Here is a 70,783-nt window from a genome sequence, read left to right as displayed (position 1 = left end):
AGCCATTTATATATCAGGCAATAAATTGCCTTCTAGAAGTGAGCTACGCTCACTGAGGGATGTACTTTTCCTTCCGCAGGTAACCCTTTACCATGATAGCCCCGCCTACGGCAGCGGTCATCTTAGCAAAATTAGCGAAGCTCTTGCTTGGGTCTTCGGTAAAGTCTTCTTTGAGCACCGTTTTACCTACCCAAGCAATACCCGCAACGATGGAAGTAATGATAGCTGCCTCTTCAACAGTTTTCAGTAACGCGGTTGACATTATATTACAGAGCGAGAAGGTTATTCCATCACGGGTATTTTGCTTCTAGGCTCCTGCGTCACATGCACGGGTTCTACTTTTGGCTTCGTTGCCCGCCATTGTAAGTAGAGGCTGCCTGCTGCTATAGCAACTCCCAACGCACCGATGACGTACCCAGGATTGATAAAGGATTCCTCTTCTCTTTCCTCCACCTTTTCCTCCTTCTTTGCTTTGTTCTTCCTGTTCATCTCCGCGAGCTTCTTCCCCGCGGCAACTCTGCCTGGAGATTTAGCCTTGGTAATCTTTTGCTCCTCTTGGGGCTGCTCTACTTTCGACTCTGGTTCACTCATTTATACTAAGGACTTGAAGGACTTGATAAGTAACTTATGGATGACTTGGGTAAGGACTTGATAAGTACTTAAGATGACCTGGGTAAGTACTTATGAATGACTTAACTAAGTACTTGAGGCGACCTGAGTAACTCCCGTGGATGACTTAACTAGGTACTTGATCAGGTACCTCGGCAAGTGCCGCCTCGAATACCCTTTCGACTTCTCTGTCCTTCTTAAAGTCCTTCCAAGTTGTTCCAAAGGAACCTAGTACCTCCTTCAAGTCGACATGCTGAGCTACGTGAAGTGCCGCAGAGGCGACTGCCATTAACTTACCACACTTCAAAGACAACCACCCGCAGGTTATCGTAAGTTCTTGGGCGATGACATAGTCATCTCTTATGTCCTTCTGTAGTTGCTCCACGTCGTCTATGCGCAGCGCAAGTCCGAGAAGCTTGGTGGCAAGTCGGATGGCGGAGTCTGCTACGGCGTCCGTGGTCTTACTCGCAAGGGCGGCCTCGTACCTCTTATGGAACTTCTTAACTTCCTCGTCGGACAGCTTATTAACCTGCTCATGGGTAAGTTCCTTGCCTATCATTTCTTTGCACTTCCCAGATGACACAAGGATGTTAAGTTGTTCCTTAAGGTTACTTTCGTCTAGCTGTGTGGGAACTTCATCTATCAACTGCTCAATCTCCATATACATTAGGAGTTAAAGATCGCAGATCTTTATGGAATACGGAAACCTCAAAGAGAAGATCATCTTGGAATGTTGGTGCGTCTTTAGATGCCGCATGTATTCGTGCAGCTGTTCCTTGGATATCTCACCGCCATAGTCGCTTAAGATGGTTTCCAGGTCAGACTTGCTCGGAGTATAAAATACGACCAGGGAGCCTATGTTTTCCCTAAAAGGCTTGGAGACGCTGGTAAGCTGCTGGGAGAGCAACCAAACGCTAATATTGTCGTGTCTACCGCTAAAGGCGAGTTTAACGAGCTCTGAAGTGCGTCTTTTAACGTCGTCCCCGCAGGCACTGTCATCTAGTATGAGCAAGGTTTGCGTATCTTTAGGGAATTGTTTGTGCCAGAACTTAAGGTGGCTGGATAACTCGTTAGGGTCTAAGATATCCACAAAGAAGTCATCATCTTTCGCGCCTACGCCCGTCCAGGTGCGGTTGTTCACGTAGGTGGGACACAGCAGCACAATATAGTCGAAACGGTATCTAAAGGGTCCTAATAGCTGCTCTACTACGAATTGGGTCTTTCCGCAGCCGGTGGGTCCTACTATCAGAGCGTTACAAGGCATGTGATTCGGGTTCATATATTTCAGGCAACAAGTTGCCTTCTAGAAGCAAATTTATTTGCTGGTATATATGGAGCCTACGGAAGCAGTGCAGAGAATCGTTAAAGACGTCAAAGATACGAGAGACACCATTGAAATGCAAAGGGAGGAGATCAATCGATTAAAAGAGCGCGTGCAGGAGTTGTATGATGAAATGTGTGGTCTGAAGCGCGCGGAAAGGTTTGGTGCGCTGTTAACGATGGCCTCATGGGCTAAGGAGTCCGTTAAGGACTTTATGAGATATCCCATATGAGGCTTATTAAATTCTTATTATATATGGAGTGCGTGCGATGTAATAAGGAGTTTAGTTCTAAGCAAATGCTCGAATATCACGTCAAAAATAAGGTCTGTAGAAAGTCGCGGGAGAAGCGCTGTGAACAGTGTGCCTAAAGAACGTGTGCGAGCGCTGCGACGAAGACAAAGACGACGAGTGGCATCGTTTCCGCTGCCTTGCGCGGTATGAATTGGACGGCGTAGCCTGCGAGATACACGGCGATATCGCAGCGCGCTGTTGCCCCAAGGAAACGAGGGCAAAGTTGACGCGATTAAAAAAGGAGATAGACATGAGCTTTGCAATGTTCGACCGCGTTGAAGGTGTGCGCTGGGAAGACAGGGAGTATTGGGAGGCGGACTGCCCCCGTTGCGGCTGTAATAGGAGCGATCAACATATCTGGCAGTGTTTGTACGTGCAGGCTGATGGCCCGATTACCTTCAAAGAGTACGTGGATCGATTTAACGAAGAGTGATTAAAGGGAGTTACTAGGGACGTTCTGGAAACTATTTCAGGACGTCCCTTATTTTTATTAAGGTCTTATTAAATGCCCTGGAAACTATTTTAAGGATATCCTTATTTTTATTTATTATTTATTGAAATGATTATCCAGGGTACCCTGATACATAGGTACGAAGCGATTTGGAAAGTTTTTTGAGAAAATTCTTTATTATTATTAAATATTTATTAAGGGCATCTTTTAAGTAAACGAGGATATTTAATAAGACCTCAATAAGAATAAGGGATTTCCTAAAATAGTTTCCAACCAACCTTAATAAATAATAAATAAAAATAAGACTCCTTTCAAAATAGTTTCCGGGGCATTTAATAAGATCTTAATAAGAATAAGGCCATCCTTAAAATAGTTTCCGAGATATATGATAGCCTACGCAGCAGCATTCCTAGGAGGATTCCTAATAACCCTTTCAATATATGGACTGTATTACATGCGAACCCCCTACTCTCATTGTCGACGACCCTACTTTAAACGCGCCTAACCACATAGAGGAGACGGGGCAACCCTTCTTTCAATGTCAAACACCCACCGCCCATCCTGCTTACCATATGAACGCAGGTGGGTAAATTCTTCGCCTTGTATTACATACCGAACCCTGTCAGGCGCCCACAGGGAGTATTCTACATTGTCGTATTTGAGGAGTAACCGCATTCGGTTTAAATCCTCGAAGACAACGTAATTTTTTATTTCATATGCGATACCCTCAATTAAATCGCGCCAATGCACTTGCTCGATCATATATTCTATGAAATATCTTTAAATGCGTTGTCAAAGTCTCGCTGCTTTTAAAGCTCTTACAGCACCACTTACAAGGAATGCGTAAGTGTTCGGCGTATGCGGCAATCGCACGGCAGATGTCGTCGTAGTCGTTGCTAATTAACGCTTTGTATCCATTTTCTTCATACCTTTTCAGGAGTAGTTGTTGATCTGGCGACAATCTACCGTCGCCCTTAGGGGTTTTTAACTCAATGCAGAAGCCGCGGTAGTGCACGTGTGCGTTTAACAGTAGTAAGTCAGGTTGACCTCGTTGGTAACCTTTTTGCCAACACTTTATACGCTTACCGTCGCTGTCCTGCAGTTCTCCTAAACCCGGTGCTATGAGCATCTGAGGGCAAAACCGGCGGATGTAGTTAACCACCTTCTTATGTAGGTCAAATTCGTTTTCGATCTTGAAAACCAACTTATTTGGGGTGTCAAAGCGCTTTTCTATTTCGTATTTACCGGTCTTTCTTAGTGCGGGTAGCACTTCCTCGAATACCCAATCTTGTAATTCCACGGCTTTAGGTAGCTTGGAGCTAAATATTAGTTGATACAGACCAGGCTCTGACATAAATAAGGAACGTGGATGCATAGTAGAAGCATAACGATTCGTTATGTTCATCTCGCCCAGCCTTTTCTTGTTTTTCTCAGATACGTGGTCGCTAATAGCCTTAGCCGTGTTCTCGTAATCTAACGCAGCAGCCACTTCCTTCGCTTTAAAGTACAAAGTTTCGCCTTGCACTATGCATTGCAGTTTGGTGTTTTTGTTTTCGAAGACGCGTAACATGGTATATCTGAGAAATATTTTAACTTTTTTTAGGATGAATCAATATGCAACGCTCTTTAGCTCATTCATTTCTACGCTCAGTTGCGCGTCAGACACGACGAAGACGTAGCAGTTTATCTTGTCGCCGTCGCCCGCGGAGGCATTCTTTGTGCGCTTGATCTCCAATGTTATGCCATCTTGGGTGTTGACCAGCCGCAGACCCTGACCGTGCATAGATTCATCGTTGGTCGTGCGCATGTCAATCCATAACGCATACTTATCCTTAAAGAATTCCTCAGGGCTAATTTGGTCGCCAAACTTACGCATTGCCTCCCTGTACACGTCTGCGGGCTTTATTCCCTGGGAGTAGACCTTGTTTGGAACGCCGTTGACATTTATCCCCACGTTAGTAATGTTGGGGTTAAAGAACGCCTCGGAGTTGCGCTTACCAGCCTCGTAGGGTTTGGCAAACACCAACATCAACCCCGTGAGACTTCTTCGGGGGATGTTAATGCTCTGGTTGATAACCTCGTCCGTCTTATCCAGGAAGCTGAACGTCTTGTACATCACTACGTGGTCGTAAAGGAATGCCTTGCCGGAGCTGTATTCCATGCCAGCGCTACGGGCCAGCTCTTCGCTGTATACCGTCTCATACTGCAGCTCTAAGTTGGTAACGGAATAGGGATGAATACTTCCGGTAAGTGCTGCCCCAGCTGCGTCCATCTCTAGGATATTAGTAGTGTCCGCTAAGGTTACTTCAAACTGTAACTCGAATAACTGCCTGGGATAATACGCGCCGTGGTTCGTAATCACTTCAAAGTCCAGCGGGATAACATACTTAATACCATAGGCGGTCTTTATCCTCGTTGCGTCACCAGAATCCGTAGGTTGTGTCTTAGTATCGCTGCGAACCTTACGTAAGATAACGCTGCCAATTCCCTGCTCTATTCTTTGTGCGCGGTCAAAGGCCGTTAACCATAGGTCCTTATAGGTGGTGTATAAGTCGTACCTATTTAAGTCCAAAAGGGATTCCCCGGCAAACTTGATCCTCATCTTAGAGACGAGGTTTCTGCCTGCGTTATTGACGACGTAAGTTTCTAATTTTGTGCTTGGTTGTATTGCTAGGTCAAACCTTAAAGCCAAGGTACCAGGAACCAATACTAGGTTATCCGTTAGACGGGGTACGCCTACATACAGCGTCTCACCTGGCTTTGCGCTACTGGGCGTGAATGTTACCCGGTGAAAGGTGCGTTCTGCTTTCAGCCCGCCAACCTGCTTAGGTAATACGTTGGGGTTTAACTTTGTGCTTATCATATATAATGGAAGTAGAAGGAACGGACTTTGACCCCCTTACCGAAGAAGGCAGAGTCGATATTAACGACGATGAATATGAGTCCTTGCTTTCCGATGACAAGATAAGCAGACAGGGCCTTTTTGAAAAGCTAAGGCGTAGGTATGGTAAAAGGGCCCGCAATGCCATGGATTCCTTAAGAAAGAAATGGCGCAATAGAAACCCTGGTAAGACAATGCCAGAATACTTAAGGCTTAATATCTTGAAACCAACGCAAAATGTCGTCGTAAATATCCCTAAAATCGATGCAAGCTCCTACATGGATCGCTTATTGCGCTCAACAGTCCCACAACCACCCAGTTCAACATGGATCTCAGAACTCCAAAAGCAAATGGAAGCCGAGTTGGAGGCTAATAAAGAGCCAGACGATTTCGAGAGAATCAAGGAAGAATTCCCAAACTGGGATGCAACGAAGGTCCAAGTAATGTACGATACTGAAAACGAATGGGATCGCGAAGTCGTAATAGCTAGGCTAGCAAGAGCCGGCTCAAAGCCATACGTAATTAGGGATATCAATGGTAAATACTATGCAAACAAAAACATCCCTAAAACGCTTAAGGACGCATTAGGAAAGCCTACCTTACGAAGTCGGTTGGAGGAAAGCGCGGCAGACACTGCAAAAGTGGTCCAAGCATTTAGCTCCTACGTAGATGAAGTCGCCCAAGAACGACAGCAAGTAAATGAACAACGATGGGGCTGCGAGTGCTAACCTGGTCCACTAGAATGCAGTAGACAAAGGCTTCGATGCTTCGATTAATCCTTGCTAAATTCTTTAGTCCAATGCCCTTCGCGGCAAAGAAAGGCGCCCATGGATATCTCTGCTTGCTTTCTATGAAGTAGATCAGATTCCCTTTCGTTCCGCTGCCTCCTAAGTCGGAGAATTCGTAGGAACTGGGATACCCCATACCCGGCGTTTCTATGCTGGCACCGACGTAGGAGGCATACGTATATGTTTCTCCTAAACCATGGGCGGCGCCCTCCTTATTGCGGAAGTCGGGGTCGTGGAGATGGAACTCGTTCTTTAGACGCTCCCATGCTACTTTATCATATTTGTTATCCATTGCGTCGAATATCTCATCACCGGGCAGCGGCGCACCCAACTCCTTTAAAATACGTCGCATGATAAAGGCAACGTGAAATCGTAGGAAAGGAATATGGAACATATCCGCGGCTATACCACATCTTTTAGTAGCAGCCCAGACTGCAAAGTTTAACTGCTGCGGCCAATACCGCATGTTGGGACCTGATAACCATTCTCTGGATTCTTTCCCTGAGGTATGTTTCATGGCAGTTTCTCTAAAGATGTCTCTGACCTTTGTCTGGAAAGTCGTAGGACCCACGGGGATTTCTAAGGAGGTAACCATCTTAGCAAAGTCATCCGCTCCACCTTTGTTGTCGTAAAATGGGTAATCCTCTGTTGTCGGTAATAAATTCTCCGGGAAATTAGGTTGCCTTTCTTTATGCTTAACGGTCGCCTTTGGCTCGAAGTCCGCATTACTGTACATTCTTTCGCCGTTGAAGTAAATTCCATCTGGTCTTCTTTCGAACTTACTAGGGTCTGCATGTGGAAACATCTTCCTAAATGCTCTCCAGTTGGCATAATCCCTGTTGTCATGATGTGGCTGCTCCTCAATATCATTCCCAAAAGCGTCGTACATTAGTATATATAATGGATGTTATACCATCAGCACCTCCACTTTATCCTGAACTTCCTAAGGAACCTAACGAAATGAATGCCGAAAACTTCAGACTTAACAAAGCAAACTTAATCCTGGCTTACTTGGAAGGGCAAACAAAACACTACGAAAAAGTTAGGAAGAAATACGTCAGAGCCCGGAGTACGCTACATAAGATTGCAATAACTTCAGTGTCCATATCCGTAGTGTTAACAGGCTCCGGCGTTGCTACTTCGCTTACTGGACCGGGAATAATTGTTGGAGTTCCTTTGGCCGGCGTTGGGGCAGCCTGTGGTATTATTTCGGCTGTTGCTACGGGCATTATGAAACAGTTGTCAAGCAAAATATCAAAACACGACACGACAATAGCTCTGTCAAGGGCTAAAGTAAATACGATCACTGACCTTGTCTCAAAGGCTTTGCGTGACAGAAAGATAGACGACGTAGAATTCTCGCTTATTCTGGCCGAAGAGGAAAAGTACGAGAAATTAAAGTCGGACATAAGAAACAAAAAAACAGTCGTAAAAGATCTTTCCGAGGAATCTCGCAAAAAGATCTACCAAGAAGCGAAAGAAAAGCTTCAAAGAAAACTCGCTCAGTAAATATTTGCTTTGAAAAGAGCGTGACAGGATTCTATTTACATATCGAACGACAGTCTGGAAATTACGCGTAATATTTATGCTAATTTCTCATCTTATGCCATAAGATTCACTATCTTCTCGGAATCCATCCTAACAGTGGGTGGTTGGGGTCTATTTTGTAAAATATTTCATAGATTACGTCAGGGTAATAAGGAATATCCTTATCCAGCCGACAAAACATCCACTCGGCTTTTGTCATATCAGAAACCTCAGGAATAGAATTACCGGTAATTTCAGTCAAAAGATAGGGAATAGTTTTGTAATATTTCCCTAGCTTTAATTTTTTTCAATGTCTTCCGTAGACTTTGCGGGATTGGCTCTTCTAAATGGTCTATAATTTTCTTCTTTACTTGCTCGTCAAGATATACCGGTCGATAACCTTGGATATGACTCATCCAGTCCCTAAAGTATTTTATTCTCTTATAAGGTGTTTTCTTACGACCTCCATTGGCGTAATATTGCTCTCTGGTAGCATTTGGTACGGCATTGCGAATGTTCTTACCACACTCGTAACACTGTGCTGACGTGTCATCTTCTATTTGCATTTTTTTTGCCACAACACCAGAAACCCTTGGGCTTGGGTATATTAGCTTTGGGTCTTAGACAAATTATACAGAAGTCATAAGCAAACTCTTTACATTCATGCATATATAGAGCAAATATCTTCGCAAACACAGCAGCAGTAAGGCGCTCCTCGCCGCTGTCGCCGGATCGCGCAAGGGGGTCCCAGGCCCCAGTAATACCCGCATAATTCCAGGTGCGTTGCCGACGCTCCGCGAGTCCGCCTTACTGCTGCTCACGAAGATACGGTGCGACAGAGGAACCAATTTTATTGTAGGAAAGTCGGAGGTAGAGCACGCTCTGAAAGAGCTAGACCAACGGAAAGTACAGAAGTATGTAACGGAGCAAGGAAGCCAATGGGTCTTCAACCCCCCGCATGCATCTCATTTTGGTGGGGTCTGGGAACGTCAAATCCGGACCGTACGCAACATCCTTGATGCCATGCTGACACGGGTAGGAAGTTCCCAACTCACCCATGAGTTACTCTCCACGCTGATGGCTGAGGTGACCGGAATTGTCAACTCCCGACCTATTACGGCGGTCCCATCGGATACATCTGATTTCCAACCCCTGTCCCCGTCTATGATACTTACTGCGAAGACACGCCCACTTGCCCCTCCACCTGGTAGGTTCGTCCAAGAAGACCTATATGCCCGCAGATGGTGGAAAAGAGCCCAATACCTAGCGGACCAGTTTTGGTGTAGGTGGCGACGTGAGTACCTGCAGAACCTACGAAGAAGAACAAAATGGACAGAAAGACAGCCCAACTTGGCCGATGGCGATATAGTGCTAGTGAAACAACAGGATAGCTGCCGAAACAGTTGGCCACTAGGCAGAATTCTCAAAGCTATTAAAAGTGACGACGGTCTTGTCAGAAAAGCCCAAGTCCTGATGTCCCATGGGGAAGGCGCCAAAATGTTACTGAGACCTATCAGCCAACTAATATATATGCGCCATATATTGCAAGACTACGTGGAAAAACACAGGCCAAAGTTAGTCAATGAGAAGAGCAAAAATTTCTTCCTTTTGGTAAGTTTTCAGCTTGACTGTGTTAATAATTGTCTTTCACGAATCTTCTCAAGGAGGGTGGTGATTTCTAAATATATACCCTATATGGGGTAGTGGTTTTCAGCACGACCAACTGTGAGAGACTGGAAGCGAGAGCGAGTGTGGACTGGGCGCAAGTGAGAGAAACAACGTTGTAAAAACGTTTTCAGGATGGAAAAAAGGGAACCTTTTCATTATCGCACAAGCTTCATCTTGAACTGGGAAGATGCCGGCATGCAATATCGGATGTGAGACGCCGTTGACATTATACCTCTAGCCACGAGTGGAACGAAGCCTTCTTGTTGAGGAAACGTCCGCGTATGGCCTATTCAATTATATCGTAAACAACCAGAAAGGCGGAAACCAAGTCCACGTACCGATCCTTGGTATTGAGGAAGGATATACCTTTACCAACAAGTTGGTTTCGACGTCCATATCCGCATTCCAAACATCACTAACCATGGAACAAATGTGCAAACTGTACGACGGTGAATACTCTAGAAATTTTAAAAACAAAAGAAAATTATTTGATATATTCGTTACAATATGAATCAAGATGCTCAATTTTGCATTGACATAATAATTATATATATGTAAGAGTTAATTACCGAGGACACAGGCAATAAGCCATATACATCTCGCAGGCCGCTGGCCGCATTGCCGACGTGCGAGGTAATTAAGTATTTTATTTATCAATTGAGAAGGTTTTCTATCAAATGTTGCTCATTATAAATGCGAACGGTCTATATATAGTTATTAACCGGGTATATATATAAATTAGAAGAATGTGTACGTGCCATTGATACGTGGATGCTGGAAAATTATCTCAAACTCAATGACGACAAGACTGAAATACTTCTCTTCCACGCCAAGCACCGTCCTGCTTCATCACTGGACTATCTGCAAGTAGCAAATGCATCCGTACAATGTGCAAACAAATTGTTGTCTTTATCAATCAAGAGGAATTTTTTTTTCAATAATGAGCAATAATGGCAAAAAGCGCCAAAAACTAGACTTTCGTATGAGTTTTGATCCCGATTTTCGTTTTGGGTTAACACTCAAAAAAAAAAAAAAAAAAACCGGTTAGAAATAAGCAAATGAAGGCATAAACCTCATTTTCGAATAAAATTTTTGCTTTGCGTTAACACTTTGATTCCACTTTCATCGGTAATCTCCACTTCCTGGTCCAATAAAAAGAGCATAAAGTAAACCAAGAATACTCACAATATGCTGCTGGTTACAAGTTATTTAGAAGTGATCGAAAATCCAAAATGGCTTCCTCTACAAACAACGTGCGTGGATTCTTCCAGTGACGTCACTTGGCGAATACTATGGATTCCATGGTTACGGGAATTACCCAAAACGATTGGCTGAGAAGCGTTATCCGAAAAATGTGAACTCTAGCCACTCCAATAGCTCTTCACGAGCTAAAAAAACTACTCTGGTTGCCAATTGAAAAGCGAGTTCAATTTAAAGTTCTACTTTATACATACAAAGCAGTAAATGGCTTAGCTCCAGTGTACCTGAAAGAATTGCTACATCAATACACACCAAGACGCAACCTTAGATCTACCGACAAGTGTCTACTCACAACACCAAGTTATAATCTCAAATCATATGGCTTCCGTGCTCAGTCTGTGCACCAAGACTATGGAACGCTATACCTATTCATATTAGACAGTCAGAGACAATCACTATCTTTAAGAAACAAATAAAGACTTTTTTATTTAAAGAAGCTTTATGCTGATTTCTTTGAATCTTTTATTCTTAAAAAATACGTTGCCATGTGATTATATTTATTGTGAGGGTTTCACAGTGCGAAATCCTAAATTTCAGTCAACGGAAAGCTGATGGAATCGTAAGGATAAGTTAACGTTTCCGTTGCTTATTCATTTGTATAAGTTGACGTAAACGTGTCGTAATGTCATGTTTCCGTTTTACCGTAAACTACGGAAACGCACTAAAAACCGCACTCTGTTTCCGTTGAGTTTAAGTCATCTGAAACTCAAGTATACGAGTAACGTATACTCGTGTTTTGGTAGCTTATACTCATGAATAAGAGACTTATACTCATAATAAGAAAGGCTTATATACGCATCAATAAGAGCCGTATTGCTTTTTTATCAAGCCGCTACTTTTCATGATTGTGTGGTTTATATACTTCAATTCACTATTCACTTTACTATTCACTTCATTCATATCCTCACGCAACTGCTGCAATCCGTATTTAGACATTTATCCACGACGGGATTTTAAAAAAAATATTTTATTACATTTCATTTTATATATAAATATTACAATTGTATAAATTAATAGTCAATCAATAATGCAATAACTACTTTAGATTTAGCGATAACTACAAATCAAGCTTACAAATTATAGAAATCAAAATTGAAAACGAAAGAAATAATAAACAAATACGCGATATAAGTACAAATTGCATTAAAGAAAAAATGAACAAAAAAAAAAAAGGACTCACAAAAGCAAAGTATGCGAGGAGAAAAACGGACAATTCAATGCTGATGAATGGGCTGAGTTTAGCTTCTCTTATATAGTGTATGTCTTCTTAATTATGACAACATACTCTGACATATTTAAAGTATAAACATCAAAAGCGTGGATCATAAACAGTAATGTATAGTTATATTTTATGCCAATTATTTGACTAAACCATTTAATTATTTGACTGTGGACATCTAGTAATTTGAAGATCCCGTCCGGCTGTCGAATGTTTTTTCACTTCGTAATTATTTTGTTTTCTATATTTTAATTTGTACCATTTGTACTAAATAGTGAAAAAATTTGCAAGCTTTTAGGGTTTGTACATGTACTCTAATACAATAGAAACAATACAATAGAGCGATATCACATAAGCAATGTTTACATGCAAATGAGCTGCCCTGTGAAATAGCATGCTAATGAAGTGTGCACATGCTGTTTGCACTACTGAGCTTGTGGCTTTTATGGCCGAGAGACGTGTTGAACTTTTCTAACAAAAATGATAATGAACAAAAAACGGCTTTACACTGCTATATTCAATTTTGATTAAGTCCTTGAAGCACAGCAATATTTTTTGGATGTCGTGAATAATAAAAATTGCACCATGCATAGTATAGGTGGGAAAACAGTCCGATATTCGCTACTGTTTAAAAATGAGATATGCGTGAATCATACAATTTTCACAGTATTAGAAAACAGTTCAAGTCCTATCGATTTTTAGTTTGTCAAAAATAATATTTCCAATACAAGGCAATTGTTGTAACGTTTTAGCTTACAAAACTCATCTGGTTCACTTCATTATCATGCTATTTCACTGGGCAGCTCATTTGCATGTAAAACATTGCTTATGTGATATCCCTCTTATACAATCGTAAAGGAGAAGACAAATCTGCCTTCATTCATTGCCTTCTCTGGCTGCCCAAGAAGGTATTTCCTTAGGCTTTGTGCGATTCGATTTCTCAGTTGCAATGATGGTCCTGGAACTAAGCCGTTTTTGCGCCGCTGTTTGATTCTTTTTGATATGATCATCAATCGCTTTTTTGATGTTATGCAATCGCGATCTTTCCCAGGACAGCCTACGAATCTTTCGAGGCTTGGGACCTGGGCCAGCTTCCACTTCCTCATCGTCACAGCTCTCCTCGCTTGACATGCACTCAAGTGCGAATGGCCCCTCTATTATCTCTTTTGCTTTTTCCCTGTCGCCGGTAGACAGCTCAACGGAAGCAAGAGCTTTTCTTCGTCTTTCAAGTTTCTGTCAAAGGAAGTATAGAACTATGTATTAATAAATATCAGCGGTGTTTTCAGGCAAGACGAAGGGAAAACATCTGATGGCACTCATTTACCCGTTTTTTTCGTTGTTGTTGTCGTAGGTTATTCCTATGCTCCATAACCTTCTGGTTTTTCCGTCTTGTTTGATCGTCCCTCAGGGATTTCCAGTACCGGTGAATAGAATCTGAACATATTATGAACAGCAACTGTAAGATTTACAATTGAAACACATATATATCGATAATTGTTAAAAATTCGCTGGATCCAATGCATTATACTGTAAATTAAATTGGCATTGACCCTCAGTGCATTGCAGTTGAATAGGATTCTATTGGAGTTTGAAATGGACAATGTTTCGGCAGATATAAACACTTTCAAAAGTTGTGAATTTTTAGATCATAATGATAAAAGTAATTTAGGTTCGCGCGGAGTTAAAAATAGGGATTTCTTATCTGAGGGCAAGGAGATGTGCTTTTTAATTCATAGCGTCTTGTTTGCACTGCATATTTTCAAGTACCTTGAACAGAATTGTACAACTCGATACAAATATAAACATTAAATTAACCTTTTAAAGCGGATTTCTTCCAAGTACCATCTCCGTACAGACCTCTCACTTCTCTTCTAAGTTTTCGCGAGGTGTCCCTGTTGCTATCAGAGAAACATCTAGGGGGAAAAGTACACGGAAAGACAAGAGAACAGAATTCAGCACAAAACATGCAGGCAACGTAAAGAATGAAAATGCACAGATGACTTACCGGAATCGTCGATGCTGTTCTGCCATTCAAAGACGGCTAAACTGCACCGACTAGCTTTCCGCTCCAAGACGGATGGCCTGTCGAATGAGACGAACTATGCAATCTATTAATGCCTACATACACATGCTCTTCAATTAAAATGTCTCAATGCTGTTCTGCCATTCAAAGACGGCTAAACTGCACCGAGTAGCTTTCCGCTCAAAGACGGATGGCCTGTCGAATGAGACGAACTATGCAATCTATTAATGCCTACATACACATGCTCTTCAATTAAAATGTCTCAATACTGTTCTGCCATTCAAAGACGGCTAAACTGCATCGACTAGCTTTCCGCTCAAAGACGGATGGCCTGTCGAATGAGACGAACTAACTTATTTCATATGATTTGTTGAAAACGGTACTATACCCTTCTTGAAAGCTCCATTCACTAAAGTCAGCATTCTTTAAGAGCTGACGGTACACTTTGTGTACTGCTTTCTAAAAAATAAAATAAAAAAAACAAATAATTGAATGACATAATATAGGAATAAACACCTTTTTTTGTTTTGGGACAAAACTCGCTTAGTTTTACGCTGAAAAATGTACGAGATGGTATACACTCTAGCGTGATATGCAATATTTTATTTTCAAGAAAAGCGTTCGTACTGTCAAATATATGTTACATCCATGATAGTGACTTTGCAAAGATGCAAAAATTATTATTATGTTTTTGGTAAGCGTCTTGGCAAAGAAATATATTTTAATTTCCTTTCATCGCATATCCGACGAGACTAAAACCTCATTTCATTCCAAATATTCGACATAAAAAATCATATTTTCGTTAAGTTAGTAACAACAATCAGTGTGATTTTAAACTTTGCAGTCTTTTTGATGTCAAAAATTTGATATCAAACTGATTTTCTCGAAGACAAAAGAAAATTAACGTGATATAGAAATTATGACATTAATCTTGTTGAAGTGATGAAAGACCGTGTAACAGTCGTCCGTAGGTAATTGACCACAGGAAACCCAAGTATAAATACTCTATTCTCTAGGTTGACATGATTATATTTGTACGCCAGTCATAAGAACTATGGTTTTTACTGTACTGTTTGATTGTAATGATTTCTATAGCCTTTCGAGATTTTATAGGCCCGAATTGATGTCAAACATTGATTACTATTGACTTTAGTATGTTCATAATGTATGCGCAATTGAAACGGCTACTGATTAATGCACTGCATAAATTATAGATCTTAAAAAGCGCGCGAAATTTACCCAAGTAAGCACATTTTAATTGTAATCTAAAATAAACTCACTTTCCTCCTTAGCATATGTATCAATCGCAGAAATATAGACTGCATACAAGATAACCAATAAATTAGTCCTTCCACTAAGTATTGCAACGATTTAATTTACTTACAGAGCAGTCATGGTCGATGTTTTGCTTCTTGCTTGTTGTTTGCCTTCGCGATCGTTGATCTTCTATTCTCGATTCTTTGAGGGCTTTCATCTCTCCTTTTAGCAATTCCACCTCTCTCCGTAGTTCTTCAACAGTTGTTTCATCCTCAAGACCAATCATTTTGACGAAAGATAGTTTTAGTACAGAGAAATATATTTAGAAGCACGAATAAGATATTACCGGTACGTTGGTCTGAAACAACTGCATTTCCCGCCTTTTCTCGACCTTTGACGTCATCGGTTGTTAGAGGGTGGTACACAATTCCGGATTGAAATAATGCCCAATTACCCTATGCGTTCTCAGATGATTTACTAGTGTTATCATGAAACCAGTCAAGAAATACACGCGTTCAAAGGAGAAACGGTCACTGCGCCGAAAAAATTTAAGGAAAAAGCAGGCGTTGCGACGTGTACAGGAGAAGACAGCTGTCGTACAAAAGAAATCTTCAGAAAACATCAGTACACATCAAAGCGCACTGGATACAGTACAAGAGAGTGAAGACAGCGTGGTATCCACAGCAAATAGTACTACACATCAAACAGATTAAAAAATCAAGCCCGACAAAGGTTTTGTTCTCAATCCGAACAATAGCCGTTTATTGGGTTCTACTTACGCAGGAAAGGTTTTGTTGGCAGCTAGACCAGAAATTGGACAATCATCGGCAAAGCTGAAGCGAAACTTCCGTTTGAATGAACCTCATCCTACTCAGCCAAACCCCACAAAGCCAACATCTTCGCTGATCAGCCCACGTCCGACAGACTCATTGAACCCCACATTGTTACAAGAATGTGACGAGAATATTATTTTAGGAGAAGGAAGATTTGGTATCGTTCGACTGATGAGGTACAGAACTAATTTAGTAGCAGTCAAGACAATAAAGCAACAAAAGTACTGCTATTTGATTGAGAAAGAAGCGCAGTTACTTTCCAACTTAGATGATCATCCAGGCTTCCCGTACTTCTATGGCATTTGTGAAAAGAATGGAAATATACTGCTGGTCATGGAGTTTTGTGGAGAGAATGGCAAAGTGTTAACTTTGAATGGGGCTTTGCTAACAAGATTAATAACAGATGACAGTTGTTGGCCTACAATTATTTACTCGTTAGCAATGTCAATAGCTCATATGCACTCGAAAGGGTTTATCCATTGCGATATCCATGGCAGTAACGTATTAATGTTTCGAAGAAATAATGTGTGGTGCCCAGTTGTTGTAGATTTTGGAAAAAGTATTCACACACATTCAATGCAACCACGTTCCCGTAACACAGATAGGGATCCGGAAGATAAACAAAGATATCCTCATATTGCCCCGGAATTGTTAGATGGCACAGCAATAGCAACTGCTATAACTGATGCTTACAGTTTTGGACGGTTAGCTAGTCGTATATGCCGTAAGGTTAGATCATGTAAAGTGTATGAAAAAATTGCTAACGAATGTTATACCGATGATGCTGTAAAGAGGTTATCAATCCAGGGTTTTATTAACAAATTCGATTCATTGCAAGAGAAGTAAACAGAACATTCAGACAGTTCTTTACACAGAACTTTGAACTACTGCATGAACTATATTAGATTTTCTACAAAAAAAAATATTTTCTTTATTGTAAACAGTCATTGCTATATGAAATAAAAGTAATATATTTTTTTAAAAATTAAACGCGGGTGTGTTTATCTGGCAAATATCAAAATACTACACCTTTTGCTGTTCCTTAACCGCAAAGGAATATTCATTGGAGCGAAGAAGCATTGTCATTAGAGCGAACAGGCATACAATAAGGCGAACGGAGGTGGGATGGAACTTTCATTAAGAAATTTAGCATTGAATTTGACAATCATGAATATGTTTGCGTAAGTTCATTAACGTTTTCAAACTTTCATTAGCGTTTTGGTGCAGACAATAAACCACAACACACATTTAATACAGTGTTTTGGACATTTATTTACGCAATACAATATAAGTATATTTTCCACTAGGAATTTTAGGATTTTAACTGTCCTTTCATTTTATTTTTTTTACAAGCCGTGAATATTATTTCGTACAAACAAAGCGCCCTTAGGTATAAATATCAGTCAGTTTTGAGTTTTTTAATCCCTCTTTTTTGGATATTGCAATGGTTCAACAAATAAACCAAATTCCAAATGAGTCAGACTAGCGTCTTTTGAGTGCCTATGAAGATCCACAGAAATGCATACAATGGTACAACCACATGTAAACATATCGTCCAAGATGTTTAAATAGAGAGCAAATTCACTTTTTTGTCTTTGAAAATCTACAATCGTAAAAGCACAATATACTTATTTGTATTGCGTAAATAAATGTCCAAAACACTGTATTGAATATGTGTTGTGGTTTATTGTCTGCACCAAAACGCTAATGAAAGTTCAAAAACGTTGATGAACCCACGCTAACATATTCATGATTGTCAAATTCAATGCTAAATTTCTTAATGAACGTTCAATCGCACTATTAAGACTCCGTTCGCCTTATTGTGGCTGTGTTTTCACTAGGACAATTTAAACTAGCTTAATTACGACACCGGAAATAAGGCAAAGTTAAACTACCTAGCAAGATGGTTTAAGTTGTCCTACCAAATAAATGGGCCAATCACAGTGTTATTCTTGAAAGGTGGGAGTCGGATTAAAACACCTCCAGGAATTTTACGCAAGTTAACATTTCTAGTGAAAACGCAGCCTGTATGCCTGTTCGCTCTAATGACAATGCTTCTTCGCTTCAATGAATATTCCTTTGCGGTTAAGGAACAGCAAAAGGTGTACAGTGACATTTCTGTCATCACCTATGGGTCAATAGAACATGTATTTAAAAGTCTTTATTGTATTTTTGGCGTGTTGTGAGAAATTTTAAATCGAGCTCTGTACTAGCTTTTGATTGAGATTCGCTAAGAGTTTTTGACTTCTAGCTTTAAGTTCCATTACGTATACACATAAACCGAGCACTAGTTTAACCGATGTCCAGTAGAGCTTCAAAACGCCCTTCCTCTAGAGGTGGCCACGTGCAAAATTCAATTGATTCCAAGAGACGCAAATGTGGACATTGTCAAAAAATTCTCAGCAAAAGACAGTTTTTTGAACATAAGCGAAGATTCTACGACTATGCGAAAAACATTTGGACGACGGACGTTGAAGAGTCAGCAGTAGATAATGAGGGATCTTCTGGGGCATCTAAAAACAGCGAAGGCTTTGAATGTCCTCATTGTGGACAACGGCTCGGTAAGAGTCAGTATTATGAACACAAAAGGCGTTTTTACGATGCCAGTAAGAATATGTGGAATTTACAAAAGCAAGCAGTCACTAGTGGAGTTATTGAAGATTTGCCTGGTAGCTCAAGTGAAGGTAATGATTTTGAAAGATTGCGAGATCGATTTGCGCGGAGCTGGCCGAGCGAGTTAATACTTAATCTATCAAATGTATCGTTGTCAGTAGTATATCATTAGGCCGGTATTGGGGAAGAAAAGAGAGGAGAATGATTTTGGATTGTAATCAGGAATTCCGATTGAATGATGTTTCTTTTGAAAAGCGGGGGTACGGACTCTGTGTACTTTGAGAAATCGTGTTATGTTCAATGCTGGTATAAAAATGCCAACTAAAAAGTAATTCAATAACAGCAGTTCATGACTGTCAGTGTTGGACTACCCGTGGAGTACGTAGAATTAACTATTTGAGGAGACTTTTCCTAAGTTTTACCAACTAACAAATTCTGGGGGGGAAAGATGCGGAAGAAATTTTAAAGAGTAACTATATCTAAAATCTTTAATATTCGTCTCTCTCAATCCTTCTTTCAATTATGTTTGTTTCCGATGAGAACTTTGTACACTCCCTAACAGAAATGAATGCTTCTAATTACGACCGGACACTAACTTCAGGTATTAGTAGTCTATCTATTCTATCTATTCCATCCTATCCTATCCTATCCTATCCTACCTATCCTATCCTATCCGTATCCAGCCTAGCCTACCCAGCGAGCCGAGCCGAGCCGACCGAGCCGACGCCGAGCCTAGCGAGCCGAGACGAGCCGAGCCAGCGAGCCGAGCCGAGCCGAGCGATCCGACCTATCCGACCGAGCCGGCCGAGCCGAGCCGAGAGAGCCTGAGATCCGAGCCAGCCGAGGAGCCGATCCTAGCCTGAGCCGGCCAGCCGAGCGAGCTGAGCCTACCGAGAGATCCGAGCCAGCCGACCGAGCCTAGCCGACCTACCAGAGCGAGCCTAGGCCGAACGAGATCCGGCCTATCCGAGCCGATCCTACCGAGCCAGCCGAGCATAGCCGAGCCACCGACCTATCCTAGAGCCATCCAGAGACTACCGATCCTAGCCATCCTATCCATCCTACCTATCCATTCCGAGCCTATCCTACCTATCCTATCCGATCCGATCCGACCTATCCTATCGAGCCATCCTATCCAACACCGTATCCTATCCTATCCATCCTATCCTATCCTATCCTATCCATCCTTCCTATCCTATCCATCCTAGCCATCCTATCCGATCCTATCCTATCATCCTATCCTATCCTATCCTATCCTATGCCTATCCTATCCTATCCTATCCTATCCTATCCTATCCTATCCTATCCTATCCTATCCTATCCTATCCTATCCTATCCTATCCTATCCTATCCTATCCTATCCTATCCTATCCTATCCCTATCCTATCCTACCTATCCTATCCTATCCTATCCTATCCTATCTGTTGAGGCATTTCTCAACAGTTTTGAGTTAGTGCGTATATCCGTCGTTTCAGTAGGTCCAGTGTCCGTGTGGCTCCCTAACCGATTAACCCCGCGCGCCGTGTTGTCTGCCATGTGCTTATTGTGAGTCGTTCATCGTTTGGTAAGTGTTTGTTCTCTCTTACTTTTCATCTTGTTTTTTGTCTTCTATTCGCATTGTTTGTGAGCTAAATGTGCCTCGTTTGTTCGTGGTGTTATAAGTGTTTAACTTAATGTCTTTTTTCTAGGATTTTACTTTTCTGTGTGTAAAACCAATCGATTTGAACGCCGTAAACATTGTTGTGTAATAAACCTTCCACATCGCCGTAAAATCCAAACGTGATCACCTATGAGTGAAATGTCAAGCTATGGACATGCAAGGAGTGTTAATTGAGAAGATCCGTAGTCTTGATAAATCCCGAAGTGGATATATTGCCTTTTTGACTCGGTTGTACAAGAAAATTGACGAGAGTTTGAATGGTTATGCAAATATCGAAGACATTCAAGACCTCCAAGGCCGCCTTAGCGGCGCCTTTGATCGCTACAAGGAATGTTGTGAAAAATATGGAGAATTGTTAAACAAATCGTGTGAGAAATACCGCAGTGTTGAAGAACAGTTTCAGTCCCAGCGATTTAGAGTGCAAGAATACTACAAGAAAATAAATTCTTATATCTCAAACACAGTTGAGCTCGAGATGACAAGGTTGGAAATAGAAATCAAACAGAAGGAAGAAGAACTACAACAGGCCTTAGAGCTGTCCAGAGTGCAATGTGGCAGTGGTAAATCAGTGGATTTCTCTCCTGAGAGATCAGTTAACGTGCAAACTACCCAGAATCAGGAACCTGTGCAAACTGACCAGTCCGACCAGCCCCGTGAAATGTTTGAAAACTCGCTTGAAGGAGGAAACTTTAGCAGCTTTGAGGCACCTATAATTCCACCTCCACCCATGTTCTCGGACTACCAAACACCAAGCCCATCTGTCTTACCCAAAATGATCAAGACGTCCACACCCAAAGACCTACCTTACTATCGAGAAGAGGATATTCTACCCCCGAAAAACCGTGAATACCAGTGTCCGAACACGGACCAGACAAGTACGCACAACAACATGGAGAGCAAGGACTGGCTTAACATTGCGACAGCCGGAATAGAGCCCATGCGACCTATGATGATTCAGGAGACAGTGATGAAGGACGATGAAAAACCCGACAAGATCAAGCCCATGTTAACCGTCCCACAGACGGGCCTACCAGTAGACACACCCTCAACTACCAACGCCTTAGCGGGGGAAACCCTTCTCACCACAATCGTATCAACCATGGACAGGATTAGTGCAGCCAACGACCTACCAAATGTTCAAGTGTTAAAGTTCGACGGCTCGCCCAACAAATATCATGGTTTTCGCCAGAGGTTCAAGCAGCTAGTAGAATCGAGACCCCTGGATGACGCTGTAAAAATGACTCGACTACTTCAATTCCTTGAGGGACCAGCCTTAGCTGCAGTGCAGAGATACGAAACCATACCTGGGGGGCTCGACAAGGCTTTTAAGGTGCTAGAAGAGCGCTTCGGAAAGCCGTATCAAGTTGTGAAGGCATGTATTGAAACAATGACAAAGGGACCAGTCATCCAAGCGAACGACAGTCAGGCGCTGCGGAACTTCGCCGATCTGGTACAGTCGAACTACGATACCCTAGATGCGATGGGTTATCTATCCGAGATGAACACAGATAACCTAGAGAAAATAATGGCTCGTCTACCAAGACAGATACAGTCCAGATTTGTAGAGCTGTTGAACAAGCGTGAAAGGCAAGGTCAGACCATGCCAAACTTCAAGGACGTTGCCGAGTTTTTAAGAGAGAGAGCAGATGTCGTCAACCACCCCTTCCTCGCTAAGCCGCCGGCCGAAGGACTGACAAGCCTAAAACCAAGAATAAAGACAACAACACAGAGGGTCTCAACCTTTACAACCAGTACCGATGTTAAAGGTCCAGCAGAGTCATGTTTCCTGTGTTCCAAGTCGCATAGACTGTATCACTGTGATGTCTTTAAAGCCAAATCACCGAAAGAGAGAAACGACTTTGTCAAGTCCAGGCATATATGCTTCAACTGCCTCAGTTCAACTAAACACCGCTCCAGATCGTGCGGGTCATCTACGAGATGTCGTGCGCCAAGCTGCGACAAACCGCATCACACATTGCTGCATTTCAATGACAAGAAAGAGACTGAAGGAGCAAATGCTGCAACTTTCTCACAAGAAACCGGCAAGGCCGAACCCACTGTGAATTCCGATGTTGGTGGATCACACGCAGTCTCCTCAAGTGTTGACTCCTGTGAAGTTCTGTTACAAGTCATACCACTTAAAGTGATAAGTAAGAAAGGAGACTCAGTCACAACCTACGGTCTACTAGACACGGGTTCAGACATAAGCATGATAGACCCATCACTAGCAAACGAACTCGGCATGCAAGGGACTCCGAGCCGAATCTCGTTGTCTACCGTCAGCAATACTGGAGTTCCAGAAAACGGTACGAAAGTAGAGTTCAACATTTCATCATTAGAGAACACTAATGACAGACGATCCGTTAATGTCAGCTCAGCGTGGGCTATTAAGGAGCTGGAGATCCCTCTTAAACACGCCAAGATCCTCAAGGCCGTTGATCGTTGGCCACACCTGAAAGAAGTACCATTTCCAGAAGTGCAGAGAAAGAAGATATCACTCCTCATCGGAACGGGTGTCCAAGAAGCCTTCCTACCCCTTGAAGTTAGACAGGGAAAATCCGACGAACCCTTTGCCATCAGAACAATCTTAGGCTGGCGCGTCCTCGGCGGAGCCTCCAAGGAGAGACCATGCAAAGGGTCGTGTTCCAATCACGTATGCGGAACAGACACTACTCTGAGCCATCAAGTAGAGGAGTTTTGGAAAGTAGAGTCTTATGGTATTGAGAGACCGGAGAGCGAACCAATGTCGGTGGAGGATAAAAGAGCAATGAAGGTGATAGAAGATACCATCTCGAAGCAAGATGGACACTACCAAATGGGTTTGCTATGGAAGAGAGAGAAACCCCAATTACCTTACAACCGCCCGCTTGCTGAAGCTAGACTACGAAGTCTCAAGGGACGTCTCGTTAGAGATCCGGAGTTGTTGCTTAGATACAAATCAGCAATCGAGGGCCACTTAGACAAGGGACACGCTCGGAAGCTAACGAAGGACGAAGTCGAGACAGTGAGCGACAAGACCTGGTTCTTACCCCACCACCCTGTAAGCAACCCCAACAAGCCGGGAAAGACACGTGTCGTCTTCGACGCGGCCGCTAGGTTCGGCGGCACATCACTCAACGATCAGCTGTTACAAGGCCCAAGTATTATCAACGACCTGACAGGTGTGCTCATCCGCTTCCGCCAAGAAAGGGTCGCCTTCACAGCAGACATTGAATCAATGTTTTATCAGACTAGAGTCATCGAGAGCGATACAGATGCATTAAGATTTTTATGGTGGTCCGACAGCCTAGAAGACTCACCAGACGAGTACAAAATGTTAGTGCACATATTCGGAGCCAAGTCTTCGCCATGCTGTGCGAACAGGGCCCTACGAATGAACGCTGAGGACAACGCAAGTGATTTCGATCCAGAAGTCATCCAGTCAGTCTACCGTAACTTCTACGTAGATGACCTACTGAAGTCCGCTCCAACGACGGAAGAGGCTACTCGTCTTGCAACCGACCTAGTTAAATTGCTGAAGGTAGGCGGTTTCAAGCTTACCAAGTTCACAAGTAACTGCCGCGAAGTGCTGACGTCCATCCCTCCAAAAGACAGAGCTAGTCCAACGCTAAATTTGGATCTCGACAAGTTACCAATGGAAAGAGCATTAGGAGTGACCTGGGACGCAGAGTCAGATACCTTCAGATTCAAGGTTATACCAACGAACAAGCCTCCAACGAAAAGAGGAGTACTTTCGGTGGTCAGTTCGTTGTTCGACCCCTTGGGATTTCTGGCCCCCCTCACGTTATCAGTAAAGATCCTCCTGCAAGATTTATGGAGAGCGGGAGTGTCATGGGATCAAGAAATCCCAGAACCATATCTGTCGATATGGCGAGAGTGGTCTCGAGGGATACCACACGTCGTGCATGTCCAGATCCCAAGATGTTTCCAGAGCCCAGAGCTAAGTGTAATCGTGAACATTCAACTACACACCTTCAGCGACGCATCCAGACGAGGTTTGGCTGCTGTTTCTTATCTACGAATGACTGATGAGACTGGGAAGGCGCACTGCGCATTTGTAATGGGCAAAGCGCGGAACGCACCGTTAAGAGAGTGGACAATTCCCCGCCTCGAACTCCAGGCGGCAGTGGTGGCTACACGCCTTTGCAAGACTGTTCTGAAAGAACTGGACCTGTCCGTAAGTTCGACCATTTTCTGGACGGATTCTATGACCACCCTGCAGTACATCAGGAACAAGACAAGACGTTTCCCAGTGTTCGTCGCTAATCGGGTGCCCGAAATACACGAGGCCTCGTTACCAGAACAATGGAAACACGTGCCGGGCCTCCAGAACCCTGCAGACGAAGGCTCTCGAGGAGCAAACATTCATTATTTTAAACGAGATTGTAGATGGTGGCGTGGACCAGAATTCTTGCTGCTGCCGGAAGAACAGTGGCCGACAGAAGAGCCAGAGATTACAGAAGAACCCGACGAGCAGTCAGACGCAGCGACAACTGCAATGGTGATAACCTCAGGGTCACAGATTGACCTCCTGTAGAAACGTTACTCTTCCTGGCCTCTTCTAACCAGAGTGATGTCATGGCTACTCAGATTTGTGAGGGGCGTAAAGAAAGAAACTTACCGTTGCCAACAACCTTATCTTTCATCTGCTGAAATTCGAGATGCGAGCAGAGAAATCGTGAGGCTAGCGCAGAGCTGTTTCCACGAAGAGTGCCTCGCCCTACAAGAGGGACGTCAAGTCAAGCGTCAGAGCAAGTTAGCCAATCTGAGCCCAGTACTAAATGAAGGTGTCATACTCGTCGGAGGAAGAGTACACCGCGCACCGATTCCCTACAGTACGGCTCATCCCATGATCCTACCCAGAGACCATCCAATATCTGAGCTGATCGTAAGGCACTATCACAAGATTCTTGGTCATGCTGGAAGAGAACACGTGCTATCTACTATGCGCCAACGATACTGGAATCCTGCAAGCAAGAACTCTAGTAAGGCGCGTGCTACACAAGTGTGTTCAATGTCGCAGACGAAACGCTTCAACCATGCAGCAGATAATGGGAAACCTACCCAAGGAAAGGCTAACACCGTACCAACCGCCCTTTACATACACGGGAGTCGATTTTTTCGGCCCGTTTCATGTTAAACGAGGTCGCAGTAGCGTTAAGGTCTACGGATGCATTTTCGTATGCTTTAACTCCAGAGCTATACACATTGAGGACGTGAGTTCACTAGAGACAGACACCTTTATCCAAGCCCTAAGGAGATTCATCTCTGTCAGAGGCACCCCGAAAGAGATATGGTCAGACAATGGGACGAACTTTGCCGGAGCTGAGAAGGAGCTTCGACTCGAAATCCAGGAGCTAAACCAGAAGGAAATAAAGAATGCGATGCTTTCCAAGGGCACCGAGTTCCACAGTTACCCAACTTTCAAGTGGCGGTTCCAGCCCCCGGCAGCCAGTCACATGTCGGGAGTTTGGGAAAGAATGATACGAAGTGTACGCAAAACTATGAGGGCTATCGTTGGAAGTCCAAGTGCAACCATCGGACTTGAAACCTTGCGCACTGTATTTTGCGAAGCTGTATCTATACTGAACAGCCGTCCCCTCTGCCCAAGTAGCGATGACCCAAGGGACCTTGAACCACTTACTCCCAACCACTTCCTGCTCCTCAGATCGAATGCTACACCAGCACCAGGAATATTCACAGACCATGACGTTTACTCAAGGAAACAATGGAGACATGCCCAAGTCCTCTCAGACCACTTCTGGAACAGATGGATCCGTGAATATCTGCCGACCCTCCAGCAGAGACAAAAGTGGCTGTTAAAGAAGAGGGACTTGAAAGTAAATGATCTAGTCCTCATAACTGACAGCGCAGAACCAAGATGCAGGTGGCTACTTGGCCGTGTAACTAAGGTCTTCCCCGGTCGAGATGCTCACGTGAGATCGGCAGAAGTCAAGACCAAGAACTCAACATTAGTTCGCCCCATCACGAAGCTATGTTTGCTGGAGGAATCAGTTTAAAGACAAGATTGAACTGTGAACATTTAGTAGCCTTTGAGCTAGAACTTTGCCTGAATCGTTTATAATTTGTTGTTGATAATTAGCGTAATTATTTCAGCCTGGAGCCCCAGGATGTTGAGGCATTTCTCAACAGTTTTGAGTTAGTGCGTATATCCGTCGTTTCAGTAGGTCCAGTGTCCGTGTGGCTCCCTAACCGATTAACCCCGCGCGCCGTGTTGTCTGCCATGTGCTTATTGTGAGTCGTTCATCGTTTGGTAAGTGTTTGTTCTCTCTTAATTTTCATCTTGTTTTTTGTCTTCTATTCGCATTGTTTGTGAGCTAAATGTGCCTCGTTTGTTCGTGGTGTTATAAGTGTTTAACTTAATGTCTTTTTTCTAGGATTTTACTTTTCTGTGTGTAAAACCAATCGATTTGAACGCCGTAAACATTGTTGTGTAATAAACCTTCCACACTATCCTATCCTATCCTATCCTATCCTATCCTATCCTATCCTATCCTATCCTATCCTATCCTATCCTATCCTATTATATATTCTATTCTATTCTATTATATATTATATTAGTAATATCTTCATTTTAAGCGGATTTAAATAAATCATGCATTACGTGCGTACATGCCTAAGAACGGCCAATTTTAAGACCACATAACATCCGTACAGATTCAGGTACTGATAGATAAACTTTTGTTATATGGATTTGGAAAAGAATCCAATCATTGATTGTTCATGTATCAATTATTTTTGAATACTAAACCAGATTATTTTAATCATTAGATCAATATATGACATCAGGATCAGTCGCGGCATCGGACGACTCTTCAAGCGAAGAAGAGGTTTGTTATACAATGAAACACCTTCGCCCATGTTGCTATTTAGCAAATTATTTACAAAGTGAATTAAAAATAACATAATCAAAACGGAAACAATTTGCAAAATGGAAGTTTCGCTCTGTTACTTGCGAAACGGTTATTTTTAAGTGAATGTACACAAATTAGTAAAAACTCTTGTTCCGAAAATCGGACGAAAATCTTGATTTGTGTCATATACAAGCTTTCAGTCATTAGACAATTTTCGAAGGCTTCATTGAAAACGTCAGTTCATTTTTGCCTCAGTGATGACTTTCTACATCCAGTTCTGAGATTAACATTCGATAATTTTGGCTTATTCAACATTCATGAAACTAAACTAAACGGGCTGATAATAATAGAAAAAACATTTGTTTTACCTACTTTTAGGACGAGAGTGATGAGGACAAACATGATTCAGACTCGAATGCTGATGAAACGCCTGAACATTGGGATGAATTAAGTGAAGAAGATTTGCGCGATATCATTGATGAAGAAAATTCCGATGGCACTGTAAATCACGTCACGGAGGAGCAGTTTAGTATCAACAATAGGCAAAAATCACGCACATTTCTAACGTGGCTCCTATATTTTATTTTTCTTTGGCAATACTACAATCTTATCAGTGACAGAGGTATCGAAGGTCTTTTGAAGTACCTAAGTGCACTACTTTCCAAAGTAGGCGAAGGATTACCAGCAAATGCAGGATCTGACCTATTGATTTCCTTGGCTGGACTTATACCTGTAACAATGTATTCTCTGAGACGATATCTAGGTATAAACAGGGACAACTTTCAAAAATTTGTGGTTTGTGGAAAGTGCACAAAGTTATTTAAAGAGCAGGACTGTGTCAAGAAGGTAAATGGCAAATACCAAGCAAAACTTTGCGACAATGTACTTTTTCCACACTCTTCAAGACGAAAACCCTGCGGAGGCCAGCTAGTTAAAAAAGTTTTCCTGAATAATGGTTCAGTCAAATTTTACCCAATATATACTTATTGCTTTAGGAGTGTTATAGATTCGTTAGAGACGATATTGAAAAGACCAGGATTGAAGGAAAAATGTGAGGAATGGCGTGAACGAAATGTTAATGAAGATACATATGCAGACGTTATGGATGGAGACGTTTGGAAAACATTCCTAAAGTATAAAGGACGAGACTTTTTAAACCTTAAACACTCTTATGGTTTAATGCTGAACTGTGACTGGTTTCAGCCATTTAAGAGACGCAGTGGTTATTCTATAGGAGTTCTGTATTTGGCTTTGATTAACTTACCAAGAGCTGAACGTTTTAAGAAAGAGAACATAATATTGGTAGGAATAATACCTGCATTAAATAAGGAACCAGCAACGCTTATGCATTTTTTGAAACCTATGGTGGACGAGTTATTAGCTTTATGGAAAGGTGTAAAAGTCAATGCCCATGGTGCACCAGAAGGTGGAATAAAGATAAGAGCTGCTCTTCTCTGTTGTGCATCTGATATTCCTGCTGCTAGAAAATTATGCGGATTTCTATCACACGCTGCACACAAAGGATGTAGTCATTGCCTAAAAACCTTTCCTGGGGGTTTTGGAGAAAAGAAGGATTACAGCGGGTTTACAGATCGGGACAACTGGCCAAAAAGAACAGATGAGCAGCATAGACGAGATGCTCTTAAAACCACTAGATGTAAAAATAAGACTGCACAGAAACGAATGGAAAAAGAACTTGGAACAAGATACACCGAATTGTTACGACTTCCGTATTACGGTAGTATCACAATGTGTGTGATTGATCCGATGCACAATTTATTTCTGGGTACTGCTAAGCACCTTTTTAAACTCTGGAGCAATAACGAGCTTTTTTCAAGAGAGAATATTATTGAAATCGAGCGACGTATACAAAACATTAATTCCACTTCTGATCTTGGTAGATTACCACATAAAATTACAACAAACTATGGTGGTTTTACAGCTTCTCAGTGGCAAAACTGGATTCTTTATTATTCTTTGTATTGTCTCGAAGGAATTCTCCCAGAAGAACATTTGAACTGTTTACAAACTTTTGTAATCGCCTGTCGGCTACTGTGCAAGACCTCTATTTCGAAGACTGATATCTTTTTAGCTGATAGAAAACTACTAGACTTTGCAATAAAATTTGAAAATCTTTATGGAAGAGAAGCCGTTACTCCGAATATTCATCTACATATGCATTTAAAGAAATGTGTTGAAAACTATGGAAGTGTGTTTGGTTTTTGGTGTTTCAGCTTTGAGCGTTATAACGGATTGTTAGGCAACTTTCACACCAATAACAGGTTCATTGAATCACAATTAATGAGGAAGTTTATTTGCATGAGCAGCGCTGCAGACTTGCAGTATACATTGCCGAAAGAGTACAGCGAAGTTTTCTTTCCATTTTGCAAAGCTCTTCTGAGGGATGCTATAGTGGATAATATTCAGGAGGAAATTAATCAAGATAGACTTTCTAAATTTAAAATCGCAATACGAGGATCAATAGAAAGCCTTACAGATGTGTGGACAGATTTTAGTGACGTAGCATTGCCAAATAGCTTCGTGATCTCTTCGTTTGACAACGACGACTTATTCAACCTAAAAGAAATGTATAGGAAACTTTATCCAACAGTGAATTTTGACCGTCAGCGAGTGAACCGAGCCTTTAGAAAGTATAAGTCAGTTACAGTATTCGACGAAAGACTAGGTTCAAGATTTAACACACGTCTTGATTCTTCAGGAAAGATCATGGCCTCATGGGCAGGTAATGGTGGAATAATTGAGGCAACTGGCAGACCTGGCTTTGTTTTGTTTTATTTGTGCCATACTATTGTGATCAATGGAGATCAATTAACTCATATTCTTGCAGCCGTTCAATGGTACCAAAAGAATAATCATATCACATCATATCGCAATCCATTAAGTGTTTGGGAAGCAAAACATTTTGAGGAACCAGGGCCAGCAACATTCATTCCAGTTCCGAGAATAAGCTCAAGGTTTGTCTACGGAGAACACAGAAGCGAAAACCAACATGTAATCGTTGTCTCACCCCTGATTAGACACATGTTTCAGTAATAAAAATTATTCAAAAAGATACAAAATAAATGTTTTATTCATTAATTTATTATTCAGTCTTTCTTTCTTTCTTTCTTTCTTTCTTTCTTTCTTTCACAAACTGATCCATGCCTCAGAACACTTTGTTTAATTTTAAACATACTTGATTTACGTTAATCCAAAGGTGCAAGAGCGGATTGTTATAAGCCGCTTGCTTCGCTTTTTCGGGAACTAATTTAGTTGGAAATTATTTTTCAATGTTCAGTAAATCAAATCAAAATTAAAGAAATAGAACCTCTGATGCTTTTTTATGGTATATACTATCACTTCATTTGTTCTTCTTTTTCGAATAAAGGTGAAGACCTAGCATTTGATAAATATTGCACCGAACTTCAAATCCTACACCACTGAACATATTTTTGAAATAGCTGCAAATTATATCTGTCAAAATTTGTAATTTCTCTTGCAAAAATATAACCCTTTCCTCGAAATCTAATATAAAGAAAAACTTAATTAAATGGCAATGACACAAAATAATGTGTTTTAAGTTGTAGTTCGCATAAACGAAGTTAAAAAGACAAACTCAAATAGGACGAAACAGCGCTGCTGTTCACCAAATACTGGCTATTTCTGCATGGCTTTTTGGCAAGCCGTTTTAGTTTCTGCCTAGTATGATTCAGTTATTCAAAATATTTTATGATTTTCACTTTAGCTGATTAGATCTTACATAGATCCTTCGTAGACCTTCTGCATTTTCTTGCACGATATCGATCCATGCATATTTTATATTTACATTTAACTGTTACATTTTTTCTAAGTGTTCACAATTATATTCAATTTCCGTGTGCCTTAAATGGAACGGAAACATGTAGCAATGTGTATACGGCGTTGTTTCCCTTAAACGCTTAACGGAAATGTGAAGGAGGACTGGCTTTCAGAAAAGTGGATTTCCGTACCCGTAAATTTGACGGAAATTCCAAACTATCAAATTTCCGACAATATTTCCGATTTCGGAAATCTGTAATTTCGCACTGTGTTGGTGGAACGGCGGCGGCTGGTTGCCGAAATCAATACCATGGAGGAACAAATCCGGCAAAGAGATCAGGCTATTGAAGACCTGGAGGAGCAAATAGAGCGGCAGCAAGAAGTAGTTGCGGACCAAACTCGTACCGAAGAGGAAAGGGAGGCTGCCCAAAGGGAAACAGAAGATCTAGAGGTGCGCCTTGCGGAATTACGGGCGCAAAAGGAAAACCTGGAAAAGGAGCTGGGGCTTACCACCAAGGAAAAGGTAAAAAGAGCCCTTTTGAAGTATGGCGTTCCACTGGCATTTGCGGTCGCTATTAGCACCGTAGTAGGAGTTATCCTATCCACGCTTAAGGCTACGGGCGCGGGCGTAAAGAAATTAGGCAGTGGGCTAACGGACTTGGGAAAAAAGATGGCAGCCGGTCTTCCTGGGCTGCTGGGTTCGGTCGTTTCCTTGGCACTTAGGGCCGGCGGCGAACTGTTAAAGTTCGTGGGCAACAACATTTGGATCTTGGTCGTCGCTATTGGAGTGGTACTCCTGAAGAAGATGAAGGGTTGATCTTATCCTTGTGTATTACTGGTGGCTTATCGTCGTCAGGCATCCGAGGCGTTCTCGACTGGGGATAAGTAAAGATAGTATTCACGCCGCCTTGATAATGCGGAACTAGCGGCAGCACGCTCATGGTGCTAATGGACTTATGATTCCAAGTAGCATCCGTTGGAGGATCTTTTGACGGGGCGGCATTTATCCGAAGGTAGGCAACGTCGTTGGGAAGAACCTGAAGCTTCGCATATTGACAATTGGCTATCATGTGAAAAGTTACCGGCGTTAAGTCTTCTGTGCTTAACGGTGGGGGCTCCGACGAGAAATGAGCTGGGTTCCTATTATTATCTTTTTTTCTGTAGGGTAGTAATGGGTGGTTATCCTCATCGACAATCCTAAACCCGACATTACACGAATACCCCGTCGAAATGCTAATGGTACACATGATCAATCCCAGGCCCCCAACCTTCACCCACAGCCCGCTGTCATGCCAATGCTGTTCTAAGTAGTCCTTCTCCTCCAAAATATGTAGAAACCAATCTTCCTTCGCGTGTGGGTTTATATATTTCAAGAATCAAAGATCCTCCTAAAGACTAATCACCGTTAAAGTGCTAATGGTCTTGTGATTATAAACCGTATCTCTCTGATTTCCTATACTATTTATGCAAACGCTCCCGGTGTCATCTACGCGCATTTGCAGCTTTACCTTCCCATGGCAATCGGCGACCATGTGGAAAGTCCAAACCGAGATGTTTTCGGCGCTGGCTGGGTTGGGCTCTACGGAGAAATGCGCAGGCTCCCTGTTGTTTGTCTTATTTCCCATAGGCTGCAGTACGCCATTCTCATCCAGGAACCTAAAGCCCACGTTGGCGTGACTACTCGTGCCAATGCAAATACTACAAAGGATTAACTTCTTTCCCGAGTAGTTCAAATTCACGGACATGCCCGTGACATCAACCCAAGATGCCTGGTTGTATTTTTTCTCGCCTGTGTAAATCGTATAAACACAATCTACTCCAGCTACGTAGGGGTTGTTCATCGCCATATATAATAACTCAGACCAACGCCTGCGGCGGCTAAGCCGGCTTTTAGTAAGTTATGGTCATATTCCTCAGGTATCGCAGGCATAACCTTCTTTGATGGTTTCTTAACTACGGGTAGCTTCGTTTCGTGTGACTTTTTTGGCTTCTCTACGAAGTGAGGAATGTTCCTAAGAGTGTCAGAGTTCACGTCGTTCACCCCAAACTTCATATCCTTAGTAGCTCGTTGAAGTTTGTTGTTGTATCCTACTACAGAACCAGTATTTATAGATAAATTACTAGGCATTAACCAACAACCCGGGGCTACTGCATAGTCCAACCTCGCCTTAGAATTTTGTATAACTAGTTGGTAACGCTGTACGCCCTTGCTAATGTCGCCCTCCAAGATCGAACTTTCGAATAAGACCAAGGCTTCGGCTCGCGTCTCTTCTGCGGCGCCGGTATTTCCAATTATATTTGATCGGGTATTTACCTGAGCTCCAAGGATAGAATACACGTAAGCTTCTATGCTGCGGTTCAAACGGGCAAGGCCGGCTCTAGTTAGTCCTTTACCTTCTGGGGGTATGAAATTAAGATATTGCTTCGTTTGCTCGTCGTTGGTAATCTTAATAATCAGTGGATTGGCCCCTGCATACTTACCACCCTCGTCTTTGAACAGAGGTCCGTCTCTGACTTCCTTAGTGGTCTTGGCATTTGGTTCAAAGAAGGTGCTACTGTCGTGAGTTTCTTTATGATACCCAGTGTTCCATCGTAGATTCAATGCATGAACTTCCTTATCACTTAGCTCGTGTCCACCAATCCCCCAATAAGCCCAAATATGCCCCAAGCCATTGTTAGCACCGACAGTGCATCTAAAATACTTCCCTACAACACCGAACTCCTTACAAAGCCTGTTATAGGCTGGAACGTTGTATTTATTATCTCTTGGATAAAACGTGGCATCTCCTGGCAGCGCAATAACACCCATTTCATGCAGTATTCTTCTAACCGTGAAGTGAAAATGAAACATAAATATTGAATTTACCATCAAGTTTGCACTTACACCACAGCCGCTAGTGGCACACCAAACCGCAAAGTTTAGTTGCTGCGGCCAATAACGCATGTTAGGACCACTTAACCATTCATGAGATTCCTTAGCGGTGGTATGAACAATTGGAACGTTTTTGAAGATATCTCGCACCTTTAACGGAAAGGAATGGTTGTTAGAGATCCGCATGTTCAACGTTAGGTCCAAGCTTGGATGTTCATTAAACGTAACTGCGGGTATCGGATAAGTACTGGTACCAAGCAATAATTCCTTTGACCAACCTTGCACGGGTTTAGGCTTAGGATGCTTCAGCTGAGGCGTAGGTTTCAAATCCTCATTGCTGTACATCCTGGAACCGTTAAAGTAAATCCCATCGGGTCTTCTTTCGAACTTACTAGGGTCGGCATGCGGAAACATCTTCCTGAAGGCCCTCCAATTCCAGTAATCCCTGTTGTCGTGATGTGGCTGCTCCTCAATATCATTCCCAAAAGCGTTGTACTTTAGTATAAATTATGGATGTTACACCATCAGCACCTCAGTTGTACCCAGATGTTCCCAATTATCACACTACGGCACCAATAACGGAACCTAACGAAATGAATGCCGAAAACTTCAGGCTCAATAAAGCAAATTTAATCCTGGCTTACTTGGAAGGGCAGGCAAAACACTACGAAAAAGTTAGGAAGAAATACGTCAGAGCCCGGAGTACGCTACATAAGATTGCGATAACTTCAGGGTCCATATCTGTTGTGTTAACGGGCTCCGGCGTTGCTACTTCGCTTACTGGGCCGGGAATAATTGTTGGAGTTCCTTTGGCCGGCGTTGGGGCAGCCTGTGGTATTATTTCGGCTGTTGCTACGGGTATTATGAAACAGTTGTCAAGCAAAATATCCAAGCATGACACGACAATAGCTCTGTCAAGGGCTAAAGTAAATACTATTACCGATCTTGTCTCAAAGGCTTTGCGTGACAGAAAGATAGACGACGTAGAATTCTCGCTTATTTTGGCCGAAGAAGACAAATACGAGAAATTAAAGTCGGATATAAGGAATAAAAAAACAGTCGTAAAAGATCTTTCCGAGGAATGTCGCAAAAAGATTTACCAAGAAGCGAAAGAAGAGCTTCAAAGAAAGCTTGCTCAGTAAACATCTGCTTTGAAAAAAGCGTGACAGGATTCTATTTACATATCGAACGCCGGCTGTCTGGTTCATATGCAAATTAAATATAATAATTTTCACATACATAAGCGTCCAGATGTGTCTGGCGTTCGCTTGTGATCGTGGACTTTGGAGCTGGGGAGGCCTAAAGTCCCGAGTTCGAGCCTCGCTGTAGATGCATTTGGACCGGTTGCTGTGAGTGAAAAAAAAGCCTCCCCCACTCACAGCAACCGTGGGGGGAGGGGTAGAAAGTGCGATTCAACCCCGCGATGGGGGGTTTCGCGAGGAAAAGTTGGAAAAGTCAGGGGGTGTCTCGGGACGCTGTCCGGAGTTCACCCTCTGGTGGGTCGTAAGAAAGATATATGTGTATGTACCAGAGGGCCTCTGGCGCGGGATGAAATAAGCCTCGTAAGCCCAAAATGCAAAAAACCCCACTGGGGATAGCTTGGTGTTCTGCGCGATGCATTCCCCAGTGGGGTTTCTGGCAAAATAAACGCCAGTTTTGCATTTTTATTTTCTCGGAATCCATCCTAACAGGGGGTGGTTGGGGTCTATTTTGTAAAATATTTCGTAAATTACGTCAGGGTAATAAGGAATATCCTTATCCAGCCAACAAAACATCCACTCGGCTCTGCTCATATCAGAAACCTCAGGAATAGACTTACCGGTAATTTCAGACAAAAGATATGGAATAGCTTTGTAATATTTCCCTAGCTTTCATTTTTTCAATGTCTTCCGTAGACTTTGTGGGGTTGGCTCTTCTAAATGGTCTATGATTTTCTTCTTTACTTCGTTGTCTAAATATACCGGTCGATAACCTTGGATATGACTCATCCAGTCCCTAAAGTATTTTATTCTCTTATAAGGTGTTTTCTTACGACCTCCATTGGCGTAATATTGCTCTCTGGTAGCATTTGGTACGGCATTACGAATATTCTTACCACACTCGTAACACTGTGCTGACTTGTCGTCTTCTATTCGCATTTTCTTACCACAACAAATATACGTATTTGGTTTAGTGGGTTTAAACTTGGGTTTCAAGCACTTTACACAGAAATCATAAGCGAACTCTTTACAATCTTCGCACTCCATATATAGACTAACATATTTAACTACATAAACACGGGATGCGGATAATCGCGGTACGAATCGAGGAATTCACTTTAGACGGGTAATCCTCCGGTGGTCGTTGCGCTGGAACCCCCATCCCCTATACTACTGGTGATAGTATCTTCTTCTGTACTCTTTCGGCAATAGCAGACTCCTCCATCATTCTTCATTTGAGGTAGGGCTGCCATGTGACATTCTATTCTGTCACCGCACTGAGGGCTCACGTGAGATAGCATTGCGCCTGCGCGACGTCAGTGTATTGCCGCCTTCACAAGCGATCAGTTAGGAGTTTTTGAGGGGGAATAATTTGCCTCTCAAAATGCCCGATAACAGCACAAAAATCGACCCTAATGACCAAAAGCGGAGCAAAGAAGTTTCTACGAAGAAAAGGAAGCAGAGAATCGAAGAGGACTCCCCGGCTAAAGAGCATATCGAAGTCCAGGTAGTGGAGAAGGACAATGGCGCCAAAATTGGTGTCCATACAAATCCGGTTGACAACTCAGAAAAACAGCTCCTCTCAGATGTAATGCATGAAGGGTTTGCTCAGCTTTCCACGAAAATGGCTAATGCCATTTCGGAGGCTTTTCAGACACTGAGAGGAGAGCTAGAAGTCGTCCACTACGATAATGAGGAGCCAGAAGATCCAAACATTACAGACAATGAGGACGAGGAACCCCCCGCGAAGAAGCGCTGTGAAAAGGTCAGCGACGATAATAGTATGGACGTTGATACGTCTTTGGGTAATTTAATCGGTAGATCCACCAAAAACAAACCAGCCTCTAATGAGGAAAAGAGTGAAGTGCTTAATAGCCTCAAACAAGAACTTCAGAAAGAGGAAACAGGTCCTGATGTGGACACTGAACTCGCGAGCATAATAAACTCTCTGATTAAAGACGGGCTGACGGAGGAAAAACTCCAGGAAAAAATGAACAAGTACTATCGCCCAGCTAACTGTCAACACGTGGCCAAAGTAAGAGTAAATCAGGCAGTCTAGGATAATTTGAGCCCAACTGTACGCTCTCAAGACGTAAAATTGCAGAAAGTGCAGACGTCTCTATTCAAAGGCATGTGCGCCTTGACAACCATGATAGATAAACTGCTCGCCAAGCTGTCTTCGATTCCCTCGGGAAACGAATTACTCCAACGAGCTACTGACGCCTTTGCTCTCGTTGCCAATGCAAATATAGAGCTTAATCAGAGGCGAAGAGAACAAATTAAGCCCGACCTACACAATGATTATAAACATCTCTGTTCAGCTAATTCATCTCTCCATATAACCGACCAGCTATTTGGAGATGATTTAGCGAAGGAGGTAAAAGACCTGACCGAAGTGAATCGTGTTGGTAAGAAAGTTACAACCACTACTGCGGGCTCCTCTACGTCTACGAGGCCACGTTATTACTCCAGAGACTCCAGAAACTACAACAACTACGGTTCGAGGGGACGTGGAGGTCGAAATAGGAGGTCTTTTTTAGGCTGGCGAAACGGCGAGCGACAGCCGTACAACCAAAACCAGAAGAGATTCAGACAGGACAAATCGAAATAAAGACCGATGGTCCTCCATTTGTTAATACTGTTGATGTTGAGGTAAGAAATCGTTCACTATTACAAGTGTCTAATGACAGAATAGGGGGACGAGTGAAACAGTTTTCTGACCAGTGGCAGTGCATAACCTCAGATATGTTCATCCTTGATAGCATTAAGGGCTATAAAATAGAATTCTCTGAAATCCCAGAGCAAGAATACATACCAAAGGAGATAAATTTTACTCCTAGAGAACAAAAAATTATTGAGGGAGAAATTAATAAGCTCCTAAAGAAGGGTGTGATAACAGAAACAACCCACTGCCCTGGAGAATACATTTCTACTATTTTTATAAGGCCAAAAAAGGATGGCAGCCACAGGCTGATCCTCAATTTGAAAAACCTGAATGACCATGTAGAATATCATCATTTTAAGATGGACACATTGCAATCAACTGTAATATTAATGAAACAAAATTGCTATATGGCATCTGTAGATTTGCGAGATGCCTACTATTCAGTGCCCATACATGTGGAACACCAAAAATATCTGAAATTCTACTGGAATGGAAAGCTGTTTCAATTTGTCTGTTTGCCCAATGGCCTTTCCTGTGCCCCTAGATTGTTTACAAAGATCTTAAAACCAATTTATGCAACCCTTAGACAAAAAGGGCACTTGAGTGTAGGATATATTGATGACTCCTACCTACAGGGGGAAACAGTAGAAGATTGCAAGGCTAACATTGCTAACACATGTGATTTATTTACTAAGTTAGGGTTTATTGTTCACTCAACTAAATCAGTATTAGAACCAACACAGGTTTTGATATTTCTGGGATTTACCCTTAACTCTGTGACAATGACAGTGAGTTTAACCCCTGAAAAGATCATCAACATTGAGAATAAGTGCCTCAGATTGCTAAGTAGTGAGAACATCACTATTCAAGAGCTAGCAGAAGTTATTGGTCTGTTGGTATCTAGTTTTCCTGGGGTTTTGCATGGCCCTCTTTTTTATAGAAACCTTGAATCTGATAAGACTAAAGCCCTTAAGGAGAACAAAGGAAATTACCTGTGTCATTTAAAGTTATCAGATGAAAGTAAGCTAGAACTACAGTGGTGGTGTGACAACATAAGAAATGTGGATTACCCCATTTGTATACCTAATTCTGAGTGTAACAACATCATGTACACTGATGCATCCAACTTAGGGTGGGGTGCAGTAATGGGTTCTAACAGAACAGGAGGCAGGTGGAATGAGAGTGAGTCAAACAAACACATTAATTGCCTCGAGTTAACAGCTGTACTCTATGGTTTGAAATCTTTTTGTAGTAATCTACACTCAACACATATTCGCATTTATTCTGATAATACCACTACTGTTAACTATATTAACGCAATGGGGGGGACACACTCCATGGATTGTAATGGTGTTACAAAAGCCATTTGGCTGTTTTGCATGGAAAGGCAAATTTGGTTGTCATGTGCCCATATTCCAGGGAAAGACAATATACATGCAGACAAAGAGTCTAGAGTATTTAATGATAACAAGGAGTGGATGCTGTCCCCAAACATTTTTCAACAAATAACCAAAATATGGGGAGAGCCTTCTATTGATTTATTTGCGTCAAGACTAAACAAGCAAGTTCCTTGTTTTGTGTCTTGGAAACCTGATCCAGAGGCAAACTTTTGTGGATGCTTTCTCAATAAGTTGGAATAACCCCTTTTTCTATGCTTTCCCTCCATTTAGTTTAATATCTCGTTGCCTGCAGAAGATACAGATGGAGGAGTCCGAAGGCATCCTAATAGTCCCCATGTGTGCAACCCAACCATGGTATTCTCAGCTGTTAGACATGTTAACAGCTGTACCAAGGACTCTACCAAACCAAGTAAAAACTCTACAAATGCCAGGAAAGAAAGAAATAACACATCCACTTATCCAGAAAATGATACTGATGGCCTGCAGACTATCAGGAGATCCCTTGAAACACAGGGCATTTCTAAAAGAGCTGGAGACATCATACTGCAGTCCTGGAGGAAAGGGACCAAAAAACAGTATGACTCCTATATCAAGAGGTGGAACCACTATTGTTATAGGAAACAGATTGACTTCGTTAATCCCTCTATTGCCCAAGCATTAGACTTTTTAGTTGAGTTATATGAACAAGGCATTGGTTACAGCGGTATAAATACAGCAAGGTCAGCTCTCTCTTGTATTCTGAATCCTGTCAATGGTATTCCCTTTGGTACTCATCCTACTGTTACACGTTTCCTTAAAGGAGTATTTGAATCCAGACAGCAGCAGTAAGGGGGACTCGCGGAGGGGGTACCGGGAGACACGGGTATTACCCGCGCCAAACCCTATGCGTCGGCAGCGGGTATTACCCGAGCGGCGCGATAATTCCCTTACTGCTGCTGTGTTTACGAGAGTAGAAAAGGTAGCCGAAAATGGTTGCCGAAACAATGGGTAAAAATATACTCTTTTAACTGCTGCTGTGTTTGCGTTGTAAACAAAGGTTAAAACATTTGTCTCATATACGATGCACGAATGTAAAGAGTTTGTTTATGACTTCTGTGTAAAGTGCTTGAAACCCAAGTTTAAACCCACTAAGCCAAATAAGTATATTTGTTGTGGTAAGAAAATGCGAATAGAAGATGACACGTCAGCACAGTGTTACGAGTGTGGTAAGGAATATTCGTAATGCCGTACCAAATGCTACCAGAGAGCAGTATTACGCCAATGGAGGTCGTAAGAAGACCCCATACAAAAGAATAAAATACTTTAGGGACTGGATGAGTCATATCCAAGGTTTACACCCGGTATATTTAGATAACGAAGTAAAGAAGAAAATCATAGACCATTTAGAAGAGCCAACCCCACAAAGTCTACGGAAGACATTGAAAAAATTAAAACTAGGGAAATATTACAAAGCTATTCCCTATCTTTTGTCTGAAATTACCGGTAAGTCTATTCCTGAAGTTTCTGATATGATAAAAGCCGAGTGGATGTTTTGTCGGCTGGATAAGGATATTCCTTATTACCCTGACGTAATTTACGAAATATTTTACGAAATAGACCCCAACCACCCCCTGTTAGGATGGATTCCAAGAAGATAAAAATGCAAAACTGGCGTTGCCAGAAACCCCACTGGGAAATGCATCGCGCAGAACGCCAAGCTATCCCCAGTGGGGTTTTTTACATTTTGGGCTTACGAGGCTTATTTCATCCCGCGGCAGAGGCCCTCTAGTACACACATATATTTTTCTTGAATTGCATTTTTAATCTTTTTTTTACGGTTGCTGTAAGTGGGGGAGGCTTTTTTTTTCACTCACAGCAACCGGTCCAAATGTGTCTGCAGCGAGGCTTGAACTCGGGACTCTGGGCCTCCCCAGATCCAAAGTCCACGATCACAAGCGAACGCCAGACACACAGGACGCTTACGTATGTGAAAATTATTATATTTATGTCTTACACTCTAATTTGCATATTTTCTAGACTGTCGTTCAATATGTAAATAAAATCCTGTCACGCTCTTTTCAAAGCAGATGTTTACTGAGCGAGTTTTCTTTGAAGCTCTTCTTTTGCCTCCTGGTAGATCTTTTTGCGAGATTCCTCGGAAAGATCTTTTACGACTGTTTTTTGTTCCTTATGTCCGACTTTAATTTCTCGTACTTTTCCTCTTCGGCTAGAATGAGCGAGAATTCTACGTCGTCTATCTTTCTGTCACGCAAAGCCTTTGAGACAAGGTCAGTGATCGTATTTGCTTTAGCCCTTGACAGAGCTATTGTCGTGTCGTGTTTTGATATTTTGCTTGACAACTGTTTCATAATGCCCGTAGCAACAGCCGAAATATTACCACAGGCTGCCCCAACGCCGGCCAAAGGAACTCCAACGATTATTCCCGGCCCAGTAAGCGAAGTAGCAACGCCGGAGCCCGTTAACACAACAGATATGGATCCTGAAGTTATCGCAATCTTATGTAGCGTACTCCGTGCTCTGACGTATTTCTTCCTAACTTTTTCATAGTGTTTTGCCTGCCCTTCCAAGTAAGCCAGTACTAAGTTCGCTTTATTCAGACGAAAGGTTTCAGCATCCTTAGGAAGTTCAGGATAAAGTGGAGGTGCTGATGGTATAATATCCATTATATATACTAATGTACGACGCTTTTGGGAATGATATTGAGGAGCAGCCACATCATGACAACAGGGATTATGCCAACTGGAGGGCCTTTAGGAAGATGTTTCCGCATGCAGACCCTAGTAAGTTCGAAAGAAGGCCAGATGGTATTTACTTCAACGGCTCCAGGATGTACAGCAATGCGGACTTGGAGCCAAAGCATCCTAAGATTTTACAACCAAAACCCGAGCATAAAGAAAGGCAACCTAATTTCCCAAAGAATCTATTACTGACCACAGAGGATTACCCATTTTACGACTGTTGTGGAACTGACGACAGAAAACGCCTTTTACAACTCAACAACTTTACTTGAGACGTTGACTTCATTACAAACATGTCAGCACGAAATTCGATTCCTTAAGGGGTTACAATTTATTCCCCACCCGGGGAGGGTACTAATATCCTAGTCTCTTGGGGCTTCGTACCACTCGTCCTCCTTTCGTAACGTATTGGGCTGTAACATCTTCCCCACCTTGTCCACTCTGGGGGACAATATCAGATTCACTCTCACTTGAATTACGAGATTGTTCACAAGCCGTTTCCCCACCATTCGGAGAAAAGTCCCTTTCCTTGTACTCCTGTTGAAGACTTGATTCAACTTCTAGCTTGTGTAAACGCTGTACTGGTCTGTGTATAATGTTCTTCTCTGTTCGCACTGTCGCAGTTCTAACGAGACCATCTCGTCCGGGATGTACTTTTTCCACTCTTCCTAATGGCCACTTTAGACGACTAACGTTATCTTCAGAGACTAGCACTATGTCTCCCACTTGCACGGGGGGCTCTGTAGTCTTCCACTTGACTCTTGTCGTTAAATTATGCAGATACTCCTTCTCCCAACGCTTCCAGTAATGATTAAGCAATCTCTGTAAGTACAAATATCTTGTGACTGTTCCTTTTGTTGAACTCTCGAGGTCGTCTTTCGTAGGGCTTGGCAAACTTTCAAGTGCTCTTCCAATGGTTAGATGAGCGGGAGTGATTGGCGATAGATCTCTATGGTCATCACTTACTGCTGTCAATGGCCTGGAATTGATAACTGCCTCTACTTTTATAAGCAGGGTGTTAAGTTCACTGAAGCTAAGAAGTGCTTTACCCAAAACCTTGCGAAGTGGCTCCTTAACAGCTCTGCACATCCTTTCCCACCAACCACCTCTCCATGGCGAACGTTCAGTGATATATTTCCATGTTATTCCTTTGGACGACAATTCTGACTGAATACGGTCTTGGTCGAGCTTGCTCCACGTAGCGTTACTCTTCCTTGCAGGATTACCATAGAACTTTTGGATCTCCTTGCTTGCAGCCTTAAATGTCTTTGCATTATCCGACCATATCGTACTGCATAAACCTCGTCGGCTTGTCATACGGCTCAGCGCTTGTAAAAAATCGTCTGTTGTGAGACTGTTCGTCAATTCCAAATGGACCATACGCGAAGACGCACATGTAAACACGCACACGTAGGCTTTCTTGGTGCTTGTACCTTCCTTCACATACAATGGGCCTGCGAAGTCAATGCCGACATTTGTGAACGAGGGCGAGCATTGAACTCTCTCTTTGGGTAGTGGCCCCATCTTCTGTCCACAAGGTCCCACTCTAAGTTTCTGACAAGCAACACACTTTCTAATGATACCTTTCACCTCTCTTCTCCCTTGAGTGATCCAAACTTTGTTTCGTAAAGTCGACAGAACAGTCTCGGGCCCAGCATGCAACAGCTGGACGTGTAAATCTCTTACTAGTCTTTGTACAACGATATGTCCATGAGGTAAGATAATCTGATGCTTGTTCTCTTCAGGAAGGTCCGCAAACTGCAGTCGTCCTCCTACTCGTAAGACTTGATTCTTTTCGTCGTAGTATGGGTCAAGTCGAAGGAGACGGCTGCTACTTGTCAGCTGTTTGCCTTCTTTCAGTGTCTTGTAGTCTTCTGAATACACTTCCCTTTGAACAGTTCTATAGCAATACATCTCTGCTTGTTTCAACTCCTCGCTAGACAGTTCAGTCACAGTAGAAACAGTTTTTGCTTTGAACAATCTTACAGCCTTAAGAACGTAGGCTGTAACACGAATCAACTTCAACCACGTACTATAAAGGTTTGGATCCACTATCAGTACAGGTTTTGTTAGGACAGATGTACACGAATGTGTCGCTTTTCTCTCTTTCTTGCAGTCATCGGGTTCCTCTTTGGAAAAACTCTGAGCTGGATGCTCCTCTACAGGCGAGGTTAACCACTTGGGCCCGTTCCACCACAGTTCACTAGATTCAAGGTCGCCGCACGATAAACCACGTGTCAACAAGTCTGCCGGGTTCTCCTTACTGGGACAGTACTTCCAGTTCTCGGGGTCCCATGTTGACTGTATCTCTAAGACACGATTGGCAACGAAAGGCTTCCAGCTAGAACTCGGTCCTCTTATCCAATGTAGTGTTACCATGCTATCAGTCCAACATACAACACGGTTGGTCTTCACATCAAGTGATTCTACAACAAACTTCAACAGTCTAGCGTTAACTACTGCAGCTAAGAGTTCGAGTCTTGGTAGTGAAACTGTTTTAATAGGTGCGACTCTTGTCCTTGACATAACAAGATGTGCTGTTGCCTGCTCAGACTCATCCTTTACTACCATGTACACAGCAGCTCCATATGCCTTTGGGGAAGCATCCCCAAATCCATGCAATTCGACAGTTGATCTCGAGTTAAGGCCTTCGCCGAAACATCGAGGTATGGCGATGTTCGTAACTTGCTGTAGCTCGGTTTTCCATGAGGACCACTGGCTTTCAGTGTCTGAGTCTAGAGATTCATCCCATTCTAATCCTTTTCTCCACAGTTCCTGGAAGAGGATCTTAACTCTCACTGTGAACGGTGATATCAATCCAAGAGGATCGAAAATCCTTGAAGCATGGCTAAGCAAAGTTCTTTTCGTAGCGGGGGTGCGAGATGTGGCCACTTCCTTTGGGGGAATGAATCTGAAGCAATCTGACTTTAAGTCCCATGACACGCCAAGTGCTTTGAGGGACTCTTCTGATGCAAGGTCTACCATTGGCAACGGTGCTCTGTGTTCAGGCTGAATGTTGTCCATCACTTGTTGAGAATTGCTTGCCCACTTTGTGAGATTAAAACCACCACTCTTCATGATTTCAGTTAGTTCTTGAGTCAATGTTAGTGCAGCATCATCTGTTTCTGCACCTGTCAAGCAATCATCTACGTACATGTTTTCTAAAAGTTCCTTGGCAGCTCTTGGAACAGTTTCGAGATAGCCCGTAACGTGCGCATGAATTGTTGCGATAGCAAGGAACGGACTACAGTTCACGCCGAACGTAAGTCTATTCATTCTATAGACACGTGGTAATTCATCGGAGTTAAGCTCTCTCCACAAGTAACGATGCACGTCTTGATCTGGTTTTGCAAGTTTGATCTGCAGGAACATCTTTTCTACATCTGCGAGCAGACCAATCTTGTGAGTACGAAAGCGGGTAAGAACTGATGCTAGATTTGGTTGTAAGGCAGGACCAGGAAGTATACAGTCGTTCAGAGATACGCCTTGTTCGTCCTTCGCCGAGGCGTCGAACACGATTCTACATTTGGTTGTTGTTTTATCATTACGAAATACAGCGTGATGCGGTAAGTATCTAACGTTCGTGGACTGTTTCTCTTCGACGGGAACTTCCTCTGCGAATCCTTTCTCCGTATATTGGTCGATCGCATCAATGTAAGCCTTTGCCTTTACTGGGTCACGTTTCAGTCTTCTTTCAACTCCTTCCAATCGCTGCAGAGCTTGTTTGTAGTTGTCAGTCAGATTTGCATGGCTCGGTTTCCATGGTAGCCGCACTTCGTAGTTGGATCCATCAAACTTTAATTCGCGATTAAAGTCTTCAACTGCACATTCTTCTTCCTTGGAACGAACGGCACTCTCCTCCTTAGAAATTCCAATTGCTTCCAGTTCCCAGAATCTTTTCAAAGTCTGAGTAATTTCAGTGTTCTCTAAGACTGCTATCATAGAAGTAGTATTTTTGCTTGTCCCCTCTATTGGGCCTGTAAGCACCCAACCGAAAACTGACTCCACAGCTGTTGGCGAGTTTAGTGAATTTCCTCTTTCACAATTTCCAGTTACAAAGCTATAGTAAAAGTCGGCACCAATCAGCACATCTATCTCCACAGAATCACGTGGATAAGAATCTGCAAAGTTCAAGTTTTTCAGATGAACGTTCTCATGAAGATTCAAGTTTACAGGACCCAGTGGATTGCAGATCTTTGGGATCGTAAGAGCCTCCATCGTAACAGCTTCCGACGAATTTCCGTTGACCGCAGAGAGAGAAAACTTTACTCGTTGTAGTCTCTTTGCTTCACTTGTCTCACCACCCAACGTTGTGACACTTACTGACTCTGTTGGACCTTTAAGGCCGACTGCTTCTGCAATGGTCTTACGAACGTAAGATCGCTGACTTCCAGAATCTAGGAGTACACGTGCTACTAAACTTTGATCATTTGCATACAACTTGGCAATCGCTGTAGGTAACAAAGTTTCTGTTGGCTTCTTGAAGTCAGTTGTGGCAAATCCATTTAATGTAGCACCTGTAGGTGTCTGTGTTGAAGTACGTTGCTCGTGAAGTAAGTTATGATGACGTCGACCACAATCAGCTACAGAACATTTAGGCTGACGACACACCTTGGAGAAATGTTTAGCATGAGAAGGCTTCAAACAGTTATAGCACAGCTTGCTTGACTTGACTAGCTTCCATCTTTCCTCGACCGATTTTTTCTTAAACTCTGGACAGTCCCCTGACTCATGATTAGATTTGCAGAATACGCAGCAAGGTGTTACACTGGTTGCGTCACTAAACAGGGTAGATGCTGTGGTTAATCTGTCTTGTTTGACGTTTGCAGCAGGTTTTCGTTCAGCTTTAACTTTACCTTGACCGTGGATACCTGAAGTAGAAGTTGCTTGCTGGTTTCTTTCACCAGCTTCCTTTGAGACAAGTTGTCGGTTTAGGAACTTGAAGAATAATTCGAGATCAATCTCTTCATCTTTAATGTCTGCGAGCTCTAACTCCCATTTTTCTAGAAGCTGATGCGGAAGTTTACACTCAAACATTGGTAACAAGATACAAGCATGTGCCATTGGTTGTTCACCTAGAGCCTCTAGGGCCCTAGTCCTGTTCTTTAATGTGTCATGCAGGTCACGTAAGGCGCGTGCAGACATACTCGTCGTTGATTCCAAGTTGATAACTGACTTTATAAGCGATGAAATTACAATTCGTTTTCTACCATACCTGTGCTTTAATGCTTCTACTGCGGGCACATAATTCGCTCCAGTGACTTCGAATCCATCAACGGTTTGCAATGCATTAGCTTTCAGTACTGAGCGTAGATAAGTGAATTTCTGTATGTCCGGTAAGTCGTCGTTGTTATGTACAGCGGCTTCAAACTGATCCCAGAAGTTCTGGAATTTCAACAAATCACCACCGTACGTAGGTAATTCTAATTTGGGTAATTTTAGGTTTTGGGGGGTTTCTTTAGACGATACACTTTCAGCTGATTTACAAATTGCTGTTTCGATATACTCTTGAGCGATATCGATAGCTCTGTCTATTGCATTCAAAATTTCGTTGCAATTACGAAGTTCAACATCATCTTCAGCAGTGAGGGATACGAACTGCTCTCTTAAATCGAGACATGAAATACGACACTCATTCAATCTTTGCAATCTCATTTGCATTTTGATCTTATTTGTTGAACTTTTACTTAATTCGGTGACAGCAAGGGTTAGAGATTCGACATCTCCTTGCAATATCTTCAATTTACGTTTAAGTTGCTCGATTTCTTCTAAATGTGGCTCAACTTTCGTTAGAGCGGCGTTTTGTTTATTTTCTTTATGTGTCGGCAAAGAGTCTGCATCATTAATGTCGAGTGTTTTGTGTTGATACGATTTCAGAGAAAATTCATGTGTTTCTAACCTTTGGATTAAAGTTTTCTTCTTTCCACTCGTCGACAAACCCTCTGATTGCAAAATGGCACGGAGTTTTTCAACAGACATGCGACTAAAATAATCTTCTTCTTGATCGGCCATCATGGCGGCGAACACGTGTGACGACTGATGAATGTTGACCTTGGAATTTCGAACTTTAGTCAACCCACAGCTTTCAATCGCTTTACAAATTACTTCCTTTTAGTTTTACGATGCAAAATCCGGCTCGAAGGACCAAATGTTGTGGAACTGACGACAGAAAACGCCTTTTACAACTCAACAACTTTACTTGAGACGTTGACTTCATTACAAACATGTCAGCACGAAATTCGATTCCTTAAGGGGTTACAATTTATTCCCCACCCGGGGAGGGTACTAATATCCTAGTCTCTTGGGGCTTCGTACCACTCGTCCTCCTTTCGTAACGTATTGGGCTGTAACAACGACAACAAAGGTGGAGCGGATGACTTTGCTAAGATGGTTACCTCCTTAGAAATCCCCGTGGGTCCTGCGACTTTCAAGACAAAGGTCAGAGACATCTTTAGAGAAACTGCCATGAAACATGACTCAGGGAAAGAATCCAGAGAATGGTTATCAGGTCCCAACATGCGGTATTGGCCGCAGCAGTTAAACTTTGCTGTCTGGGCTGCTACTAAAGGATGTGGCATAGCCGCGGATATGTTCCATATTCCTTTCCTAAGATTCCACGTTGCTTTTACTATTCGTAGGATATTGTTTGAGTTAGGAGCGCCGCTTCCTGGTGACACTGTCTTTAACCCAAAGGATAACAAATATGACAAAGTCGCATGGGAGCGACTAAGGAATGAGTTTAAGCTTACCAACCCTGATTTTCGCAACAAAGAGGGTGCCGCCCATGGTTTAGGAGAGACTTACACCTATGCTTCGTATGTTGGTGCCAGCATAGAAACGCCGGGCATGGGATATCCTAGCTCTTACGAATTTTCAGACTTTGGAGGAAGCGGAACGAAGGGAAATCTAATCTACTTCATTCAGAGCAAAGAGAAGTATCCTTGGGCGCCTTTCTTTGCCGCAAAGGGCATTGGACTGAAAAACCTAGCAAGGATTAATCGAAGCATCGGAGCCTTTGTCTACTGCATTCTAGGGGCCCAGGTTAGCACTCGCAGCCCCATCGTAGATGCCAGTGGTGCGTCACAGGAAACGCAACAAGTATTCCTTGTCTACTTCGAAAGCGCTGTTATCGAGAACGAGATCTCTAAGTCAGTTCAAAGGTATCAACTTGCGGTGCAGCAATCTAAAGTGCGGCTAGATTATGCCTTGAGTCCTGGTTGTTGGTTAATGCCAAGTAATTTGGTTATTAACGCCAATTCCGTCGTGGGTTATAACAACAAGCTGCAGCGAGCTACTAAGGATATGAAGTTTGGGGTGAATGACGTGAACTCTGATACTACCAAGGGCATTCCTCACTTCGTAGAGGAGCCAAAAAAGTCACACGAAACGAAGCTACCCGTAGTTAAGAAACCATCGAAGAAGGTTTTGCCTACGATACCTGAGGAATATGACCATAACTTACTAAAGGTCGGCTTAACAGCTGCAAGCACTGGTCTGAGTTATTATATATGGCGATGAACAACCCCTACGTAGCTGGAGCAGATTGTGTCTATACGACTTACACAGGCGGGAAAAAATACAACCAGGCATCTTGGGTCGATGTCACAGGAATGTCCGTGGATTTGAAATACTCAGGAAAGAAGCTAATCCTTTGTAGTATTTGCATTGGCACGAGTAGTCACGCCAACGTGGGCTTCAGGTTCCTGGATGACAATGGCATACTGCAGCCTATGAGAAATAAGACAAACAACAGGGAGCCTACGCATTTCTCCGTAGAGCCGCCAACGAATAGCTCTGAGAATCTTTCCTTTTGGACTTTTCACCTAGTTGCCGACTGCCACGGGAAGGTAAAGCTGCAAATACGCGTAGACGATACCGGAAAGGTTACGGTAAATAGCATAGAAAATCAAAGAGATACAGACTATAGCCACGCGACCATCAGCATTCTTACGGTGGTGAGACTTTAGGAGGATCTTTGATCCTTGAAATATATGAATAACCCACACGCAAAAGAGGACTGGTTTCTTCATTATTTGGAGGATGGGGGGTATGGAAAGGGTGACAGTTGGCGCGACACTGGGTTGTGGGTGAAGGTCGGGGGTTTGGGATTGATTATGTGCACCATTACCATTAGCGGGTGGAATAACTGCAATGCCGGGTTTAGGATCATCGACGAAACCAACACCCTATTATTGCCTTACAGGAAAAAGACGAATAACAGGGCTCCGGCTCATTTCACGTTTGAGCCCACGCCCGCAAGTGCGGAGAACCTAACGTCGGTGACTTTTCATATGATGCTGACCCCTCGGATCCCTCCCAGTATCCAGGCTTCGTTGGAATAAATACCGCCTATTCGAGATCTGGTGCCGTGGCGTATGCTATTTGGAATCATAAGCCCATTAGCACCATGAGTGTGCTGCCGCTAGTACCGAATTATCAAGGCGGCGTGAATACTATCTTTACTTATCCCCAGTCGAGAACGCCTCGGATGCCTGACGACGATAAGCCACCAGTAATACACAAGGATAAGATCAACCCTTCATCTTCTTCAGGAGGACCACCCCAATAGCTACGACCAAGATCCAGATGTTATTCCCTACAAACTTTAACAGTTCTCCGCCGGTCCTAAGCACCAGGCCAAGAACGCTACCAAGCAACCCAGGCAAGCCGGCTGCCATCTCTTTTCCCAAGTCCGTCAGCCCATTGCCTAATTTCTTTACGCCTGCGCCCGTAGCCTTAAGCGCGGATAGGATTACTCCTACTACGCTCGAAATAGCGACCGCAAATGCCAGCGGAATACCATACTTCACCAGGAGCTTTTTTATCTTTTCCTTGGTGGTAAGCCCCAACTCCCTCTCCAAGCCTTCTCTTTGCGTACGCAATTCCACCAGTCTTTCCTGAAGAGCCTCTAATTCCCTTTGAGCCGCTTCCCTTTCCTCTTCAGAGCGGTTTTGGTCCTCACTTATTTCCTGCTGCCGCTCTATTTGCCCCTCCAAGTCTTCGACGGCCTGTTGAAGTTGTCGTATTCGTTCCTCCGCCACTGCTTCCTCTGCCATTACTTGCCTTTCTCTGTCAACAGACTCCATTAATTCTTTTCCCAAGCGCTGTAGTTCTGCGTCTTTTCCCGCCGATTCATTCAAAGCAACCCTTAGCTGATTTCTTGCGGCGCTTTTTTCTTCTAGCAGCTTAGAGAGCCTAGCTTTAAAGTCTGCAATTTCGACGGCATGACTTTCAGTAGTTAGCCTACCTTGTTTCATGAATTCGTCTTCCAATTCTTCTATGCGCCCCTGCAATGCTTGGTTTTCCTCCTGGACGGCTTCGAATTGACTATCGATATCACCCCCTTCCTTGGTTGCTTCGTCGAGTTGTCGCGTAAGGTCGTTGATGGTTACCTTATTTTCCTGTATTTCCTTTTGAAGTGCTTCCTTTTCGGCTTTTGCGTTTCGTAAGTAACTCACCAAGCCTCCAGTCGCGTCACTATTTGGCGGAAGTTTTTTGAGTTCTTTAATCTTTTCCTCTTCAGTGGTTTCTAATCGTTGGAGTTTTTCTTGTTGCTTATTAAGTAATGCATTTATAGATTCAAGGCTTGCTTTAGTGCTTGGCATTTTGACGCTTTTAAGGAATTCTTCTTGGAGCCTCCTAGTTTCCTTTTTACTCAAGGTAGACAATAGCGTTAGGTTAGGAGTTCCCAATGCTGCCGTTATTTCTTTTGAAAGACCGTTGTTAAGCAAGGTAGAGTCCTTTCTTTGATAAAAGTTGTACCATTTTTCTCTACCTGCGTATCGAACTTGGATTTGGCCTTTATCTCCTACTCCGAACTCTAAGAGCGCCAGATTTGCGTTACGATATCGCTGCTTTACGTTGTCGATGACTTCTCTTAACATTCCAGTTCTTGCGTCCAAGTCTTCCATTTGTAGATACTCCGGGATGGGTTCGTGGGGATTCTTAGATTTGAATTTATCTCTTAAAGAGCGCAGAGCATCGCGGGCCCTGCTGCCATATTTGCGTCTTAGCTTATCGAAGAGACCTCGGGAGTCTACGTTGTCATCGGGAAGCAGGGTCTCGTATTCTTCGTCGTTAATATCGACTTGACCTTCTTCGGTGGTGGGGTCAAAGTCCATTTCTTCCATTATATATGATAAGCTCAAAGTTAAACCCCAACGTATTACCTAAGCAGGTTGGCGGGCTGAAAGCAGAACGCACCTTTCACCGGGTTACCTTTACCCCCAGCAGCGCAAAACCAGGAGAAACCTTGTACGTAGGCGTGCCCCGCCTAACGGATAACCTAGTCTTAGTACCCGGCACCTTGGCGTTAAGGTTTGACCTAGCGGTGCAGCCCAGCACCAAGGACAAGCCCTATACCGTCAATAACGTGGGCAGGAACCTCGTCTCTAAGATGAGAATCAAGTTCGCCGGGGAATCCCTCTTGGACTTGAACAGGTACGATTTGTACACCACGTATAAGGATCTGTGGCTAACAGCCTTCGACCGTGCACAAAAGATAGAGCAGGGAATTGGAAGCGTTATTCTTCGTAAGCTTCGCAGTGAAACCAACCCGGCGCCTACGGACCCCAGCGGAGCAACTGCAGTAGCAGACGCAACAAGGGTAAAGACCGCCTATGGTAGCAAGTACGTTATCCCCTTGGATTTCGAAGTAATTACGAGTCATGGCGTGTACTACCCCAGACAGGTATCCGAGTTACAGTTTGAAGTAACCTTGGCGGACACTGCGAACGTCATTGGAGGCATGGACAGCGCAATTAGCGGGGCTGTTGATCCTTATTCTGTTACCAACTTAGAGCTGCAGTATGAGACGGTATACAGTGAAGAGCTGGCCCGTAGCGCCGGCATGGAATACAGCTCCGGCAAGGCATTCCTTTACGACCACGTAGTGATGTATAAGACGTTAAGCTTCTGGGATAAGACGGATGAGGTTATCAACCAAAGCATTAACCTCCCCCGAAGAAGTCTCACGGGGCTGATGTTGGTGTTCGCCAAACCCTACGAGGCTGGTAAGCGCAACTCCGAAGCCTTTCACAACCCCAACATTACTAACGTGGGGGTAAATATTAACGGGGTCCCAAACAAGGTTTACTCCCAGGGAATAAAGCCCGCAGACATTTACAGGGAGGCAATGCGTAAGTTTGGCGACCAAATTAGGCCTGAGGAATTCTTTAAGGATAAGTATGCGTTATGGATCGACATGCGCACCACCAACGATGAATCTATGCATGGTCAGGGTTTGCGGTTGGTCAACACCCAGGACGGCATCACTTTGGAGATCAAGCGCACAAAGAATGCCGCTGCGGGCGACGGCGATAAGATAAACTGCTACGTCTTCGTCGTGTCTGACGCGCAGTTGAGCGTCGTAATGAACCAACTAGATGGCGTCGCGTACTAGGATGACTGAAAGATAAAATATCTTCCTGATATACCATGTTACGCGTCTTTGAAAACGACGACACCAAACTTCAATGCATAGTGCGAGGCGAAACTTTGTACTTTAAGGCAAAGGAAGTGGCTGCCGCGTTGGGATATGAGCGCCCAAGAAACGCAATCAGAGACCACGTGTCTGAAAAATACCAGAAAAGGTTGGATGAGCTAAAGGAAGCATCGAAACAGTGCCCCTCTAATGCACAGCCACATTCCTTGTACGTAACCGAGCCTGGGTTGTATGAACTGATATTCAGCTCCAAACTGCCTCGGGCAGTAGAGTTCCGCGATTGGGTCTTTGAGGAAGTCCTACCCGCGCTGCGTAAGGACGGTCGATACGCAATAGAGCGGCGTTTTGACAGTCCTAACAAGTTGGTCTTCAAAATAGAGAATGAATTCGACCTGCATAAAAAGGTGGTAGACTACATCCGTAAATATTACCCCAAGGTGCTCGTAACGCCCGGCCTAGGCGAACTGCAGGACAGCGACGGTAAACGCATAAAGTGCTGGCAGAAAGGGTACCAACGCGGTCAACCTGATCTGCTCATTCTTAATGCTCACAGGCGGTACCGTGGATTCTGCATCGAGCTGAAGACTCCGAAAGGCAACGGGGTATTGTCTGAGGATCAGCGCCGCCTCTTAGACGGCTACGAGGAAAATGGATTTAAGGTGCTGATAAGCAACGACTACGACGACATCTGCAGGAGCATCACGGAGTATGCGCGAGGAATTCGCCTGCCTTGTAGGTGGTGTTGCAAGCGCTTTAGGAACGCAGACACTTTAAAGACGCACTTAAAGATATTTCATAGAATATATGGCGTTTAATGCTGTGAGGCAGATACACTGGCGAGACTTAAAGGAGGGTGTTACCTACGAAATAAAAAACTATGTAGCCTTTGAAGACAGGCTACGGTTGTTATTGGCGCATGAGGGTGTCACGTACAGCCTGTGGGCGCCGGATCGCGTCCGATACGTTATCGAAGGACAATATTTTAACCACATCTTAACATTCTGGGGCATCTTTTGGAGGAGTTTGGTGGTAACCTTAACAATATTTTAACCACATCTTAACATTATGAGGCATTTCTTAGGGGAGTCTTGGACCCAACTTAACAAAGTCTTAACCACATCTTAACATTCTACATGGGATATCTCATGAAATCCTTTACGGTGTCCTTAGCCCAACCTGCCATAGTTATCAGCGCGCCAAACCGCTCTGCGCGCTTCAGACCGCACATTTCCTCATATAACTCCTTTACGCGTTCATTCAGCCGTTCTATCTCCTCCCTTTGCATCTCTATCGTGTCGGACCTATCTTCGAGTTTGTTAACCATCGCTCTGACTGCGTCCACGAGCTCCATTATATATGAACCCAGATCACATGCCTTGTAACGCTCTGATCGTAGGCCCTACCGGCTGCGGAAAGACCCAATTCGTGGTAGAGCAGTTATTAGGACCCTTTAGATACCGTTTCGACTATATCGTGCTGCTTTGTCCCACCTACGTGAATAACCGCACCTGGACGGGCATAGGAGTAAAAGATGACGACTTCTTTGTAGATATTTTGGACCCTAACGAGTTATTTGGTCATCTTAAGTTTTGGCACAAACAATTCCCTAAAGATACTCAGACACTCCTCATATTGGACGACATTGCCTGTGGGGACGACGTAAAAAGACGCACGTCAGAGCTTGTCAAACTCGCCTTTAGCGGCAGGCATGACAGTATTAGCGTTTGGTTGCTCTCCCAGCAGCTTACCAGCGTCTCTAAGCCCTTTAGGGAAAACATAGGCTCCCTGGTCGTATTTTATACTCCGAGCAAGTCTGATCTGGAAACCATCTTAAGCGACTACGGCGGGAAGATATCCAAGGAACATTTGCATGAATACATGCGGCATTTGAAGACGCACCAACATTCCAAGATGATCTTCTCTTTGAGGTTTCCGTATGATGTCCAAATCTCGCTGCGCGAGCTTCGAGCGTAGATATATATGGAGATCGGGCAGCTGATAGATGAAGTCCCCACACAGTTAGACGAAAGTAACCTTAAGGAACAACTTAACATCCTTGTGTCATCTGGGAAGTGCAAAGAAATGATAGGCAAGGAACTTACCCATGAGCAGGTTAATAAGTTGTCGGAAGAGGAAGTCAAGAAATTCCATAAGAGGTATGAGGCTGCCCTTGCAAGTAAGACCACGTACGCCATAGCAGACTCAGCCATTAAGTTCGCGACTAAATTATTTGGACTTGCGCTGCCCATAGACGACGTGGAGCAACTGCGGAAGGACATTAGCGAGGACTATGTCATCGCCCAAGAACTTAAGATAACCTGCGGGTGGTTGTCTTTGAAGTGCGGTAAGTTAATGGCAGTCGCCTCTGCGGCACTTCACGTAGCTCAGCATGTCGACTTGAAGGAACTTACGACGTCTTAGAAGGACTTTAAGAAGGACAGGGACGTTGAAAAGGTCTTCCAGGCGGCACTTGCTGAGGTACCTGATCAAGTCGCCTCAAGTACTTAGTCAAGTCGTCCTCAGGAATTACCCAGGTCGCCTCAAGTACTTACTCAAGTCGTCCTCAAGTACTTACTCAAGTCGTCCTTAAGTTACTTGTCAAGTCCTATTAAGTTACTTGTCAAGTCCTATTAAGTTACTTATCAAGTCCTTAGATATAAATGAGTGAATCAAAGGTGGAGGAACCCGAGCAAAAGATTACCAAGGCTAAATCTCCAGGCAGAGTCAGTGCCGGAAAGAAGCTCGCGGAGACGAATAAAAAGAACAAAGCAAAGAAGGAGGAAACGGTAGAAGAGAAAGAAGAGGAATCCTTTATTAATCCTGGGTACGTCATCGGCGCGTTGGGAGTCATCATAGCAGCAGGTAGCCTTTACTTACAATGGAAGGCAGCAAAGCCAAAGGTAGAATTAGAACCCGTGCATGTGACGCAGGAGCCTAGAAGCAAAATACCCGTGATGGAGTAATAACCTTCTCGCTCTGTAATATAATGTCAACCGCGTTATTGAAAACTGTTGAAGTAAGCAGCTATCATTACTTCTATTGTTGCGGATATTGGTTGGGTAGGTAAGAAAGTGCTCAAAGAAGACTTTACTGAAGACCCAAGCAAGAGCTTCGCTAATTTTGCTAAGATGACCGCTGCCGTTGGCGGGGCTATCATGGTAAAGGATTACCTACGAAAGGAAAAGTACCTGCCTAACATATAAATGGCTACCTTGCTTGCAGGCGGAGTTATTGCAGCTTTAGCATTCACTGGAGCTAATTATGGTGGTCAGTATTTGGATAGATTAGTCAGAGGTGATCGCAGCGGAGAATTAGCCGCTGAGAGAAAGAGACACGACTTGGCGCTGGAGAAATATCAAAGGGACGTGGCGGCTTGGAATGAAAAAAGACAAGCTTACAGGGATTGGTTGGACAAGAATTACAAAGACAAGATGCAGGCGGATAAGAACTTCGAAAATACAGACTACGCCTTTAAGCTTTATGCGCAGGCGCACCCCGCGGCATCGACGAGGCTAAAAAGGCCTCAGTTTAAGAATTACTACCAACCTTCTAAGAAACAAAAAGACAATGAGTTGGTCTTCGTAGGAGTCGCAGGGCTGGCCGGAGGCGTAGCTTTGGCGTATCTAATATAATGATCGTCTTTTTGGAAAGCGACAAGAATGACTTTACCACTTATTTGAATCCCCCCATCAAAGCCTGTAAGGTTCGGCTGGTTAGTTGCTCTTTGTACAATTCTTAGTATAATTTAGTCAATGCCTTGGTCACCGTACTTAAGGCGCCTGGCAAATATCAAGGTGAAATGCTGCCCGATGGACATTACACGCCAATCACCCTTGCTAAGGAGCTCGCCAAGCGCGGTTATACTCTCACCACAGGATTGCCGCACGAAATGAACCTCAAACATAATATGCCAAACTATTCAGTAACTTTTGGAAAGTTTGACCCATTGGGATCTTTATTATGTGCCTCGGGCAAGACAATTACCGACACGGCCATACCCGTGAAATGGAAAGTCGCATCCTCTTACGAAGTCTATGGCGACTTGGTTCATAGTTACAACAATGGAGAAAAGTCTTCTCTTATGTCCAAGTTTCTACCCAAAGGTAATCCATTTGACCCAGTAGAATACACTCCCATTTCTTTGTGCTATGATTTGTCTAATTTGGTAGAAAGCATAAACATCACCATTAAAGTGGACGGAGAGACGGTAGATTTCAACGGACGTAAGATCAATCTCGTCCTGGAATTCATTTAATGGGTCGAACTGAGGACAAACTCAAAAGGATTTACTACGGACCTGAAGGCTATTGGAGAGGAGCGTCGGCCATCAAGAAACTTGCAGCCGCGGCCAGGGTATCAGAAGAAACGGCTAAGAACTGGCTAAGAAAACAAACCCTCTGGCAGGTCTATCTTCCCGTGCCTAAGTACATTCCTAGGCCTAGCTTTACCGTAAATGCCCCCAATGAAGTTCATCAGGCGGATTGGCTTTTCTTACCGCACGACAAGGTGAGAAGAAAGACCTATAGATACGCTTTGACCGTAGTTGATATCGCAAGCAGATACAAGGACGCCGAACCCATAACCAGCAAGGATTCTGGGGAAGTCGCAGAAGCTCTAGGTAGGATTTATAAGCGCGTCTTGAAATGGCCTAAGCTGCTGCAATTGGATGCGGGGACTGAGTTTATGGGCGTGGTTACTAAGACCCTAAAAGACCACAGCACCAAGATTAGGAGAGCCGAAGCTGAGTACCACAGGGGTCAGAGCATCGTTGAAAGATTCAATAAGACCCTGGCCGAGTGTCTCTTTGGGTATCAGTATTGGAAAGAGCTGGAAGATCCCTCCAAACGCAACAGGGAATGGACTCAGAGGCTCCCCCAGGTCGTCGCGGCTTTGAACAACGAGGCGGCCAGTGCTACGGGAATGAAACCCAAGGATGCCATAAATAAGAAACACGTGGAACACAAGTCCTACGTCAGAAGTTCAAGGGCGGTCGGACTGAAGGAAAAAAAGCTACCCCGCGACATAGCGGTCAGATACCTCTATCAGCCGGGGGAACTCGAAGGAGGCAGTAAGAGAGCCACGGATCCTAACTGGTCTCTGGAAACGTATGAGATTTTGAAGTCCGTCACCAAGGAAGGGCAACCTGTGTTGTATTACCTAAATGGCCCAAGTCGCGGATTTGTCAAGGAAGAGCTGCTCATAGTTCCCAAAGACTAAGAGTAGTGCTGCTCCACGCGCCCGATTACACTCTAGGCATGTCAGTCTTACGTTGCCTCTGCAATGCCCGCGTTTATTATTTATGCGATCCACGGAGAACTGTTGATCGTCATTCGGATCAAACCTCCATAGTAGTGGTATGTTACACTTAGCGCAGCGTGCACCTTTCTCGTAGATGTCGTCTACACATAAGTCAAAGACATGACCCTTCTCTTCGTCGTGGCGCTTGTAGCGAAGGAGTTTCTTAGCAATGTTTTCTTTGGCTACGTCCTCTGGCGTCTTATCGTAGCGCAGTTGCGGACCCCAGGCTCTTTTTAACTGTTTGGCATACTCCACACGACTTACGGCGGTGTAGATAAGGTTGCTCCAACACAGCCGCTGGTCTATGATCCATAAGGTTTCCTTTATGGTAAGTCCTTGCGCGCTGTGGACTGTCATGCAATACCCCAAGCGCCAATCCGGGTGGGAGGTTATTTTTTCCACCTTTCCTGTGGGTACCCAGGCTTTATCGTGGGTAACTGCGTTCTGCAGTTGGATGTCTGTACCGGGTACTAAGACATCTTTTCTTTGCATGCGGGTGTCACGCGGCTTATAACAAACGGGCACCAAATGACTAGGGAACCGCTCCTGGTGTATTCTCAGTAGATCTTTTTGTATGCGCGACTGTGCTGCGCGCTTACTGCTTAACACCAAATCCTCAGGATGCCAAGAATACAGGAAGTCTTCGTAAGACTTTGCTCGTACCCTCTTACGTAACACCTTAGATTGTTCGGCGTCGCTAAGGCCCCTTAATTCTGCCTTTAATTTCCTCACTTGATCCTTGCTACGGTAGTCTGTGTTAATTTCTTCATGATAGTCTACCATTTCTTTTAACCATTCATGGGGCATTTCTCCGGCTATAGGAGGTGGTTGACATGGATCCCCGGCAAATACGACTTGGCATTTTCCACGGAGGAAGCCTACGAACTCCTGCAGGATTTCTAAGGGCACGGTACAGATTTCATCCCAAAGTATCACGGGAGGTATGTCGTGGATGGCTTCCGGCACCCACTTTTGGCCATTCCAGCGAAAGAAGCTGTGGTAAGTTTGCGCGTCGTGGCCCATTTCGCAGAGTTCTCTTTCCAAACGATGTGTTGGCGTTAGCACCTTTATCTTAGGAAAGAGTTCTAACACACGCGTCGTCTTACCGCTGCCTCTCGTACCGTAAAGGTAAGAGAAGCGTTGGTAAGATATCGGGTCCGCAACTGAGGGCAAAGGCTCCTCGGTTGGTTCCACGCTACCGCGGAGGTGTTCTCCGTGATATTCTACGCGTTCTCTCCAAGCTTTTATCTCCTCATTTTTGACGCGCCATTGACCACTTTCCGCCAACTCATCTTCGGTGTAATACTCTTTCATCCTCTCCAAAACGCATGGTTTCACATACAAAGAATCCGTAGCTACGCGTGGTACTTCCTCTTTGTCAAACCGCAGGAGCATTGCTAAGAGATTAATATGCGCGTAAGAGAGCATGCTGGCATGCAGATGGTAATACTGTGGTCGATGGTCTTGGTAGTAACATAAAGCATTCCATTTACGAGTCTGCTCACCTTCTACGAGGTAATCCCATTTCTCTACAGACACCATCGTTCCTTGATCGTGGGCACGTTTTATGAGGAAGCTTAACTCTCCTTCGTCTGTTATTAAACGCCGTTGCATGTGCTTCTCTCCCTCCTTAGCGCCCTGGGTAAATTTGCCTATGACAATTCGGGCGGTTGGGTTGTGCTCTGGGAGCCACTTCGTGTAGGCGCTATGGCAAAGTATGGCTTCATGCGCTGTGTATTTCAGGAGCTTACGCTCTTCAAAGAACTTTAACAATGGCACTGGTATCCATTCTTTCTCTTGTAGATGCTTCCCGTACCATGCGTAAATTATGGGGTGCAAGTCTTTAGCCAACTTCCAAGACGTTAATCTGACGAACCCCGTAGCTGGCGCGTCGTAGCTGCCGTCTAAGGACACACGAAAGAACTGTGAATCTAGATGGCCGTAGCGGTCGTAATATTCCTTACAATCTCCCAGGCCTTTAAATGACGCAGGATAGCAGTGCTTCATGTCTAAGGACACGTATTCTTCCTCGTCGTACTCCATGTTCCAAAGACCGCCGTGGCCGTGTTCTACGCAGGCTTTGGCTATGTCTTTGGATTCTTTGGGGGTCGGTTTCCACCCATTCCTTTATTTTGCGGCTAAGAAGTCCAAACTACGAGAGCTGAGGACCTCGTCTGAGAAGTCTTCCCCAAGGGTTTCACAGGCGCTTTGGATGCGCTGGTGTTCGATTTCCGGGCGATACAAAGTGCCGTCTTGGGTCATAAACTGGCTTCCTTCCGAATCCATTAACCATATTGAGTTCTCATGAATCAAGTCCACCAACGGGGAGGTTTCGTAGACCTTGGTTTCTTTCTTTCGTGGGAATCGAAGTTCTCGCCAAGCGTGTCCGTTATGCTGGTAGATGACTATAGGAGCACCTCTGCCGCCGTATTTATGTGTCCCAGGGTAAATGTACCCGTCTGTGATGTCTTTCACGTGTATGCGCCTTCCTAAGGCAATTTCTAATTTCTTGATGTTGTCTATCGTAGCCCCAGCTTTGTAGGTGGCGTTTTCCCATTTCCTGATGGCTTCTTTTCTTTTCGGAGTTAACTTACCTCCGCGGGCGGAATCTTCAAAGAATTCCCTTAGCAGTTTCCCGACGCAGTTGCCGGGATGTCGCATTGGCTTGAGTTTCCTAACGCCTGGCTCTTTGATCTCATACGCACCGTAGATAACTACCGTAACAGGGTAAGCAACCTCGTAGAACAGCGCGTCGATGTCTACCAGCGCTCCGGGGTGCGTTTGTTTATTTAAGACAAACAGGTTCTGCTTACCAGACGCCCGAATAGGGTTACGGCCTCTTTCTATTACCCAGTCGCCGTCGTAATACTTTATAAACGTTAACTGTAAACGGTAGTTACCTTCAGGCATCAGGTCTATTATCTTTTCGGCTCTTTCTTCATCCATGATTTCTTCTGTGTCTCTTTCTGTGAATGTCGTGAAGGCGAAGTCGGCGTCCAAACGATCCAATACCCAGGTTCGCAGCTTGCGTACAGTTTTGTTTTGAATGCGCGCGATGTTGTCCATCTATATCTAGGAAATATTTTAACCTTCGTTTGCGACACAAATACTTTAACTTAATACATAGATTTCGCAAACACAGCAGCAGTTAAAAGAGTATATTTTTACCCATTGTTTCGGCAACCATTTTCGGCTATCTTTTCTACTCTCGTAAACACAGCAGCAGTAAGGGAATTATCGCGCCGCTCGGGTAATACCCGCTGCCGACGCATAGGGTTTGGCGCGGGTAATACCCGTGTCTCCCGGTACCCCCTCCGCGAGTCCCCCTTACTGCTGCTCAGGCCAACAGCACCAAGATACACAGAAACGTGGGATGTAGGAAAAGTACTGCGCTACCTTAAGACAATACCCAGTGACTCAGAAAACAACAAAACAACACTAAAGGATTTGACTTTAAAAACAGTTATGTTAATGGCTCTCGTATCGGCTCAAAGAGGACAAACTATACATATGTTCAGTATTGAAGATAAGATAACCACTGAGACATCAGTTACTTTCATAATTTCTACCCCTACTAAGCAAACTAAGCCAGGGAGTAAGCCGTTAGCTGTCAAGTTTAATTCATACCCAATTGACTCTAATCTTTGTGTTGTCACTACCTTGAGGAATTATCTAGCACACACACAGTTACTGCGTGGAGACCACAAGCAACTTTTTATCAGTTATTTGAAACCATTCCACCCAGTATCCAGAAGCACGATCAGTCGATGGATTAAAGTAGTCATGAACAGTTCGGGAATTAATACAGATACATTTAAACCAAATAGTACAAGATCAGCGGCTACCTCTAAAGCTAGGGCATGTTCTGTGCCATTAGATCAGATATTGTCCACAGCTGGGTGGAGTTCAGCAAACACATTTGCTAAGTTTTATGATAAACCAATTCAGGGAGATGTAGACAACAGTTTTGCTAATAAGATTTTGACATCAGTTAGTCAATAAACCATGTTGTTTATTAAAATGTTGTGTTCATGTATGCATTGGGCTTTGAAGTCTCACGTGAGCCCTCAGTGCGGTGACAGAATAGAATTCAAAAATTAAACGAGACTTACCTGTAAGTTGAAGTTTGATTGGAATTCTATCTGTCACCAGGCACTGAGGGATTACGTGCCCGCCCTTATATCCCATCCCATGTAATAAATTACTGACAGTAGTTTTCCTCTGCACACATGGTAAGTGCTTTAAAAACTGACTTCGCGCAGGCGCAATGCTATCTCACGTAATCCCTCAGTGCCTGGTGACAGATAGAATTCCAATCAAACCTCAACTTACAGGTAAGTCTCGTTTAATTTTTGAATTTCCTTGTATACCATCTTGCTGTAATTTCTGGTAATATGCATAACTTCCATGCTCTAGTAAGCTTTGGCAGAAGAGATGACCACAAAGAGGAATCAGGGGAGATTCTCTCAAGGAAAAAAGTTGGTTTGTTGTCTTTGTCAAAAGCACATACAACAAAGTCACAGTATTTCTTCTTTGTGATGTTAAGTTGTTGCTGAACTTGATAATAATATGGATGATCTCTCTTAAGCTGAACTTTGCCATTTTTCTCTTCAAGACAGGAATTTTTCTGAGACATGTAAGACTTAAAATCACAATTATTGATTCCATAGGGGCACTTCACTTCGCCACAACCATCTCCACAGCAAGAACAAGATTGCAAAAAATCTGGGGTAGCATGAAGCCAGGGGTGCTCCTTGTCAATGATCATACCACAGAGTTCAACTTTGAAATCTTTGTGGGTCTGCTTCATTGCCATAGTGTAAGCTTCAATTGCAGGACTCTCTTGTTTGATTCCATGGGCAGTTGCTTTTGATGTAAATTTAAACAAGTGGGGATAACAAATTGACTTTATCAATGACTGAGATGGCTGAGCTGGGTTAGTATGGGCCACAGACCAGCTCATGGAGATAGTAAGGATTGAACGGCTTTTAGACACAAACTTATCTGAATAAGGTTGAAATAAGCTCAATATGATAGGCTTTGTTTTGAAACCATTCAGTATTTCAAACATATTTACTGTTTCATCTTCAGTCGGTGGTTTTAAATCCTTTGATGATCCTTTGGGTTGTGCTGTACTCACTGACGGTGGAGACTCAGTATTTTCTGTGCATGCATCAATTTTAAGGTTCAACTCGGCTTTGATCTTTTGAGCGGACTTGAAATAAATATCGCGTGCTCTCGCGTATGCCACTTCATTAACATAAGTGGGGAGTAGCCACGTGCATTTTACTTGGGTACAAGATAGTTTACCTCTAATTCTTGTCCACGCTTCAATGTAGAACAACACACTTGCAATATGCGAACATGATTCAGCTAGTCCAGCTTTGCATCCCATACAATGAGCTGAAAACACCGTCCCTTCTTCGCTAGCAATAATCCAAATAGGGATCGGTGGCTCATTCATACGTTGGGAATGTCTCACCTTCGACAAAACCACGCATTTTCCTGAAATTTTCTTCCCTTGAACACTGGTGATGAATCCAGAGACCATCTGATTATAAGCCTCTAGACTTTTAAAAGCTTTAAACTGCTGAGAAGTATAATAACTTGTTTCCAGTACTAAATAACATAGGAGATCAGTAGCTTCGATCGGAGGTAAACATTCGGTATCTAACTTCGCGTCTAGTAGCGTGACCGGGTCAACTCCAACAAAGGATATTTTTTCCAAATATCGACGCTTCACATGGTTTTCCAGCTTTGTAGCGTAGTCTGATAGCAGAGGAACAGGGCTGCTGTATTTATCAAGGCATAAATCGTTTTTTTTGTCGAGATTTTCACTAGACATCGCACTGTTATTACTCGCATTTTTCCGGTCATAACACTGTATTTGACATATGCTAATTAGCTCGTGGTACACCAATATGGCCGCCGACCCCATGCAGTGAGCCCATGACGTCATGTGAAAACCAAGAATAGTTTATTTGTTTTATGGGTAGGAAAGTATTACAGTGTTCACATTGACAACTAATTAAATGATTTACACGAACGTATGTTTTTAAGCAAACTGTCCGGCTTCTAGAGTGTCTTCCCACCTAGATCGCTTAACTTTATAACACCGTATTCTACTAATAACAATTTTAGTTTCTTTCCTTTATACACTACGGGTTGGACTTCGAGTACTTTAACATTCTTTCGCTTGTTGTTTGTTGTCTTGCTTGTTTTTATGGATTACTCTAGGCTATCGATATTACATTGCTTTTACTGGTCCACAACCGTAGTTAGGGCTTCATCAACCGTATTCTCCTCGGCAATGACTCGGACTGTGGTTTCGTCTTCGTGTAGTTTTATCCACTTCATGCTACCTGTAGATCGGTGCCTTATCTTGACAGGCCAATAATTTTCTCCATCAATGTAGACACCAGGATGGTTAGGATCGGCTCTGTTACGCGATGTTCTATACATTTCTATAATATCGTATCCTTTTGGAATGGTTCGGAATGCTGGTGCTCCCGAGATGTAGTTTTGCCACATGGGGATAGCTGTATTCGACCAGAATATAGAGCGATGTGCGAGTTTGGGTTGCTTTCTTTCTGGCTTTGTTTCGGTTCCAAACGCTGGTGCTGACTGAACACTACTGCTCACCTTAGTTTTGGTGGAGAAGAGATAAACGTGACAGCTTCAAAATATGTGTCCAAGAAACCCCTACAGAACCCTTAGAGAACCCCTACAGAACCCTTAGAGAACCCCTACAGAACCCTTAAAGAACCCCTACAGAACCCTTAAAGAACCCCTACAGAACCCTTAGAGAACCCCTACAGAACCCTTAAAGAACCCCTACAGAACACTTAGAGAACCCCTACAGAGCCCCAACAGCACCCTTAGAGAAACGCTTCAGATCAGGACTTTAGTCTTGCGTTTTTTTGCGTTAACCCACATAGAACCCTTACAGAACCCCAACAGAACCCTTAGAGCACCCTGCAGCACACCTACAGAACTCCCACAGAACCCCCAAAGCCTTGAGAGAACTCTTACCAATTCATGGCAATGTTATAAATAGGGTTGAATTCTTAAATCTCGAATCATTTGCGCAAGCAGCCGTGCGGAGACGGTTTCTTCGGACCTGTCCGGTTTGCGGGCGGCCTAATTTAAAGAATATCAGTACCCATCTTTTGCAAGTTCATGATCTACCATCCAAGAAGAGACCTCACCTTCTCAACCGAGCACAGGTTGCGTCATGGCAAGAACATTTTGGCTTCCAGTGCTCACGCCTGTCGTGCACAGGATCCGAGACTAGGCTTCACCCAACAGGAGAAAAACGTTCTCTTAAAAGTAGAGGCACAAACTCGTTCCCAACTAAGAAATTAGAAGCAGTAGATCCCTTTTTTCCCACAAAGCCCTATCTGGAATTCAACTTCCGTCATAAATTTTCCTTATTGGTTGTCGGCCCGACACAGTTCGGATAGACTTGCTTCGTGAAAGAAATTTTGCAAAACAACCGTATCTTGTATGAAGAGAGAAGAAGCATCCTTATCATATGACCCGTACGGCCCTGCTCGCGCGCTCTAATAAAACCATTGGAAAAAGTCACGTGATGGGGGCCGGACGGGTTGACGTAAGCGGGCCGGAAAAAACAGTCCGGCCCTGCTCAAAATCCGTCCGGCCCTCTTCTGATGTAACCATTAATTTCATTGAAAAAGAAGCTAAAATGACTGACAATTTAAGCGAACACGACGAAAGCGAATTCTACTATCCAGACGAGATATCGACACTGAACCGGCTCAGCAAGCGACATATTTTGAGTCAAATCTGCTCAATGACGATGAAATACAGAAATACATCCGAGCACAACAGAAAACAAGCACAATCAACAAAACTAAGTATGACATGAACGTACTGAAGCGCTTTTTACAAGAATGTGGTGAAGAAAGAGAAATTGAGAATATCCATCCGCCTCAACTTGACAGTCTTCTTTCCAACTTTTACATAAAAGCAAAAAAGAAAGACAATACTTTGTACGAACCTGATACAATGTCGTCCTTCTCCAGAAGTATCCAGCGATACCTCGACGATAAAAAGGCAAAAGTAAACATCTTAAAAGATGAAGAGTTTTCTAAGAGTTTTTTAAGCTTTCCAGACAAGCCTTGATGTCCAAACGACGAGAATTAAGAAAAGAGGGCAAAGGAAAGAAGCCAAATGCTACTGCTCCTCTGACAAGCAAAGATATTGATGCTATTTTTTAATGAAAACGAGTTTGGAGTCCATGATCCAGAGATCCTTTCCCGTACTATGTGGTTCTTGCTTACTTTGCATTTTGGTCATAGAGCACGACACGAAGCGAGACAGCTGAAGTTTGGAGACGTACTTTCGAAGAAAGATGAAATAAATGGCGAAGAGTATGTAGAGTGGTTCCAAGAAAGAGAAACTAAAACCAGACACGGCGATGAAAATGAACACCAGAGAGCTTTCCGACCAAGAGCTAATGATAGCGGCGACAAGAAATGTCCTGTGGCCTGCTATAAGCAGTTTGTTTACAGGCGTCCCGAAGAAGCCAAAAGTCCAGAAAGTCCGTTTTTTCTTCCTATAAGTCATAGAAGGAAGCCAAATGATGAAGTTTGTTTCCTAAGCAGACCGATGGGAAAGAACAAGATTGGCGAATTCCTATCTCGAGCAACGAAAGATTTGAAGTTCTTAAAGTCAAAAGCCGGTAAAATTACCAACCATTCCGTACGTAAAACTGGTATCACAACACTCCTGGATGCTGGTGTTCCACACAACATTGTCGCTCAACTGAGTGGCCATAAGAGCCTTAAAAGCCTTGACAGTTATGCGGTTGCCTCTGAGAGCCAACAACGAAACATGTCGAAGATACTGAGTGGTGTTGAGAACGTCAAGCACGAAGCCAGCAGCAGGCAATCATGTCTCCCAGCACAACCGACTACAAGTTCAACTGCCGTTGCAGGTTTTTTTTGGGGGGGAGCAAACATGGAGTATTGAACATTCAGAATATTGTTCTTTCAGGACATGAAGAAAGCTCTAGTTCGTGTCTGGTCAAACCCAAGAAACGTCGTTTTATGATCGAGTCAGATGAAGAAGACTAACTAAGTCTAAAAACGTTGAAATTTGTCCACGAAAACACTTAGAGTTGACATAGACATTCTTGAGTTCCCAAGCTGCTATTTTCCCCCCACTTTTGACCAAATAGCTATTTGCGAAGTGTTTTAAAACAACTTAAAACTTTCAATGGTATTAAAAACGATTTTACTTCTTGAAATGTTCCTCGTGTTTACAGTGACTGTTAAATGGCTTCTTTTCAATCAAATAATAAGGAATTCTCTTATTGGTTCTCGTTTACGCGCGCTGTATTTATCAAGTTTAGCAAGATCTTTCAGCCTTTTTTTACGATAAAAATTGGGTCATATGATAAAATGCTTATTGACTGAGTTGGGTCGGGCCGGACGGCAAAATATTCGGCTCTTGGTCATTTTTACGGACCGAGCGCAGCGAGGTCCGTACGACATGACCTCGAGCCCAATATTTTCCCGTCCGGCCCGACCCAACTCAGTCAATAAGTACATAGTACTGTCAACAGTGTCATAGAAGTATTTTTACCAAAGTGTGATTGTTTAACGCTTATTTAGATAAATGAATGTATTAATTATATGCCAAAATGCCGTTGGTTCAGACAATACATAAAGCGTACCAAGTGTTTTTGATTCCGTGTTTTTCCTGTTAAGGAAATAATGAAACGAATAATTAGTAAAAATAATATGAAGTATGAAATCTACTTACAGCGCGACGCGCCTCACCATATGACCATCTAGACGAAGTTTCGTACAAGGTAACCAATCACATAGCGAGGATTTGCTTTGCAAGAACCGTCACTTCACAAAGGCATGCAAAAAATGACAAGATAAATGATAAATTTAGGGTCTTAAGATTATGGTTGAAAAGTAAATTACGATTTTGTAAGCTTTTGAGACAGAATTTGTGGACTAAAAGCTGGTTGAAATAAGTTTTGTACGCGATAAACTAACGGCGGTAAACAGCTAGAGTAACAAATATCGCCACGGTTAATAGGCCCTCGTGCTGTAATAATTCCATCCACTTTCTTAAAAAAAATAAATAAATAAAAAGATATGTAAAAGAGTGTTTACATAAATAAACTCGGCCATATAGATCAATCTAAATTAGAGTTTTTCGTTGTACCCTACCTCAGGCTTTAGGTATAGATCTCGAGGCAGATCTTGATCATCTATGGAAATTGAAACAGGCATTTTGTAGATCTGAAATCAGTGAAGACCTGACTTGATTTATCCCCCTGGCATCTGCATTGTAATGAATTACTCACCTGATATGAGAACTGAAGAAAGAAAAAATATCCTTAACCATAGTTATAGCACTTTAAGATATAACACGAATCTTTCAAAGTAATAAAATGACGGCTCTAGGTTTCTGATTATATCTCTCCCTCCCGTCTGCCTTATTACACGTGCAAAAGCAAAAATCAGCAAAATCAAATCAGCTCGTTGGGGCTCGTTCCGGGTTTCAGCAACCACCCGTGATTCTCATGCCTACACGTAGTAGAACAAGGGGGATTAGCTCAAATGGTAGAGCGCTCGCTTTGCATGCGAGAGGTATTGGGATCAATAAAAAGTTTTTTGCTGAAGCTTGTTTCTATTCAAATGCATGATTACTTTCTGATCTGATCTAGGCTATAGCGAAGCGCAACCGTTACGTCATCAAGACTAAGACAAAGGCGAAATTCAGACAAGCAAACTTACAAGTTTACTTTGAGCAGATAATTTTCACAGCCGATCGCACTAGATCTTACTGACTTAAAATGGAGTATTATTCTAACTTTAAGTAAAAATAATAAAATCGGTTCGTATACTCCTCGTCGCGGTTAAACAGAATGCAATGTTTGTCTGAATGTTAAAGCTCTTTTTAGAATCAGTGCGCTGCGCTATTGATGTACCTCTGCAGAGTACTTACTTCTCAGAGAAGGTTGGCGAGAACGAGAAATAAGATACTTCTTAATATCAAGTCGAGCGTGGATCATTCGAAACTCCACCTTGCTCAACAAGGAAATTGACGCCTCCCATGAGAACCTGGAGCATGCAAATGTGGTAGAATACCATCATCCCTTGACTGGTTTAACAAGCTCTTACTGGCACGGAAAAGCTTACATTTGTCAGTTATTTTCCCTCAGTAAAATTGATGTAGAATTCACGTCGCGCTATGTTCATAAGACTACTAACCCATGATTGTGCTTGATGTGGTTATAGAGCCTGACTAGTGTGTAGTAAACTAGGGATGAACATTCAGCTCGATCAAAGTGAAACAACTTAGACCGCACACCGTTCTACGAAGCACCCATGAAGCAAAGCTCATCCAGCTTATCCACGTCTTAAATATTTTACACTTCTATTGCCATGTTTGTCTAAATGTTTCTTATGATAGAATCTTAATATCTGTGCCTTTGTAGCTCAGTGGTTAGAGCACTGGTCTAGTAAACCAGGGGTCGAGAGTTCGAGTCTCTCCAAAGGCTTTCTATTATTATTTCCTTTGATTTCTTGTGAGTACATATTTTTGTAAGTTTGACTGGAGTTAAAATGAGCTCTATCCTCATCGGTCTCGCGTTGCTAATATATGATAATCGATTAGATTACTCACTTGGTACGAATCCGCTGAGCCGCTCAGACGTTCCGTCCCCTATCTCCCGGACAGATCTGCCAAAGGATAAAGAGGTCTTAACCTTCTATGGCCAAGGAGTATCGGCAAATGGATTAGGTGTGTAGGTAAGACCTTATCATTTATCCCTTTCCCATCTATGTTTTATCATTTATACCTTTCCCATCTATGTTCTATCAGTTATCCATTTCCCATCTATGTTCTATTATTTATCCCTTTCCCATCTATGTTCTATCATTTATTCCTTTCCCATAACAATGAAAAAAGAAAAAAAACTGTTATGAATGTCGCGCTCTGATTGGTTTGGAGCGCGTGCTTTATGAGAGCACATTGCACACGCGCGCTTTCCGTTGCTTTATTCCTATCTCTTATTGTAATTTGTATTTTATAAAAGAAATAAAA

General features: G+C 43.2%; 8 protein-coding genes, 1 non-coding gene and 1 pseudogene across 9 annotated transcripts; 7 read left to right on the top strand and 3 right to left on the bottom strand.

Moving 5' to 3' along the window:
* Positions 1-12,892: 12,892 nt before the first annotated feature.
* On the bottom strand, positions 12,893-14,047 carry LOC148908148 (uncharacterized). Its single transcript, XM_089035796.1, has 4 exons — positions 14,022-14,047; positions 13,832-13,929; positions 13,341-13,450; positions 12,893-13,249 (listed from the first exon to the last, which is right to left on the bottom strand). Exons 1-4 carry the CDS (start codon positions 14,045-14,047, stop codon positions 12,893-12,895), a joined length of 591 nt encoding a protein of 196 aa, XP_088891922.1.
* A 6,127-nt stretch (positions 14,048-20,174) lies between these two features.
* LOC148908147 (uncharacterized) lies at positions 20,175-24,939 on the top strand. The gene has a single exon (XM_089035795.1). The coding sequence runs from the start codon at positions 20,551-20,553 to the stop codon at positions 24,937-24,939; it is 4,389 nt and encodes a 1,462-aa protein (XP_088891921.1). The 5' UTR covers positions 20,175-20,550.
* Positions 24,940-25,318: 379 nt separating this feature from the next.
* LOC148908146 (uncharacterized) lies at positions 25,319-26,422 on the top strand. Its single transcript, XM_089035794.1, has one exon. The coding sequence runs from the start codon at positions 25,319-25,321 to the stop codon at positions 26,420-26,422; it is 1,104 nt and encodes a 367-aa protein (XP_088891920.1).
* Positions 26,423-27,198: 776 nt separating this feature from the next.
* Positions 27,199-30,331, top strand: LOC148908145 (uncharacterized). The gene is made up of 2 exons (XM_089035793.1): positions 27,199-27,253; positions 27,656-30,331. Exons 1-2 carry the CDS (start codon positions 27,203-27,205, stop codon positions 30,329-30,331), a joined length of 2,727 nt encoding a protein of 908 aa, XP_088891919.1. The 5' UTR covers positions 27,199-27,202.
* Positions 30,332-36,522: 6,191 nt separating this feature from the next.
* LOC148908144 (uncharacterized) lies at positions 36,523-37,759 on the top strand (annotated as a pseudogene).
* On the top strand, positions 37,667-40,020 carry LOC148908143 (uncharacterized). Its single transcript, XM_089034749.1, has 2 exons — positions 37,667-37,798; positions 39,482-40,020. Exons 1-2 carry the CDS (start codon positions 37,764-37,766, stop codon positions 39,870-39,872), a joined length of 426 nt encoding a protein of 141 aa, XP_088890875.1. The 5' UTR covers positions 37,667-37,763; the 3' UTR covers positions 39,873-40,020.
* Positions 38,219-39,451, top strand: LOC116293799 (uncharacterized). Its single transcript, XM_031701283.2, has one exon. The coding sequence runs from the start codon at positions 38,219-38,221 to the stop codon at positions 39,449-39,451; it is 1,233 nt and encodes a 410-aa protein (XP_031557143.2).
* Positions 40,021-42,195: 2,175 nt separating the features above from the next.
* On the bottom strand, positions 42,196-47,961 carry LOC148908142 (uncharacterized). Its single transcript, XM_089035791.1, has one exon. The coding sequence runs from the start codon at positions 47,959-47,961 to the stop codon at positions 42,304-42,306; it is 5,658 nt and encodes a 1,885-aa protein (XP_088891917.1). The 3' UTR covers positions 42,196-42,303.
* Positions 47,962-63,035: 15,074 nt separating this feature from the next.
* LOC148908141 (uncharacterized) lies at positions 63,036-64,535 on the bottom strand. The gene has a single exon (XM_089035790.1). It carries the CDS (start codon positions 64,533-64,535, stop codon positions 63,036-63,038), a length of 1,500 nt encoding a protein of 499 aa, XP_088891916.1.
* Positions 64,536-70,165: 5,630 nt separating this feature from the next.
* Trnat-agu (transfer RNA threonine (anticodon AGU)) lies at positions 70,166-70,238 on the top strand. The gene has a single exon. It is a non-coding gene; the product is annotated as a tRNA-Thr (tRNA).
* The last annotated feature ends 545 nt before the right edge of the window (positions 70,239-70,783 follow it).

Source organism: Actinia tenebrosa, unplaced genomic scaffold (genome assembly GCF_029948245.1).
Source record: "Actinia tenebrosa isolate PJP-AT-01 unplaced genomic scaffold, QUT_ActTen_1.0 PGA_scaffold3__52_contigs__length_22856419, whole genome shotgun sequence".
Lineage (NCBI taxonomy): Eukaryota > Metazoa > Cnidaria > Anthozoa > Actiniaria > Actiniidae > Actinia > Actinia tenebrosa.
The sequence above is the reverse complement of the archived record's forward strand: the minus strand, read 5'-3'. Positions and strand labels throughout refer to the sequence as shown.

What these genes read in the sequence shown, in the direction of transcription:
- LOC148908148 (XM_089035796.1), bottom strand. Translation starts at nt 14,047, where the DNA reads ATGGCAGAACAGCATCGACGATTCCG. An exon ending in GAACAGCATCGACGATTCCG is followed by an intron (nt 13,930 to 14,021) that starts GTAAGTCATCTG and finishes TTTTCCCCCTAG; the next exon opens with ATGTTTCTCTGATAGCAACA. An exon ending in AACAACAACGAAAAAAACGG is followed by an intron (nt 13,250 to 13,340) that starts GTAAATGAGTGC and finishes TTCCTTTGACAG; the next exon opens with AAACTTGAAAGACGAAGAAA.
- LOC148908147 (XM_089035795.1), top strand. Translation starts at nt 20,551, where the DNA reads ATGGACATGCAAGGAGTGTTAATTGAGAAGATCCGTAGTCTTGATAAA.
- LOC148908146 (XM_089035794.1), top strand. Translation starts at nt 25,319, where the DNA reads ATGCTGGAAGAGAACACGTGCTATCTACTATGCGCCAACGATACTGGA.
- LOC148908145 (XM_089035793.1), top strand. Translation starts at nt 27,203, where the DNA reads ATGACATCAGGATCAGTCGCGGCATCGGACGACTCTTCAAGCGAAGAA. An exon ending in ACTCTTCAAGCGAAGAAGAG is followed by an intron (nt 27,254 to 27,655) that starts GTTTGTTATACA and finishes ACCTACTTTTAG; the next exon opens with GACGAGAGTGATGAGGACAA.
- LOC148908143 (XM_089034749.1), top strand. Translation starts at nt 37,764, where the DNA reads ATGGTCCTCCATTTGTTAATACTGTTGATGTTGAG. An exon ending in TTAATACTGTTGATGTTGAG is followed by an intron (nt 37,799 to 39,481) that starts GTAAGAAATCGT and finishes CCCTCCATTTAG; the next exon opens with TTTAATATCTCGTTGCCTGC.
- LOC116293799 (XM_031701283.2), top strand. Translation starts at nt 38,219, where the DNA reads ATGGCATCTGTAGATTTGCGAGATGCCTACTATTCAGTGCCCATACAT.
- LOC148908142 (XM_089035791.1), bottom strand. Translation starts at nt 47,961, where the DNA reads ATGGCCGATCAAGAAGAAGATTATTTTAGTCGCATGTCTGTTGAAAAA.
- LOC148908141 (XM_089035790.1), bottom strand. Translation starts at nt 64,535, where the DNA reads ATGTCTAGTGAAAATCTCGACAAAAAAAACGATTTATGCCTTGATAAA.